Below are 72089 nucleotides of genomic sequence, written 5' to 3' on the forward strand. Positions count from 1 at the left end.
ATATTGATTAACCTTTTGAATTTCACTATTTGTTTTGGTATATGCAGCCATATTTGCAAATGTATGTGTTATAGAAATAACCAAATTATTTTTTTTTATATTTTGAAATTAATTGAAAACAAATTCAAGAACATGAAGTCCATTTTTGAAGAATTATTACTTTGATTTCCAAAATTATATAGAACACCTTAAGGACAATGTTGATACTTATACCGTTTTTCCGCCATCTTAAAAATGGCAGCCATATTGGATTTTTCAGAGTGGGTCCATAGCTGAAATCAAATGGCATATAACCAATAGCTACTATGCAAAGTTTCATGCTTTCCTCATCAAGTGAGCAATTCTGCTCTATATATGCACCAATCGGACGGACTAATTTCCATTCTCAATTTTATATGAAAAAACGTGCACTTTTTTGGCAATTCGGTAGCATTTTAGTGCGTGTCCTAACAGCCAAACAGTTTTGAATTTAAGAATTGTTATTTGTAACAGATTGATATTGATGTGATATGATTGTTATATTATTCGATAAATCTGTGATGACAAAACAAATTTAGATATTACAATGAAATTAAATCAATTTGTCAATTATTCATTTGGATAATTATAAAATTATCTTTGTTAATGAAAACTAGTGTGAAGTTTTGTTTCTTCAAAAAATGCTAGAATAAGGGTGACAGTTCAATTTCACTAAAAACAAATATTTCTTTATCCTTCCAAACAACAGGGTTTGTTAGGAAACAAAATATATAATTGTCTATCACAAATTTACGACAAAAAGAACGCAATTTTTGTTTCCTATTGTTTATTTTCCCTCTTTTGAGGGTGGTGTTTCTTTGGCACATATACAGAAAAACATTAAAACTCTGAAGGAAAATGATATTTTTTAAACTTTTGAAGAATAAAAACTTAACTAAAAATTGATGAAGCCAAGTTCAAATAAGCAAAAGGAATTTACACTGAATAGACTTATTTAAAGATCTGTTTATATGAAAAAAGTAAAATCACAAAAATTCTGAACTTCAATTCGGAAAGTCTATAATCACAAGCCAAAATCAAATAAAAAACACATCAAAAACGAATGGACAAGAACTGTCATATTCCTGACTTGGTACAGGTATTTTCAAATGTAGAAAATGGTGGATTAAACCTGGTTTTATAGCGCTAACCCTCTCACTTTAATGACAGTCTCGTCAAATTCCGTTGTATATACAATGATGCATGAACTAAACAGACACCGTGACAATACATAAAATAGTCAAAAAAATGGGTACAGCAGTCATCATCGTGTTACAATTTTAAAAGGGCGACAATTTAACAGAACACAAAAACATCTATCTACAAACACATTCATTGATTTGCATGTCTGACGTCAGAAAATTGTATACGTCACATACATTTGTCGTTCAATGTACATACAAACAATTTTCAAATTTCACATAGACAATGTTAGCATACAGGGTTAAAAAATTAAAAGAATGTAAGAATATATTTTAGAAATAGACCGAGATTTAAAATAGCCCAACACTTATAAAGAATTTATACGAATCCACAAATAGTTAATTCCACAACGTGATTGAATGATTTTGACGTTTGAGGTTCACCGTATTTTGTAATTCATAATAGAAATATATCATAATGACATAAAATAGAACAATATCATACTGAAGGGATCTTCTGAAATACAGAGTCACGTTATAAGGACCAAAGAAATGCCAAAGGCCGCATATACAAAACAAACCACCCAAAAATTAAAGACAATACAAACACATTAACGGGATGTTTAATTACCACACCACGTTAAATGGATATCACATAATACAATCCAACAGTAAAAGTAGTATTAATGATAGAACAAAGACAAATGAAAGAACAATAAAACACGTTGTTAAGATGATAAACAACATCAGTACGCAGAATCTATACATCAAAATCATCATGGATTATTTGTGAAGTTGATACGGAATATTTATCAACAAGGTCTTGGTACCTTCCGATGAACTTTTTTTAGAAAAAGAACGAGACGTTCTTTGACATACCCCTGGTTCATCAACTTTCTACCCAGACACTGATGACGTTTTACAAAGTCCGAGTAGGATCTGCAAGCTCTTAAATATCGAATAAGTTGGGAAATATATATCCCATATGCAGGTCAAGTTGGTATATTGCTACTAAGGTGGGGGAAATTGATAATTTCAAAATTTAAATCGTCTCGTTTGTCATAGATTCTGACTGTGTAAGTCAAATTCGAGATATAAGTCTAAAAATGAGGCGGAGGAAACCGTGTCTGTTGTTTCCTTAATTTCTAGTTCTGGGGATATATTAATGGAACCCAATCAGAAAAGTTCGGATTGTTTATGGAAAGAACATCATAAATATATCTGAAAGTGAAATTAAATAATCTGGCTTCTTTGATTCTCTTGTTTTGACAAGTGTCTGGAGGAACTCCGATTCATATTAAAATAAGAAGAGGTCGGTAAGAAGTGGCGCACATTTTTTCCCCATAGGAATGCCGATAATTTGTTGGAAAAGTCTACCTCCAAACTCGACCAATATGTTGTCGATAAAATACTCCAGCATACTGACCACTTGTTCTTCTGTGTAGCATGATTTACTTTTTTTTTGTCACTATTAATGAAATATGCCTTATGAAATCCGGAAGTAAAAATTTATAACGTATGCTACCATTTCTATGTTGAAAGGTATTGTGGGTTATTTCTTTTAGACGATTTTTCAATTTCACATGGGGAATAGTGGTATACAGGGTTGAAAAATCAAAAGTTTTGATAGAACCAATTTCAGAAAAAGACCGAGATTTAAAATTGTCTAGAAGTTCTTTCGAATTTTAAGAATCCACATATGGTTAATAATGGTTTTCGCGAGTAAACAGTTTCACAGTATTTCTGAAGACCCTCTTTCAAAAATGTCCGCAAATAAAAACAGTACAATACGTGAAAGGAAATGTTTGGTACGTTCGTCTCATGTTTTATCTGGTTCTCATTTACTCTATTCGTGATTGATAAAAAAAAAGAGGGGGTTTGCCATTTAGGTCATCAATCTTTTTTGAATGAAAAATACTTTTTTTTAATTTTTAGGTTTTTTTTTCAGGAGACGCCATAAACTATTGAAATGCTATATAAATCATTGCATAAAAGTACAAATGTGCAGATATATTTTGTTAAAAAAAATATTTTGATATTTCAAATCAATGGCGCATAGAAATATGTGCATTTTATGGAAAATATTGTTATGTGATTAAAAAACTCATTTGGAATAAATAAATAGATTGATAAAACATTTAAAGGCGTTAAAATTGATGTGCCAAAACCAACATCTCCCGGACCCATTTTATTAAATGATTATTCGCTTATTTTTTTTTTTATGTCGTTTATATTCTTTTCGCAAAATTATATGTACCCGGATAACTGTATAAAATTATCAGATTGTACATGATCTGTAAAATATTTTAACGTCTTTTTCTACAATAACGAATTTTCCTTGTTGTAAGGGAGATAACTTAGTTTTTATTTTATCGATACTCTAAAGAACTCTTGCTAATAACATGAATAAAATGACTACGAATAGAAGACGTAATTGATGTTTTTTATATATAAATGCACATACATTGAAGTACAATCTAAAGAAATTTCATATTGTACAATTTTCAATGTGCACGACAATGGCTTTCTTGTATCAACTAAAATGTACACTGCATGCCAAGTCTTTTGCCAAAAATTTCCGAAGTCATCATCAGAAATTAACAAAACACACGTATAACGTAATGCGTCCAAAACGTTTTCTGGATATACCGTCATCAGGAACGTTCAAAGCCTAACATTTGAAAACCAAAATGTATATAACCGAAACAGTTGAAGAGCTATATAAGCAAAGAGGGACGAACGTTATCAGAGGGACAGTCAAACTCATAAATCGAAAATAAACTGACAACGCCATGGCTAAAATGAAAAGGACAAACAGACAAACAATAGTACAAATGACACAACATAGAAAACTTAAAAATAAACAACACAAAATTAGACTTCATGTAATAGCCAAATGCATCTAGGGCCAACTTTGCCAGAGGGAGTTGTAACTATTTAGAGAGGTTCCAATTAGGATATATGATTAGTTCATAACTATTATTCGAATGTCAATATCATATCGAGATTTAGGAATGTTCATATTGTATGTACTTAGACGGCCAACAGAAGTGTTCATGTTATAAAAGGGAAACAATTTTATAACTACGATTAGAACTTATTATCCTTTTTCACTTTTTCAGAAAACAAAATGAACTTTGCTAGTTTTTGTGAAATTTTATTCAAATTTCCCGAGATCACAGGCCGGGCAGATGAGTGATTGCTAAAAACTGTCTTAAAATCAATACCATTCAGACCAAAGAACAACAGTTTGGTGGTGATATATATGCATACATCTGTTCTATCTATCCTGAACAATAGTATTTTAAAATTTGTATTTTCTAACAGACCAAACAACCTGATCCAAAATGAATTAATAAAACTGTCAAACATCAGAACAACTATTTTGAAAATACTATTAATTGATGATTGATCGCATTTACAGATATAAATTCTTCTTATGTATTTTCTAGCTAACTTTAGAACAAGCTTTAACCCACCATTTCAGCTTTTGATTTTGCCATTAGATTACAGAATTTCCGTTTTATTATAATCCTGGTACTTTTGATAACTATTTACACCACTGGGTCGATGCCACTGCTGGTGGACGTTTCGTCCCCGAGGGTATCACCAGCCCAGTAGTCAGCACTTCGGTGTTGACATGAATATCAATTATATGGTCATTTTTTTTAAATTTTCTGTTTACAAAACTTTGAATTATTCGAAAAACTAAGGATTTTCTTACCCCAGGAGTAGATTACCTTAGCCGTATTTGACACAACTTTTTGGAATTTTGGGTCCTCAATGCTCTTCAACTTTGTATTTTTTTGGCTTTTTAACTATTTTGATCTGAGCGTCACTGACGAGTCTTATGTAGACGAAACGCGCGTCTGGCGTATAAAATTATAATCCTGGTATTTTTGATAACTAATTAAACTTACCCTGGAGTTTTTTTTAATTATTTTTGGGATGAATGAGGGAAAAAAAGTATAGCAAAGTACAATAGATCATATAAATCATTCAAACGAGGCTTACTAGAAAACAACAGACATACCAACATAGATAAGAAAAAACTACAGATAGTTCTTGGTCCAGATATCCTGACTTCGTATTACATGTAGCACGAAATGTGTTGCTGTTAAACAGTTTTCGCGAACACAAACATTTCCCGTTTGCCTTTTTAGACCATTAGTCGTAAAATTTAAACACTAAAACCCTCTGAGAAATATGCATATAATAGTGATATAAAGGTAATTACCATACTCTTAACAGGAATCAAATATGTTCAACTATATCTCTCTATGTAACATAAATTTAATCATATTTTATGAATACTGCCAGCATTTTTGACTTCTGTATTTGGCATGTATTGATATACTCATAGTTCTGTGTGTTATTTGCTTCTGGTTTAACACATTTATTTCTTTTATTTTCATTACATTACTTTGCAATTGCAAAAAAAGAAAATGTGGTTACACACCTCATTGAAGAAACCTACATCTATTAGTAACACGTGACAGTCTTCAGAATTGGGAGATAATGGCGGCGTAGATATAACATTAAGTGCTTGTGTATCAAATAATTAATGTACGGACAGTACCGTACTAGACAGAAATAAACAAGGCAACAATTAGAAATAAATACAGCACAAATAAAAATGAGTTAAACATTACAAAGTTAACTATTGAAACAATTCTATTCAAGCGTAAAAATAATCTTGCATGTTAATTCGGGTGCACCAAAACGGTCAGTGTTAAGTTTCATCAATCAAAGGTGCAAATATACTATAGCTTAGTTCTGATCGAGTTCTTTTCAAAAGCTACGAACTTTCAAATGAATTCTTTTAAATCTATTATAAGTTCATATGATAACAATTACCGAATGTATTAGGTATAGTTTTATATCTTTTGTCACGTTATTCAAATTTCATGAAAAATGTGTTCACCATCTGCAAACCATTTGTAATATAACACTGAAACTCTGAAATAAATCCAAAACATTTTCCTTGTGTTTCAAACTACATGTAACACTAATGATATGTCCGAGCTTCCCTCACGATGTATTTGATACGAAGAACGAACGACACAACTCTTTTTTTCCCTGCTTTGCATAGGTCATGTTCAAATACATGCAGGGAAATTGTGTTACGAATTTAAATTTCATATCACGCATCCTCCTTATATTCTCAAAATTGAAAATTGGCCGATTTTTTTAATAAAATGAACCTTTAAATGATTTGCAAATATAGAATATTCTACATTTGTTTTGTTTTTTGTTTAATCTCCAATTCTACTTTAATAGCGCATTAAAATGACACTGGTCTACCATAGCGTTACAATGTTTTAGATGTGTGGGAACTTTCCTTAATCTACCAATTTATCACTACCCATTAAAATAAAGGCAATAGTTGTTCGATATTCATAAATAGATTGGAAAAAAAAATCCGTGTTACAAACTAAACCTGAAGGAAACACATTAATTATAAGAGAACAACGACACAACAGAAACACAAAAATTCAACATTAACAAAAACTATGTAATTTCTTACGAAGACACGGATTATATGATTTCAAGATTCCTAGTAACGGAAATGATTGTTATTCAGAATCATGGAAGGTTTGATGCGCCTTTTTAACATATCACTTGTCACCTGTTTTATCATATCACGTGTTTTATCAATTGTAATTCGAAAATGCCTTTACTCACAGGTTTTGTAGTTATATAGATTGCATTTTTTAAGATGAATGAATGTGTAATTAAGGACTATTTTGTAGTCACGATCAGGTCGTCGAGCTTTTTGCTTCAATTCTATCACATTTGTATTTTTTTTTTATGAAAATGTTACTAATTTTTTTTGGAACATTGCTTAGGCTATTAGGTGACCTGTAAATAAAGGCAACAGTAGTATACCGCTGTTCAAAACTCATAAATCCATGGACAAAAAATATCGGGGTAACAAACTAAAACCGAGGGGAACGCATTAGATATAAGAGGAGAACAACGAAATAACACTAAAATGTAACAAACACAGAAACGGACCGAGCATCAGACAAAATCCCACGCGAATAACAAATATAACATCAAAAACTGTAATTGTTACAGTAGAAGCTATAACCCCATTTCAATATAACTATGAACGTCCAACTTGTATTTAGACCCTATTGTACCAAATGACTACAATACGTAAAAGGAAAATGTTTATATTGTATGATCGTGGCATGTCTTATCTCTTGGACATTTCTTCTAAAGTCTACTTCGTGACAGGGGAGGACAAGGTAAGACCTGCTATCTGGGAAGATTTTTATTAAATCAATCAGTATTTTCATCATTATTACTGTTTTCGTTATTGTCTTTAACGAATATAACGCAATATAATCTCATTTCGAATGTGCATATTCATTTGACTGTCTGACTTTTACATTTTGACGACACTTTGAAAATATGTTGAAAATACAAATTTCAAAATAATTGGAAGTATTAATATAAACATTCAAAGGGAATTATTGGATTTTCTTTATAAAATCGTTGTTAACAGGACAGAAATATTTCCCTTATGTTTCCGAGTTCCTTTAAGCATGCCAAGTTGTAATAGTCTATTGTTTCTTTGCTTTTATGTTGTTTCTTCTACCAATGTGAGAACGCATGCTATGCGTTTTTAATGGTATAAGGACCTGAAACACCAAGAAGGAAGTTCGCACTGTATTGGATACCATAACTTTCATAAGTGTTATTATAAACAACCTTATATTGATGTGTCTTCAAAGTAATCCATGAAACTTCTTCCAAAATTACTTAGTATAAAAAAGAAGTGGTATGATTGTCAATGAGACAACTATTTATATACATTATGTCGTCAATCAAATCTAAAGTTGTGATTCAAAAATATTGTGAAACCAGCTATTCTAGATGTGGTGTGAATCAGATGTGATGACTCAATATTTCCACAGATCTGCGACGGTATATAAAACCTAAGACTCTATCATCTATCAAAAGTATTAACACATTTGACTTTTCTACACGTCTCACAAGAATTCCTGATTCCAAAACAAAGCACAAAATGAAAGAGATGGTCCTGCTTTTTTTCATTAAAAAGAAGAGCCAACGCAGATACATGTATCTTTTCATAGAAATGAAATAAATCATACTTGCTTGCTTTTTTTTTTAACAAATGATTATCTTTAACTAAAATTATCAACATTTTCATTGAATTATATGAGACTGGCTTACAAGTAAGAGGTTAAGTTAGCTATAAAACCATGTTGAAACTACCATTTTCTACATAAGGACCGATTCAGGATTTTGACAGTTGTTGCCCATTCGTTTGATAAAAATAAAAGTCGTAATTGACGATATATATATATTACTTATTGAGGACATGTTTCTTTTTACTCGAGCGTCACTGATGAGTCTTTTGTAGACGAAATGCGCGTTTAGCGAAATACAAAATGTCAAACCAGATATCTATGATGAATCTATTTCCAACAAACAATCGGTATTCACATCGGAACCAACTGTTATTTCTTCTTAACCCCTTCCCCATTATTAATTTCTGGCTGAATACATGCAGTAGATTTTTGTGAATTAGAAAACATTTGTATCTAAATCCTTAAATTGAACTTTCCGCTATAAAGATGATTTCCTTCCATTGACGTACTCACTGTTTGGTGACTATTTTGAACGTATCCATCCCTTCAAAGATACCTTTACAGTTGTGATAGTATAATATTTTGACTTAAATCCAGTAATTTACAAGGAACCGCTTTAAAACATAACTTTATTAGAAAAAAAGGTTGTAGTTTAGCTGTTCGATTTCGAACTTTCCGTTTTCAACATCGCCTGCATATAGGGTATAAGTCTCCCAGTTGATATGATATTCCGAGCTTCCAGTTTCCTATCATAATTTACAGAAAAGCTTTAAACAAAGAGTTCCACAGTTAAGTTAAATAATTCCTGAGAAAAATTTACGGACGGCATAATGAATTGGTTCACCGTTATGAAATATCTGTTTCACAGACGAAGGAAATGGATATGTTTCTATTCTTATGCCCACAATACCGTTCTCTTTCTTCCCGAATGTGATACCAAATTAGATTTATCTACAGGCTGGCACTTACATGAGAAACACAGCGGGTTGCATCTGTTGAGCAGATTCTATTAACCCTTCGGGAGAATTAAGAGATAACTGTATTGTATTTGAAGCTTTAAGGACGTCCATCGGTAGTTTTACTGTCGTAAATTTAGTTTACCTGGCGACGCGGAGCGGAGACAGGTAAACGGGTATTTGCGACAGTAAAACTACCGATGGACGTCCGAAAAGCTTCAAATACAATACAGTTATCTCTATTATAATGCAAAACAAGTTCATAATTAAATTTCAATCATTATTTCAGTGTAAAATCTTCATTAAAGGAAATTCCGCGAAAAGATGTTATCTTCTTTGGTCCCTACACTAGGTGACGTCATATGTTTGCTTCCGACTTCAAACATAAACACCGGGCGTTTTCTGGCTTCTGTGCCGCTTCATAATGTATAAAAAAAATCCTAAAAAGAAGATTTTTAGGTGCAACATGTGAGTTTTTTGGCTTATTTTTTTTTAGAAATTACATGTCAATACATTCAGCAATTCAAAATGTCGGCTTCCTTATTTACAGACAAGGAGATAGAGAATTTTACGCTAACTATCATCCAATCAGAACCATTGAAACAAAATAATTGCATTAGAATCTGATATCACCTCCGGTTTTTGGTGGGGTTCGTGGGCTCGTTGGGCTCCTTTCTTGTTCTTTGATTTTATTTTTGTGTTGGATCTTGTTATTTGTATTTTGGTGTTGTTGGTTTTTTTTGTTGTTCTTCTTCTTTTGTCAGTCTTGTCAGTTTATATCTAACTAATTAGTTTGAATGTTACTTTGATGTCCTTCTTTTTCATCAAAAGTAAACAAGTTTAAGAAAACAAATGTAAATTAAAATTTAAGAACGTTAAAATCGATGAGAAGAAACCAAAAAGTGTAAACGTCACAGGATTTCGACTGTGGATGCACAATTTCTATAAAACATTTTTATTGTCGTTTCTGTACTTTTCTTGTTATTTCTTTTTTTTTTTTTGTATCTAGGGCACATATCAATTGGAAGGTTTTGTAACTGTTATGTTTTGCTCAAATTTAAACATATTTATTTTTCATAGTAAGGGAGATAATAGATATAGGACGATGTGGTGTGAGTGCCAATGAGACAACTCTCCATCCAAATAACAATTTAAAAAGTAAACCATTATAGGTTAACTTTGTTTTCTTATGTTTTTGATAAGCTCTAATGAATAATAAAAAAATCACAGATAGAGGAAACATCTACAAATGAATGCATGTATGAAGGCACAATTAAGTTTAATATATCTTTTAAGTGTTAGCTTTGGCAAAAGTAAATACAATATGAATATTCTTTTATCCAGAGAGAGATATTAGATTATCAGTAATATATATAATATACGAACTATTTGGTGGGGTTTTTTTTTATTTTTTCAGAACACAAAATGAACTTTGCTAGTTTTGGTGAGTTTTTATTTATATATCCCGCGATAGCAGGTCGGACAGGATAAAAAAATATTTGTAAACTAAACTCAATTACAACCAAAGAACAATAGTTTGGTGACAACACATATATAGTTTTAAGTTCTATTCTGATTGTATAATATTTTGAAAATTTATATTCCTCTACATTGTCAAACGATGTTAGTCCAGAAGCACTACTAAAACTGTCACACACCAGCACAAAATGAAATGAAAATAATTGTTTATAGATAATGATTTGATAAAAGTTTGATTAAATATTTAGGACGAAACTTATTGGGTCTGCCAGGATAAAAGGCAGGACATTTTTCTACCACTGGAAGATTATGATTTGTTAGAAAATGACAAAATAAAAGCCATAAAACATACAACCTTAAAATTTCGCTGCAATGGGTTTTTCACTTGCAAAGAGTTTGGTAATTTCTCCGTGCGTCACTTAGACATCATTACACCAGTTTGATTGATCGTAGCCAGTCATTGACTGGCGATTTAATTTTACATCCCAAACAACCAACGGACGTTCATTTGTATCTAAGATTTTATCATCGGATCTGAGAAATATAGTTGATCATATTTCTACTCATTGGTCAAGTTTTGGAGCATTTAGAATATGTTAAAATAAGATATGAAAAAGAACGAAATAAGGAGAAATTTAATATCGAACGTTTATGCCATTTACAAACAAGGATTGTACAGGGGGACAAAGTACATGTGAGAATGTGAGGTTCTAATTTTCCATTTGAAATGTTTTTAGTAATTAATTCTGCGTTTCTGTAGATATAGAAGAAACTGAGTTTACGTTATTATCACAAATGCATATCAATTATCACGATTTTTTCAAACGGAGAGACGTAGAGATGTATTTTCGATATAAAAGTAATTACCATACAAAATTTAAAACTATATAAATCAAGGTAACATCAATTTTATTATATTTTAGGAATACTTCTTGCGTTATTGCCTTCAGTTTTTGGTAGGTATTTTTTCATTCATAAATCTATTATTAAACATTGCCATATAAGCAAGAAGGTTGGCTAGCAATAAAACTAGGTTCAACCCACCCTTTTTAAGTCTCTTGAATATGGCAGTTTCTGTAGTCGGTTTTTGTTTTTGTTGCACTTCAGTGTTTCTGATGTTCCGTTCTTTAACCTCTTATATTTGATATGTTTTCCTCAGCTTGTTTAATTTGTAACCTGGATTTTCTTTCTCTCCATCGATTTATGACTTTTTCTCTTTTTTTCCGATATGCTAATTTTCTTCTTATTTGTTGCTTTTATTTGTTGGTTCTTGTTGTTGCTTATTTCTCTTTCCTTTCTATTGTATTAATTAGCTGTAGCCAATAACATAATTTGGTTACACACCTCATTAAAGAAAATTACATTTATAAGTGACACGTAACCGTCTACAGAGTTGTGAGATAATGGCTGCGAAAATATAACATTAAGTGCTTGTGTATCAATTAACTATTGTACGAAAAGTATCGTAAGATATAAAAATATACAAGGCCACAGTTAACAAAAGTAGAACACAAACAACAATGATTAATACATGACACAATTCTATCCTAGCGTACATTTAATAGAGCATGTTAACTCGGGTGTCTTGGTAGGGTCAGCGGTCAGCCTCGCCGATCAAATGTACAAATGATGCTTAGTTCTAACAATTGAATACAAGCAATTGTAGGACGCCATACAAACTTTCACAAAAGCTACAAACTTTTATGTGTTTGTTATGTTATTAGTTGCTTTGGCAGATATTATTGAAAGAATACAGGATATAATTTGCCATTTACACGTTGATTATATTTGTATTATACCGAGTAGGATTATTGTAATATTTTTCAAAGATACGTTCACAATCTCGAATGTATACAATGTTATATCTATTCTCCTTCCTTTAGTTTAAATATATTTATTCAAAGTGGATTGGGAAACAAGTTGTTACAACTTATGTTTATCTTTTCCAATTTGCTGGTGTGAGTGTTGCCATGTAGCGACATTAGCTTGCTCTTTTCAAAATCTACAAGGGTGTCCTTTACGTACAAGAGATATTCCCCCCTTAATACAGACCAGTCATTTATCGTCCTTTTCCAATGGGTTATGATCGTTTCTCAAGAGCATATCCGTAAATGGTGTCAAGGGATAGCTGAAAGTCCAGTCCCTGAAAATTGTTTCCCCTCATCGGTGATTGAACCAGGAACCTTTGTATTTGTAGTCCGATACGCTAACATTAAATTAGCAAGTGTCACGCGACAATCAGTACGACTATGACAATATGGCTTTTGAAAAGATTTCGAAAAAGGTAGAGTTGATGAAATATGATGCATTGATATTCCTTCTTTAGATAAAAGTGTATCTGCTTGGTATAGACCACTCAACAAGTATGCATTATAAATGGGATTTCCGCCTTTTCTTAATCTTTTATAAATATACCAACTTATTATATAATCTATACGATCCCTTTTTTTCGATTTTTTTTATCATGTATCTTAAATGAATGTATTTTAAATGAATCCTCTTTACGTCTTCGTAATAATTGAATTTTAAAATACCAATTTCCTCCTGTGGGAATAGGTAACAATACCAAAGATTGAAACAATATACATCAATGTGATAAAATCTTAAGTTACACTAAACACATCCCATCAAATAACACCTTTTTCAATTTCTTCTTGATTTAAGCTTCTTAATTGTGGAAGATTCTCTAGTATAAGTATTTTGTGTAACAAATGATGATTTTTAATAAGACGGAGCAGTGACACAAATGTAATCGATATTTCCTTGTAAAATTATTTAGGAAAAACGGCAGACAAGACCATGCTGAAAATGCTAGAAGAAAGAGACCCTCCACTCTTTGATAGCCATGGCGTAGTCAGGTTTTTTTTTTCGAACTATGAGTTTGAATGTCCTCTAGTATTCTTCGCCCCTTTATTATTATTTGCATGATGAAAAAATTATGGTTTGTGTTTACAGCATTAAGATGTCTGAAATGTAACGAGAAGAGCACAGTTAACCTTTGTATCGAAATTACGACGTGTGATGATATCACTGAGGTAAGTCATGTGCTTAAAGAGATATTAAGATATACAACTTCTCTTGAATTTAATTTTAAATGTACGTATTGTTATGCGTTTACTTTTCTATATTGGCCAGAGGTATAGGGGGGGGGGGTTTGAGATCTCATAAACATGTTTAACCACGCCGCATTTTTGCGCCTGTCCCATGTCAGAAGCCTCTGGTCTTTGTTAGTCTTGTATTATTTTAATTTTAGTTTATTGTGTACAATTTGGAAATTAGTATGGCGTTCATTATTACTGAACTAGTATATATTTGTATAGGGGCCAGCTAAAAGACGCCTCCGGGTGCGGGGATTTCTAGTTACATTGAAGACCTGTTGGTGACCTTCTGCTGTTGTTTTTCCTATGGTCGGGTTGTTGTCTCTTTGATACATTACCCATTTCCATTCTCAATTTTATTATCAATTAACAAAGTACGAATAAAACAACAAAATTCAACTACATACTGCCTTCGAAAATAAAACATTGTCTATACACTAAACTCATAGATAACAGGCTACAAATTGTGCTTGACGCGTGCTTCATCTACAATAGACTCATCAGTGACGCTCGAATAAGAACAGGAAAAATCAAATAAAGAACAAATCTCTTAATATTTAGAAAGTCTAAAAATATTAACAACTGATTTACTAGACATCGTCATGATTTTCCAAATAACACAAACATAAAGATGTTACATAAGACAACGACTGAAGTGAGTCCGTGTTTTGGCTCCAGTTAATGCATTGAATCATTTATTAGATTCTTGTTATGTCACAACAGCTATTTAACCGAAGTTTATAATACTACAATTATGTTAATGAAAACAATTTGACAAGGACACTATCTAATTATAATTATGCATTTGTAAAATCATAAGCACCTTTCAAATTAAAAAAAAGTCTACACAACCTAAAAACTTACCTGCTCCTAATATAAGATCATCCCTGTTTCTTAAGGTGTTCTTGTTGTTCCGTCTTCGGTTTTCTTTGATGTATTCTGTCTCCGTCATATTTTGGTGAATTGCAAAAGCGTTGTATGTTTGTCTTTCATTTGTGAGTGATTTTATAAATTCCTTTGGTATATTCTACCTCCCTTTTGGTTAATTCAAACTCACAACAACAAACTTTATGAAATAGTTAGGTCTGGGGTAGAGGAAGCATATTTGTCGTAAATTGAAATGTGTATCGTATTACACGATTGTAAAACAGAATACATTCATGCCACTTTTTTTTTTCTTGATGAGTTATCTATATATACAATATAACGGGTTACTTTATGGAACAGAATACGCATTTTCCAATATTCCTATTCTTTATCCATCACTGATTTGTGCCTAAAAAGAAAGGAACATTAGTTGGTGTTCTTTGTTGGATTTTTTTTGTTGTTTTTTTTAATAATTCCATGAACTCGAAACCATAAGGAAAGTTATAATAATAATATATGATTGATTCAAACCATGCCGCAAGTTAACATCTATCAAAACACACCTGGATACCATTCAGTACAAAAAATAATATGTTTTTAACCATAATTTATTTACTCTATCAGACATAATTCAATAGCTTATATATTAATGTCAAGATCAATACAACTTTTAATATATGATCATATTTTTTATTGATAGGAATGTTATCTAGAGAAAGTGACAACTGCGAATTTACAACTTGTATTTAATGGTGGTTGTAGGTCTAAGCAGGTATGTTTTGCTAGTTACTTGTCGTTACATGGTAAATTAATGCTAGTCTAAAGTTTGACAAGGTGAGGTAACATGTAACAATTGTAATGAAACATGTTACATGATATAGTACTGCTGACATATATCATATATATATGCTTACTACAGTTTAAAGATCTCTAAGACTCTTATGAATACTGCATTACGTGTAAATTTGCGGTGGAAAAATTTGTTGTTATACTTTTGGAGGTAAAGTATTATTCATACCTTTAACATGTTTAAGGAGGAAGTTACACTTGTTATATATCTCTGACTGGGTAACTTATGATGGGTATACTTCTGAGGACATAACGTATGCTGGTTATAATTCTAAAGAGGAACTGTATGCCGATTGTATCTATAAGAAGGTCATGTATGTTTGTTATACATCTGTAGAAGTTACTTGTGCTTTTTATTCTTTTGATGACGTAATATATGCTGAGCCGGAGTTTGAGGCTGAAACGTATGCTGGTTATAATTCTAAAGAGGAACTGTATGCCGATTGTATCTATAAAAGGTCATGTATGTTTGTTATACATCTGTAGAAGTTACTTGTGCTTTTTATTCTTTTGGTGACGTAACATATGCTGAGCCGGAGTTTGAGGCTGAAACGTATGCTGGTTATAATTCTAAAGAGGAACTGTATGCCGATTGTATCTATAAGAAGGTCATGTATGTTTGTTATACATCTGTAGAAGTTACTTGTGCTTTTTATTCTTTTGATGACGTAACATATGCTGCGCATGAGTTTGAGGCTGAAACGTATGCTGGTTATAATTCTATTGAGGAACCTATGCCGATTGTATCTATAAGAAGGTCATGTATGTTTGTTTTACATCTGAAGAAGTAACTTATGCTTTTTTATTCTTTTGATGACGTAACATATGCTGCGCGTGAGTTTGAGGCGGAAACGTATGCTGGTTATTATTCTAAAGAGGAATCGTATGCCGATTGTATCTATAAGAAGGTCATGTATGTTTGTTATACATCTGTAGAAGTTACTTGTGCTTTTTATTCTTTTGATGACGTAACATATGCTGAGCCGGAGTTTGAGGCGGAAACGTATGCTGGTTTTACTTCAGACGGAGTAACGTATCCTGGTTATACTTCTGAGGACGTAGCGTGTTCTAGTTATTTTTCTTAGGAGGAAATGTATATTGGTTATACTTTTGAGGGGGTAACGTATGCTGTTATTTTTTTAAGAGGTAACGTCTTCTGGTTATGCATCACAGGAGGTGACGTAATCCGATTGTATTTCCTTGGAGGTTACAAATTCTTAATGTGCTTCTAAGAAGGTAACATATGCTTATTAAACTTCTAAGTTGTTACTGTATGCTGGTTATTATTCTGATGACGTAACGTATGCTGCTTTAACCCTGAAGTGATAGAGGATACAGGTTGAACCTCTGATGAGCTTGAGTGTTCTGCTTTTCGGTCTCGTTTGGACGTAACAGTTGGTTAACCCTTGCTATTTAAACTGCAGAAGAGGTAACACTTACTGCTTATAGGTCTCGGGTTATACTTATTCTAATTGTTGGTCTGGATTTTAATATGCAATATGTATAGGTCGAAACCGTAATACATTCGGGTTGAAAGTCTTCATCGTAACGTATTCTGGATATATCTTGTAAGAAACGTACTCTTGTTATATGTGTAGAACGTAATGTGTGCTGGCTATAGTTCTCGAAAGTAACTTTTATTTATTATATTTTTTTAAGTTAACGTTAGCTGGTTATAGGTCTTTTACGATAGAAAAGTCCCTTTATCTAGGTGGATCTCCTTAATTAATTTGATCCTGATCTTAGCATTTAAAATCAAACTCAGTTGCTTGTATTTGCATAACAAAAGACCTTTGGTTTAACATCCAAATTAACTAAAAGAATACACAACAAATTTTCAATTTTATATAGAATGCATTTATTAGTATGATACATTTACACCCATAGGTTTGTACCTTACTGCAATCTCTTGGCTTTGGAAAGAAGCGAGCGACCAGTTGCAGCAAGTGTTGTAATGCTGCAGACCAGTGTAATGCTAATCTTTGTCAGGAAAGTATGTAATAAAGTTAATAAAGGGGTGTAAATCATAGAGACAAAAAATCGTTTGCATGAATCCATGAAGAAGGGTGTTTATATTTATGGTTTATTGAATTATCAAAACGTGTTCTTTGTGCATCTATGTGTGATGCGTCAAATGCGTTTTGTTAAAATATACTTTTTTTCACTTTTTGGGTCTTTTGGAAAATGTTGTTTGTGCTGTATTTAGACCCTTCTACAAACGAAATTTGTTTTTATATGCACACGTATAAAAAAATGCGGTTTTTATCCAACGTAATCATAGGTTTGAACGTAGTTTTCAATTTAGACTTGTTTATATTTTTCGTTTGGGCTCGTATCATATTTTCCCTCTGGTTTATATTATCAGTTCATCCTACTTTGACTGTTTAAATTCAAAAGTCTCTCATAAATTGAGGTAAGTTATATTGCCTTCCAAATACCGTTTCAATCCCTAACATCACTGAAGAGACATTTATTGTCGAAATCCGGATCTGGTGTTCAAAAATATTTTGACACCTCATGTTTGTGGTATAACATGTTTGCCGCTACTTTAATGTTTTCTGTTTAATATTGAATTGATATTAAGATACATTTTTTTACATCTTGTGATCAATTTATTTGGCAATTGCCAATGGCAGTCTGTAGGGTTTAAGAACATGCTGCTCGACCTGTTAGTCAATTGCGTTTTGTTTAAATATACTTTTTCACTTTTTGGGGTCTTTTGGAAAATGTTGTTTGTGCTGTATTTAGACCCTTCTACAAAGAAATATGTTTTACATGCACGTATAAAAAATGTGGTTTTTATCCAACGCAATCATAAGGTTGAACGTAGTTTTCAATTTAGACTTGTGTATATATATGTGTGTGTATCTGTGTGTGTGTGTGTATGTGTGTGTATGTAGCTCATAAGAACACTTACAAAATGAAACAGACTCTAGCTAGCGAACAATTAGAGAATCGACCAGACTGGTCATAATCAAAAAACGAAGACTTGTAATATTATTGTTGTCTTAAAGTCATGTGAAACGATTCTCGAGGATATAACAAATACCAATCTAGTCGGCGCTTATAGATTGATGTTGTACGGTTTTAGTTAAAGAACAGCAATACGCGTTGTTGTTTTATATATAAATAGTTGCTGTTTTATATATAAGTAAAACTTTAGCATTCTGTATACTTCCATCTTCTTGTACCCTACATTTTTATGTCTTCATTGCATCACATTACTGTTTATAGTTGAATGATGAATTACCATAATATTTTTTTTTCTTTGTCATGGCAACCTATTGTCTCGCGCTCTTTGTGAATCGGCTCTCTGTGAAAATGCTATTATTGTCAAGGTTCGAAAATAATAATTATGAGATAATATTCGTTTTGGTAGATTTGGATCGTGCTGATCACTGTTGTAATCAAAATGGTCTTAAGAGTTTGTCGGAGTGCACAAATTTTATTCAATGTCAGGATGACGAGGTATGTACCTGTTTTGGTTATGGGGTGAAATCTCATTGACGATCACACCAAGTTTCATAATTGTATTGCTATCAATAGAAACATATACTTTTAAATAATAATTAGAAGCAAGATCTAAGATTTTGAGGGAGCAAAAGGCTCGTAAATTTCATACAAAGATGAACAAAGAGTCCCTCGGCTTTTATCTGCTCTTCGGTCGGGTTGTTGTCTCTTTGACATATTCCCCATTTCCATTCTCAGTTTTACAGTTTTTCAAAAACAAATAAAGTATCGTGCAAAGTGACGGATAGGGACTTTCAGTAAACGGAAATGTATACGATAACCCCATACTTTACGTAACCACTGGTGCGTGGTTGACAAGAGTTTTTAATATAAAATAGTTTAATTTTACAGAAGTGAGGTTTAAAATTGACTTTTGAATCTTTTTTATCTTGATTTTTTTTAAGTGAAACCATATTGGTTGTTATATATGATGCTTGGTTTACATTGATAGGAGTGTCATATGATACTTTGTTTGCATTAATATTCGTTTCAAATTGTACTTTGTAAACATTGATGGGCGCGTCGTATGATGCTTGGTTTACATTGATAGCCGTGTCATATGATTAATTGTTTGCATTGATATTCGTTTCACATGGTACTTTGTTTACATTGATAGGCGTGTCGTATGATAATTTGTTTACATTGATAGCCGTGTCATATTATAATTTTTGTTACATTGATAGGCGTGTCATCATATGATACTTTGTTTACATTGATAGGCGTGTAGCTTGAAATCGTTCCTCAGGAATAATGGTATAGTGCACGATCTCGGATGTGAGAAACGAGTGGTAAGTATTCTGGGTATCTGGAACTAAATATAATTTAATAGCATAAAAATATAGTATATATACCAATACACATAATTAACAGCGCCTGGTGATGTGTTACCGGTCAGGCTACAAAACATCACCAGGCGCTGTTAATTATGTGTATTGGTATATATACTATATTTTCATGTTTTTACATTTTTCTCACTGATACACATAGTTAATATGGCTTCTACTAACGAAAGCTCCATTTGGAGCTAATGTGTTTAGAGACTATAGTACACCTTTCCTATATTGCCTAAATATAATTTAATAGTTTGTACATGTATTCTAAACAAAATTGAGAAAAAACCTGCACATACCAGTATTCATTTCTATGATTACATGTTTTCTAAACTTGTACATACTTAGTAATCTGCGGACGTGTACTCTGAAAGGGATTGTGAAAAACTTGGCTAAAGATCGTAACAATTCCGTATAATAGGTGGGAGGCACCAAAGGGACATTCGGAAGATATTTATCAAAAGGAAACTGGCAACATCATAGCAAAACATAAATACGATGACAAAAAGACTACATAGAAAACAAAAGGATACCTCGAGGGGTTCACATGTCAAAGATAGTGTATGTCTTTTGAAATAAAGCAGAAACATGTACATTATTGCTCTTAACACTTTTCATATAACATTTCCATAATTTTGAATACATTTCTACAGAAAATCGTAGAATTAGTAAAGTACCGGTTTTACCAGTATGATAACTAAATCATTTACAAAAAAATATTAGACACTATAAATACAGAATATGAGTCGATCGTTTTGGTTAAGCAAGTGCGTTTTATACTGTATAAATACCAAATTGATTTTAGCGTTTTTTTGTCCGTGTATAAGCCAACTGTATGTTTAAATCAAGAAGTTGATGTGCTCCTAACAAGTTACAAAGAGAAAAACAAGACAGGAAAGATTTATCATACTTTCAGTAATGAATTGTTTCATTTTATTGTAGTTATGCTTGAAAGGGGGCGATAGTTTTAATTTTGGGGAAGTGATCGTGCCACCTCAAACAAAGAAAGATCAATTACCTGACGATATGAAGATATGTCAGGCTTGCTGTAGAGGAGATCAATGTAACGTCCAGTATGCAACGTGTGGTGATATGCTTCATAGTAAGTACCAACAAAAAAACATGTGCCGCGATGCTTTATAGTAAGTCCTACCATATAAAACATGTGGCGCTATGCTTCATAGTAAGTACCAACATATAAAAACGTGTGGAGCTATGCTTTATAGATAGTCCTACCATATAAAACATGTGCCGCGATGCTTCATAGTAAGTCCTACCATATACAACATGTGGTGCTATGCTTCATAGTAAGTACCAACATATAAAAACGTGTGGTGCCATGCTTCATAGTAAGTCCTACCATATAAAACACGTGAAGCAATGCTCCATAATAAGTCCTACCATATAAAACATGTGGTGCCATGCTTCATAGTAAGTCCTACCATATAAAACATGTGGTGCCATGCTTCATAGTAATTCCTAACATATAAAACACGTGAAGCAATGCTTTATAATACGTCGTACCATATAAAACATGTGGTGCCATGCTTCATAATAAGTCCTACAATATAAAACATGTGGTGCCATGCTTCTCATAGTAAGTCCTACCATATAAAACATGTGGTGCCATGCTTCATAGTAAGTCCTACCATATAAAACATGTGGTGCCATGCTTCATAGTAAGTCCTACCATATAAAACATGTAGCGCAATGCTTCATAGTAAGTACCAACATATAAAAACGTGTGGAGCTATGCTTTATAGATAGTCCTACCATATAAAACATGTGCCGCGATGCTTCATAGTAAGTCCTACCATATACAACATGTGGTGCAATGCTTCATAGTGAGTCCTACCATATAAAACATGTGCCGCGATGCTTCATAGTAAGTCCTATCATATAAAACATGTGGTGCTATGCTTCATAGTAAGTACCAACATATAAAAACGTGTGGTGCTATGCTTCATAGTAAACCCTACCATATAAAACACGTGAAGCAATTTTTCATTAAACGTCCTACCATATAAAACATTTAGCGCTATGCTTCATAGTAAGTACCAACATATGAAAACGTGTAAAGCTATGATTTATAGATAGTCCTACCATATAAAACATGTGCCGTGATGCTTCATAGTGAGTCCAACCATATAAAACATGTAGCGCTATGCTTCATAGTAAGTACCAACATATAAAAACGTGTGGAGCTATGCTTTATAGATAGTCCTACCATATAAAACATGTGCCGCGATTCTTCATAGTAAGTCCTACCATATAAAACATGTGGTGCTATGCTTCATAGTAAGTACCAACATATAAAAACATGTGGTACCATGGTTCATAGTTAGTCCTACCATATAAAACATGTGGTGCCATGCTTCATAGTAAGTCCTTCCATATAAAACACGTGAAGCAATGCTTCATAATAAGTCAAACCATATAAAACATGTGGTGCCATGCTTTATAATAAGTCCTACCATATTATACATGTGGTGCCATGCTTCATAGTAAGTCCTACCATATAAAACATGTGGTGCTATGCTTCATAGTAAGTACCAACATATAAAAACGTGTGGGGCTATGCTTTGTAGATAGTCCTACCATATAAAACATGTGGTGCCGTGCTTCATAGTAAGTGCTACCATATAAAACACGTGAAGCAATGCTTCATAGTAAGTCCTACCATATAAAACATGTGGTGACATGCTTCATAGTAAGTCCTACCATATAAAACACGTGAAGCAATGCTTCATAATAAGTCCTACCATATAAAACATGTTGTGCCATGCTTCATAATAAGTCCTACCATATAAAACATGTGGTGCCATGCTTCATAGTAAGTCCTACCATAAAAACATGTAGCACTATGCTTCATAGTAAGTACCAACATATAAAAACGTGTGGAGCTATGCTTTATAGATAATCCTACCATATAAAACGTGTGCCGCGATGCTTCATAGTAAGTCTTATCATATAAAACATGTGGTGCTATGCTTCAAAGTAAGTACCAACATATAAAAACGTGTGGTGCCATGCTTCATAGTAAGTCCTACCATATAAAACACGTGAAGCAATGCTTCATAATAAGTCCTACCATATAAAACATGTGGCGCCATGCTTCATAGTAAGTCCTACCATATAAAACATGTGGTGCCATGCTTCATAGTAAGTTCTACCATATAAAACACGTGAAGCAATGCTTCATAATAAGTCCTTACATATAAAACATGTGGTGCCATGCTTTATAATAAGTCCTACCATATAAAACATGTGGTGCAATGCTTCATAATAAGTCCTACCATATAAAACATGTGGTGCAATGCTTCATAGTAAGTCCTACCATATAAAACATGTGGTGCTATGCTTCATAATAAGTACTAACATATAAAACATGTGGTGCAATGCTTCATAATAAGTCCTACCATATAAAAAATGTGGTGTAATGCTTCATAATAAGTCCTACCATATAAAAGATGTGGTGCTATGCTATATAGTAAGTATCAACACATAGAAACAGGTGGCACTATGTTATAAAGTAAGTATTAACATTTTAAAACATGTGACTCTGGGGTCCGCGTAACACGTAACAATTCATATTATAAAAAGTTTTCATATTTCCGATCTTTAAAATTTTGATCAAACTTTTTAAATTTCAGAATTCCAAATTGTTGAATTTTTTTGAAATTTTGAAATTTTCACCAAACAGTAAAAAATTTCAAAACTCTAAATGACGTTTTAATATTTGATAGTTTAGATATTTGATCAAACTTTAAAAGTACTAAACTTAACGTGCTGTTTTGATTATTTCGGTTTTTGAAAGTTTGGTTTTTAAATTTTTGATTAAAATATCAAAAATAGAAAAGGGACAAAAAGAGGAGTACCTGTAATCTACGAAACGGAATATAAGCGAAACGAAAACTTCAGAACTATTTGGTTTTCCCAGCGCCCATCATTTAGGAGTAACAGTGAATACTGATCAACTCGCAGTAAGTCAAATAGTATAACAGGGTTGAGTATGTATATATTACGACATTTTCTAAATATCTGAAATCAGGTCGGTAGATGAAATCATTGAATGTACGGTACATTTGGAAATTTAAGCTTTAATCTTTAATCACCTTGGAGCGCTCCTGATGAAGACAGTTCCAGAAAGAGCTTCGGACGCATGCAATTTTTATATAACGTTTTGTTTTTATTTTTATCGATTGCATAACGATCATATTATTGTACATATAAGAAGATGGAACTAAGTCTTATGAGTGTCAATGTGACAACTCTACATCCAAGATTCAATTTGTAAAAGTAAACCAGTGTATCAGTGAACATAGCGCTAGCCTCGACTATGGAAGGTTGTTGATATATTTATTTAAACTGCTACTGCCTATACTCGACGAATTTAAAAATAAGATTAAATATAAGTAGCTTGTAGCTAAGAAACTGTTATAAGTTATGTAAATAAACTCATCATAGATACCAGGGTGTAAATTTTGTATTTGCGCGAGACGTGCGTTTCGTCTACAAAAGACTCATCAGTGACGTTTAATAAATTAAACATGGCCAAATAAAGTAAAATATGATTCAATAATGGCGCATTTTTCAGGTGCGGATCCTTAATTTGATGAAAGAAATATTTTGTTTAAGCAGATGACAAAACAAAATCCGGTTTTTCCCCATACCTAATTATTTAAATTTGAACCAAATAATTTGATTGATAGCGTATGTATGCATTTATCATATATGAAGCTTCATTTGGGGTCCTAATAGTTATCAAAAGTACCAGGATTCTAATTTTATACGCCAGACGCGCGTTTCGTCTACATAAGACTCATCAGTGACGCTCAGATCAAAATAGTTAAAAAGCCAAAACAAATACAAAGTTGAGGAGCATTGAGGACCCAAAATTCCAAAAAGTTATGCCAAATACGGTTAAGGTAATCTACTCCTGGGGTAATAAAATCCTTAGTTTTTCGAAAAATTCAAAGTTTTGTAAACAGAAAATTTATAAAAATTACCATCCGCCATTGTTTAAAATTTGCAAATAAAAGGAAACTTTATTTGTAGAAAGGGATAGTTCTGTATTTGTTTTTAATACATTTTTAAGTTATCGTACGACAATAAATTTCTTCAATAGTTTCGGTTCACATATATCCCGACTATAGTAGATACAGTTATACATACTCAAACTTACCATACAATTTGGCTTACAACGAGTTCGTCAGTTTTCACTATTACTCCTAAATGATGGGCGGTGGGAAACCAAAAAATATATGGAACTATGCTTCAGAGTAATTACAAATTTATATATACAAAATTGTGGTGCTCAGCACACATTTACATTTACAACATGTTACAATATGTTACAAAGTAAATGCAAACTTGGTATCTACAATAAAGGCGAATTGGGCGTAATGTCAATGAGGCAGCAACGTTATAACATAAAACCAAAAAAAGATCATCTCATTATGAAAATGTAGTTTCAAACGAATTGAACAGCATCATCCATTTGTATGACCATATACAGATAAACAGTAACAATTGAGAAGCATACAGTTCAGCCCTGTGTTTAGCAACGTAAAGTTTAACATGTGTGTGTGTTTAACAGCGTATAGTTTATCCATATGTTTAACAGCGTACAGCTTAACCATATGATTAACAGCATACAGTTTAATCATATGTTTAACAGCGTATAGTTTAACTATATGATTAACAGCATACAGTTTAACCATATGTTTAACAGCATACAGTTTAACCATATGTTTAAAAGCGTATAGTTTAACCATATGTTTAACAGCGTATAGTTTAACCATATGTTTAACAGCATACAGTTTAATCATATGATTAACAGCATACAGTTTAATCATATGTTTAACAGCATACAGTTTAACCATATGTTTAACAGCATACAGTTTAACCATATGTTTAACAGAATACAGTTTAACCATATGTTTATTAGCATACAGTTTAACCATATGTTTAACAGCTTACTAATTTATCCTGACATGTGTTTAACTTTTTTTTCGTGTGAACCTTTGTTAAACAGCGTACAGTTCATTTATATGTGATTGAAGTATGTCAAGTTGTTTTCAATGAGTTGTTGATTTAAAATGAGTTTGACACAGAGGCAGACGTTGTAAGACAAACAAAGTTATCACCATGATTTGCTGTAAGACGACGCACGAAATAAGGATCGGCTGAAAAAACACAAAACATGTTTCTTATCAAGTAAATCAGACTCGTATTTGTGTTCGAAGACAAAGAAGTATCTCTAATGTACTATATTCATATTCGCAATCATACCATACCTCCTTAATTTTGTACAAGCTATGTTAATAAAATGCATAAAATACTTTTTAGCTGTCTAACATTTCTAATTGCTAATGTGTTTACTTTTTATTCTTTCAGGCATGATACCAGCGAACTTTACAAGATAAACAGCATTTCGTAAAGGCTTCTTCATACAATAAAGTTTGGTTAATGTGTGTGTTAGTCCATTTAGCTGAACTAGTACACATTTTTGTTTAGGGGCCGTACATACCAACCCGGAATAGCTGCTTATATCTATATAAATGATATTCTAAAGTTAATAAACGTTTTATTTTCTAATCTCCAAAAGTAGTGATGGTGCTGATGTAAAGTCATATTTTAACTGATTGAAGTCTGTCTTTGCATAAATTTTGATTCAGAGAAAACAAAATTGGCTATATCTATGAACCAACAAATGTGGCTTAATGTGACGTTCTATTCGCCATTTTGCCTTTGGTATTTAAGTATAGCGAACTTTTGAATACCCAGAAAGCAAAAACAGTTTTACTTTTTGCTATTCGCTTTACTTGCATGAACAAAGATACGAACTATATTGCAAATTCAAATACATGTACATTTTAAATAGATAAAGCCTATGACAAGGGAGGGATTTTGATGGTAAATCAGCTCCTGACATAAACGTCAGTCATACATTTTTCGTTGACGAGCTCCTATATGACAATTAGATACCTATCTATATATATGTTCATAAAAAATATATCAAGAAAGCATTATTATTAACGAATACGTCGAACAAACATGAAATTATCCTTTTAGATTCAAACCAAATAAGATATCATAAATCTAAAAGCAAATTTTAGTCAAACATCATAATTGTGCAAAATGTTGCATGCACTTTTGTCCAATTTCAGTTAGAGTGGCAAAAACTAAGTCGGTATTTTAGTCTTTATAACATTTCAAAGAATCATTTAAAAGATTGATGAATGTCATTTTAAGTAAACGTCAGAAGGGTAAAAATTATGTAGGTATTACTGCAATAATCTAACCACAGTACGACATCCAAAATCTCATTAACAAGAAAATATTTCTTAATAAATACGGTACATGATATAACATGCAAACATAACCAAAATCAAAAATCTCGAGGCACTTCGTTCTTACAAAAGATTTAAAATTCTATATAATAGCCTGTGATCCTGAAGGTTTTATATTCCTAAATTATCTCACTTATATTTAGTGTAGCTAAAGGTAATATCTTCCGTTAGCTTGCTTGCTAGCTGAACCATGAATTCATTATTAAGTCAGGTATACTACCCTCCTTCCGAAGTAGTGTTGTCCTACACACAGTAAGATTGGTTATCTGTCGTACTTTCAAAACTCTGCTTGATCTTAATTTTTATTAAAGGGGTTACTACATTAGCGCGCATTATCATAACATTTGCGCGCTAAAATCTTTACGTTTGCTCGCAGCTTTTGAACTTGAGCTAAAGAATACAACATATATAGTTAAGTCTGCTTCGTATCTTGACTAACATCTAGAAAATTGACAATAAGAGTCGGTTGAAAACAAAACTTTACGCCAAAAAGAGATGATTTCAGCTTCCAAATTGTGAACTTTCCATTTCTGTATATCTACATTCAAGCAGCGCCTGCATACGAATTATGTATTTGTCAATTGGTAAGATATTCCCAAGTATTTCTCATCATGATTTTTTTGATAGAGGGTTGCAGTCTGCATGAAAGCTATTAAACCAAGAGTTCCAAATGATAAAGTTGAACTCATCCCTATACAAAATTTACCGACGCCATCACGTATCGGTTGACTGTTATGGAATATCCGTTTCACATTTGATAACGGACATGTTCCTAAAGTCGTAACGGCAATCCCTCTCTTGCCCTTTTAACGAATGTGCCCTACCGAATGCGACTTGTTCAACATGAGCAAACGGGTGACACATGTGGAGCAGGATCTGCTTACTCTGCCAGTGCACCAGGCGAGATCCCTCCTGCTTTTGTGGATTTCGTCTGGCTTATTTTTAGTTTTATATGTTGTGCTTTGTGTACTATTGTTAGTCTGTTGTCTTTGTCTTTATAAACTTTGTCGTCAGTTTATTTTCGATTTATGAGTTTCAATGTCCCTCTGTTATCTTTTGCTCCTCTTTTGGTTACATTTACGAGCATTCTTTCGAAGGTAAACTAATTTTTTATGTCCTAATAATCTGAATATCTGAAGCTCAATATTTCAAAAAAAAACTCCCAAAAAATTATTTGTACATGAATATGTTGCATAAAATTGATCATTGTTGTGATCGTGGAATTATTGCGGGCTGTTTGTTTATAATTCTGGTACTTTTGATGATAATTATTTACACCACTGGGTCGATGCCACTGCTGTTGGACGGTCCCGAGATTATCACCAGACCAGTAGTCAGCACTTTGGTGTTGACATGAATAGCAATTACGTGGTCATTTTTTTTTTTAATTTCCTGTTTATAAAACTTTGATTTTTTTCGAAAAACTAAGGATTTTCTTTTCCCAGGAATAGATTACCTTAGCCGTGTTTGACACAACTTTTTGGAATTTTGGATCCTCAATGCTCTTCAACTTTGCAATTAAGTGCATTTATGCGTTAAGCTATAACGGGATTTCTTATGATCACTTTACAATTGTTATAATATTCAATTTGAAAAATATATTACAATTCAATGCAATTCAACTCAATTCAATTCAATTCAAATCTTTATTGCCATAAAACTAAATATTTATAGTATGTGACACAACATAACAAAATGAAAATAAAAATAAAAAATAACAACAGGATCATTAATATACAAAATAAAAGTAAATATTTTCAGAGTCTCCTGTCCTCAGTAAGATGGACTGTTTTAAAAAGGATCCTAGCTTATTTACCTGAATGAGTGAAATTGGTATTAGTAACAAATTCATAAGTTTGTTCAAAACTAATAAAAAAAAATATAGTCATACTTATCACTGTTTATAATCTTTATTTATTACCTGTGTTACCTTTAAAATAAACAAAATTTAACGCATTTTAATCCCCAAATGTAATGCGCCCGAAATAAGGATTGTGTGATCCGGGCTGACATCACTCATGTATGTTGATTTGTAGATTTTTTGCACGTATTATGTGTTCTTTGTATCATTGCTCCGTGTATGATTTTCTAATTTATATATTTCATATACCCCAAATCTCTATGATATAGGAAAAAAGTCATATATATGTGTTTGGAAGCCAGGCGAGTCTAAACTATGTTGTTATTGTTTTGCTTTGGTTTTTGTTTTTATTTTAACGGGAACTGGTTCTTCTGTGTACTGTCGTTACATTAGACTCAATGTATCTTTTGTAGGGCCAAATGTAATAAAGGATGTTCGCTTTTTTGTTTCAAAAATAACAAGCTGTTTTAAAAGAATGATAGTATATGAACAACGGATGTCAAACAGTAGAAATTCCACACATTTTTGGCACTACATGGATTAAACTAGATCCGAATGTATTATGAAAAAAATCAAAAACAATAGTAGCGAACATCCTAAAGAATTTAAACCAGGATTTGAATTTTGTTTCTCTTGCAGAAGTTTTGAAATTGAAACATTTCACTATCAAGATGCATATGTTCTATGGAAATCGTTATTTTAATGATATCAAGCCCATACAAACCTGCTTTTGCATGAAATTCTATTGCATATGATCTCACTTGTGTTTATTAAAACCGCTAATTGCTTCAGGTTTTTTTGTTTTATCTATTAACGGGGCAGATGATTTTAAGTTTTGACATGTAAATGTACTTTAAGTTTTCTGAAAATTAAAGTTGCACTTTTATGCACTGTTTTAAACGTTATTCGGTGTTAGGTTCGTCAGAAAGAGTTGTTAAGTTATATGCTTATAGAGTTTGATGGGTCACGTTGCGCTTCCATTTGTTTTGTTTATAATTCCAGAAGCAATTAGTCCTCAAATTATTATTAATAATGAGAAAATGTTTGAAATAATTACTACGCACCGTTTGTAATAGAAAAGCATGTTCGTCTGATTGTTTATTAGTCATTGTTTATCAATCTTTTAAAACAACGAGAAATTAATACTACAAGACAACTAACGATCAGTGTATCAGAAATCGTTTGTAAATCTAAATACGATCGGAGTATATATCACATTCGAGTTATATTCTAAATACTTAATATTGGTTTTATTAATTAGGATGATTATATGCTCTGGTGGAATAGATAAAGCTGATCGTATTAACAGAAATTTACTTCAGTATTAATTACGGTAAATCCTCATTGTAACTTACATCCGAGAATCAATTACAAACACACATTGATATTTACAGGCAAAGTAACATACAACTATACATGTCTTCTTTACCCATCTTCATTCTTACGGACATATACCACGTACAGATGATGTTTAGTTCCAACAGAAATGCCTCTGTTGCATGTACGATATTCTTATAGGAAACAGATAATCAGTTATTCACTTTTTATCTTTTATCCCTATTTTTATAGATATGGAAATAAATCATGACATTTATTAACAATTATAACTCTTCTATAAATTTTCTGGATCAAAATTATATTAATGTTTCAACATGTCTACTGGATTATAATTCAACATTCAGTAAAACTTGTGATTTGAAGTTAAATGGAAGTAATGCCTCGTCAAGTTTTAGGAATAGTTCCAGTATTTACGTTTATCCGCCAATTCCAGAAGATGGACTCATAGGATTAATCGTTTTATATTCATTGACTACTCTTTTGTCCATAGCAGGGAATTTATTTGTTGTTATTGTTTTTGCGAGGGGCCGAAGATCAAGGACAGACTTACGGATTTATCTGATTAATTTAGCAGCATCCGATTTAGTTATGGCGATATTCTGCATGCCATTTACATTTGCGGACGTTATTTGCCAACGTTGGGTATTCCCCGATATTATGTGTCCCCTTGTCTTATTTCTACAACCCTTGTCAGTCGCAGCTAGCGTATTTACAAATATGGCAATTGGTGTGGATAGATTTATAGCCGTTATGTTTCCGTTACACCGCCGCTTGACTTACAGACGTGGAAAATACGTCATATGCATTGTTTGGATTTGTGCGATATCTTTGGCGTCGATACAGTTGTTTGTAGGGAAAACAACAAGAATCTCGAACGAAATAACTGTTTGTGACGAACATTGGCCGCCATATTTATCCCGTAAAATTTATACTGTTTTCATTTTGTTACTGACCTATATCATTCCATTAACGATACTTTCAATAACATATTTGGTCATAGGCATTATTCTTTGGAAAAGAACAGCACCAGGAAACTGTCATGTTGAACGAGATATGCATCAGCTGAGGGCAAAAATAAAGGTAATCAACAAAGTAAAGAAAGAATATTGCTTTCAAAGCTAGTCCTAAATTAAGGTTGCATTTTAAATATGAATTACTCAAAAATAGAGAATCACATATTTAATCTTTTTAAAATAGTTTGTGCTTCATAAGAAATGGTTAATTAAAAAAATATATTTTTCCAGTCTAAAATGTCAGTATAGGCCGAAAAATATAAATATACTTAAGTGTTTACCCTTTGAGTACATGTAACTAGAACAAATTGAAACGTTAATTTCCCCTTTAAACATTTATTTGTTCGGGTAATTGATACATCATTGGCTTTTAATTCGTATTGGGGTATGTGCGTTACTAGCGACGGTAAATACAGAAACACGTTTCAGACGCACAAACTCTAAAAAAAAGTATAATTTTCATATTTCCTATATATATATTCGCTGGTAAAAGTACTTTATTATAGTCTAAATGTATAAATGTATAAATTGTGGTATTGAATCACTTGTTTTATGCCACGAATTACGTCATACAACCACGGCTATAATCTTTAACTTTATGCATTAAAAATGTTCAATAATGGTATCAAACATCGTTTTAATTCTCTGGAAATGTAAAGGATGAAATATCCCCCGCAATGTGCCTTCTTATAGTATTGATGTATCTTTTACAACTTTCATCGACTTAGTTTGTGTAAAAGTCGTTAGAAATAAAATATATTCATACAAGATATTTCCGTGTTTTGTTTGTTTGCTTCGTCGTAAATTTTTGTTTTGAAAAATTTGAAGATATTAACTTAATGGGAAACGATCCAAAACCTTTAGACGACAATCATCATGTAGCAATAATGGGAAGTAATTAAAAGCATAGTATGAGATTTAGCACCCATTTTATACCTATATACCATTATGAACCATTCGAACACGCGATGAACTAAGGTTCTCTGGAAGGGTTAGGAAGTTTTTGCTCCTATTTTACTACTCGCCATTTTACTTATGTTTAAATCCGATGTTAACTTTTAAAAGAATCGTTGTTAAGTCATTATACAGTAGGGGACTGTAAGCGGTATCTTGCCTAACTCTAAAACTTAATTAAATTTATAACCCACCACTAGATATCGAAAGAGACAAAATGAAGGAAAGCGATGTTTCTTCATTTATATTATCTTTAATCACTAACTTTCCCGAAATAATAATATTCATGTTATTTTTAATGTTAAAGTTTTTGGTTTTCGGCTGAATAGATACAGACTAGCGGATAGAGTGTGTGGGAAGCACATATTCCTTCAATCTTTTTTAATTTCTTTTAGTTTTGTACTACACACATTGATTAATTTGTTGTTGTATAAAATTAACAGTTTTTCTTTACAACTTTTCTGTACTAACGAGAAACTGCGAAATTAGAATATTGAGGTTTTTCTAGTTGTTTTAAATCGTCATGAATACCAAAACTTTTCTTTTTTGTGAACACGAAAATGAAATTTGTAATTTTAAAATCCAATATTGAATAATTGTGTAATCTTGCGGATAAAACAGGAAATTGTGAGCCATTTATCGTTTCACGATATTGACAAAATCTTTGAGTGTATTTAAGCTCCCTTACTTTCCGTTTATTACAAATAGTCAAATAAGTTGCCGTTGTGAAGTTTTGAAAGTTAATATACGAAATACTCGAATAACTCCGGATATGTTTCTGTCGACATAATCGATATTATATTACATACTTAATGTCAGCTAATTTAGTTCAGATAGTTATTACGGAACCGTTCTTAAAAGTACAATATTTATTCCTGAAAACAGATAAAATTAACGTGCAAACACAACATGTTTTTAGGATTATTATCAATAGTTGGACATGTTACCAAAACTTTGGAAATTCATAAATAAAAAGAATAGAAATTCGGGGCGACCTACATTTGCGTGGATTTTTTAATGACAAAATGAGAAATTGTATTACGCTTCCGCGTATTTCCCCTAGTTTTTGTTTTTGTATAAATCAGCGCAAATATAGTAACTTTTCATCAGGTAAAATTTGCGCAAATGTGGATTTTTTTCGCGCAAATGTAGACGCGTCGTAAATGAACAATCGAGATCCGTCTGTGCTCATCTTTGTCTTAATGAATTGGAAATCACAGACATAATCTATAATTTAAATAAAGATAAAAGTAGAATACCGATGTATGAAATTTACAAATCGATTGAGAAAAAAACAAATCCGGGTTACAAACTAAAACTGAGGGTTACACATCAAATATAAGAGGAGAACAACGACACAACACTTAAATGCAACACACAGAGAAACGAACTTTAATAAAGCAATGGTCATTTTTCTGAATTGGTACAGAACATTTTAAGAAAAATGTTGGGTTGAACCTGGTTTTGTGGCTAGCCAAACCTCCCGCTTTTGTGTCAATGTTAAATATAACATTAAAATGACAACATGACATGCCAGGTAAATACGTACCAATCCCAATTCCGTATAGTCATAATAGTATACATTTTAAGAAATCTGAATAACTTAATAATCTTCATACTTTCATGGTATTTCTCGTAAAAAATAGTTATCAAATTGTCATTGAAATTCTGACTCGTGCGTTTCTTTTATTATCAAGGAATGTCACCTCACGATATTAATAACTCATTTGAGAGGATATTCTTTAGTGAACACACTGCATATTCCCAACACCCGTTCTGCCTGGTTTGGGGACCACATACGTTGGTATTCAGCACTGCAACAGTAAACAATAATGAATATATACATACGCAAAAAGTGTACCAGTTCACTGATTCGATATAAATACTTTAATTTACCCTGAAATTAAACAAAAACTATTGTTTTTTTCCGTAGATAATGTACAAAACATATTCTTTGTGAAAATGAAATGACGGTTGACCTGCTTGTTTCAAGATACAAGCATTTGAGGGAGAATATGTGTTTATGGGGGAAAAAATTCTTTCGGATCATTTGAAATGTATATGTAGTAATGAGAGTAAACGAAAAGAATATATAAGATAAAAATCTGAAAAAAATCTTTACCAGGATGGATTTCAGTTTGAAGGTTTTTTTTAACTTGGCAAACTATTGTGCTTTTCAAGCTAATGGAAACAAATCGGTAGACCATGTCCTGTTTAAACGATTTTTTGGAGGTCAAATATCGCCTAATTAAAGAAATGTCTAGTGCCCTGTGATTTTGTGTTTACTTATTATATGAATAGATACTGCCATTCAAAAAGAGATGATGATTATAATTGTATAATGTTTCAGGTCACTTGTTATTCATAGTAATTAGGACAAGAACCTTTCTCTTTCTAGCAGACTACGAATGACATTTAAATATCTAATATTATTTTATTATAGTACAAAATTGTATCTCAAGGGTCTTTTAAATTGCAGTGATTGTTTATTTTTACTTTTTGACAATGTATTCCACCTGCTGCCTTGTCATATGACGTCATTGCGTCTTGTTGTAATATACGTAGAACATGTTGTTTATGGAGTTGACGTCATATTCAACAAGTAGAAAGACTTCCTCTGGTGAAATACAGATTGCAAATCAACGTGCTTTCTTTGATCAAAAATGTATTTACTATATATCAAAACGTATACTGAAATATTAATGAAACAGAGCAATGTCATTTATTATGTGAATGATTAGAATAAAATGACTACTTCTGAAATGTATCAAGCAACATTTAGGATGTAACATTCTTAACCACCAATCATTTTAGTTTAAAATCGTATATTTTTATTATAAAATCAAAATATAAAAAACCGTGAGAAGTTCAATTATACTTGGAAGTCTCATAACAAACCCGGAAACAAGTATTGAAATTTTTATATGAATCCGTCTCAACTGATTGATATATGTTTGAGATTTTCTACTTAGTTATTTTGTAACGTCTTTGCCATCTGATACAAAATAATGACAGAAGATTTACTTTAGTTCTAGGTCAAAACTTCAGAATAAAGAAAAATAGGTTAAACAAACAGATAATAATTGGGTTTAAGAGTATAAAGAATAACGGCAAAAATCAAAGAATTGGCTCACAATATTCTTGTTACAGAAATACGGAATACAGTTATCAAGTATTATTAGAAAAGCCGTTTTTTTTAAAGATAAATAATTATGAGCGGAAAAAATGAAGAATACAAACATGAAGGACCCCACTCCCCCTCCACCAATACCCCTAATTGTTGTGCAATATGAACCTATCAAAAACGCGATGAATCAAGGTTCTCCGGAAGGGTTCAAAGATCCGACTCCTCTCAAACTACCCGCCATTTTACTTGTATTGAAATCCGATGATAACTTTTTTTTAAATTAAGTCATTATACAGTAGGTGATTTAAAGTGGTATCTTAATAACTTAATTCAATTTTTAAATCACTAGAAATCGACATAGACGAAATTAACAACAGCGATGTATATTCATTTCTTTTACAGTTTTGTACTACGAACATTGCTAAATAATTTTTTATTAACATAACTGTTTTTTGGTACAACAGTTCTGTTTTCATGTTAAAGGAAGGAGAGCATTGAGGTTTTCGAGTTGTTTAAAATCATCATGATTTCGAAAACTGTGTAATTTCACGCGAAAAGGAGATTTGCAACTCTAAAGTTCAATACTGAGTATTTACGTTACCTTGTGGATCAAACAGGGGAAATGAGCCATTTATCTTATCGCGACCAAATGGTTGAGCGTGTTTGAGTTAAACTCCCTACTTTCACATGCTTTTCAAAAAGTCAAAAGTGTAATCAAGTTTTGAAAGTTGATAAGCGAAATACTCGAATTACTCTGAATGTTTTTTGTTGAAATGATTCGATAATTTAATACATACTTAATCGCAGTTAATTTAGATTATGGAAAACGTTCTAAAATAATCACATAATATTCTTTTCTGAAAAACTGATGACATGTTAACAACGACCACAACACATGTTTCTTTGGAAACTCTCAATAGGTTGCGCTATTACAATGTACCAAAGGTTTATGAAATGTTTCATAGCATAAAAATTAAAAGATTATAAATGAGAAAAATACAAACCTGTCTATGCAAGAGAAGTACTGTAAGATGTATCACGGTCACATAGTTGTATCTATTGGAATCAGAGACAAAGTTTATAGTTCAAATTTTCCCAAGTCCGAAGGACTAGTTACTATTTAGTTTTCTTGTTGAATGGTTAAAAGTTGATTGGTTTTTTCTGCTATGTAATAACTTTCATTGCCACGTTTTCATAGTTTCTTAGTATTTCTGGTAAAAAATGGGTATTCCATTGACATTAAAATTCTTGCTCATAAGCTTCTTCTATTCTCAAGGAATTTCCAATTTCGATAGCACTAACTTATTTGAGTAGATAGTTTTTATTGAATATAACTGCATGTTCCCAACACCCATGTTACGTAGTTTGAGGATCACATAGGTTGATATATTTTTTTTCAATTCAAATCTTTATTGCCATAAAACTTCATATTTATAGTATGTGACACAACATAACAAAATGAATATAAAAAATAACAACAAGATCATTATTAATTTACACATAATTGAAACAGAAAAAAAGTAATACTTATACTAGCGCAAAAAAGTGAAGCAATATTCCGAGTGGAGGATTACTTAATGATTCTTGAAATTTAACAAAAACGTATTTTTTCCCGTAGATAATGTACAAATAAAACAAATTTATGATAAACAAAAAAGTCGGTCGATCTGCTTGTTTTCATTTGTATAGAAATAGATATTATTTAATAGAAAACATGTCTATCGGATCATTAGAAATGTGAAGATAGAAATGAATACAACGAAAATAATATTAGATTCAGAATTCGGTATATAATTTCATCAGGATGAATTTTTGTTAATAGAATTATTTCATCGAGGCAAAATAATCTGGATTTAAATCAACGAAATACATCGATAGACCTTTTACTTTCAAAAAGTTTTTTTTTGGGTCCAAATATCGTCTTATGGTATTCAAGGTGCCAATGCTATGTGATTTTGTCTTTTACTTATTGTATGAACATATACTGACTGTTCATGAAAGACCTTTGTTGTAAGGATTTTGATTATTTTCCAGGTCATGAGTTACTTATAGATATTTTGATAAATCATATCTCTTCCTACGAGTACTATTTAAAAACTGATCTAATTTCATTATAGTACAAAATTGTATCCCATGGGTCTTCTATCTTGCAGTGAAGGTATATTTTTACTTTTCGAAAATATATTCCACCTGCTGCCTAGTCACATGACGTCATTGCCTTGTTGTTATATACGTAGATAATGTTGTTTATGGAGAAGACGTCATATTTAACGAGTAGGAGGACTTCCACTGGTGCAATAGTCTCGCAAATCAACGGGCTTTCTGTAATTATAAACAAATCTCCTAGATCAAAACTTATACTGAAATATGAAACCTAGCAATGTGATTTATTCTTTGAAAATATAATAAATGACTAATTCTGACCTATATTTAGGAAAATTCAACGTCTTTTATACAATGAACTCATTTAATTTAAAATCTTACCTCATTATCAACAAAAGTTATAATAATTAACCGCATAGAAGTACAATTCTACTAATAAGTCTAAAATAAGATCCGGAAACAAGTTTAGAAAAACTTTAATAAATCCGTCTAAACTGATTGATAACACTCTCAGATTTTCGACTTTGAACACCCAAATTAGTTGTTTTGTAAAGTCTTCGCCATCTGTTACCTTATAATGGCCGTAGATGTACTTTTGTTGAGTTTCATTGTCAATTTAATAATTCCCAATAATTGCAAATATGTAGGTTGCATTTCTGTAAATGTTGACAATGCATTTTCCCATATGAACTCCTTTAACGACTAAAACTGTACCAATTTTACTATCATGCTATGAAGTTTTGAAGACAAAAAATCTTATCCTAGAATTGAAAGTTCATATGCACCACAATTTTTTTCAAAGGCCAGAATTTAGGGCTATGCGGCATATTTTCAACTTTTATATGCCCTGAACTTCTCAGAGTTTAAACTAACACTAATGTTCTTAACTACCCCTACCTCGAATGAAAGGTTACCACAAGTTTCTCTGTAAACAACATTCACATGTTTATTTACTGGTAACATTCCCAAGTTATGTCTCTGCGAGATGGAACACAGAGAGCATAACTGGGAACCAGTATGTAAACAAAATTAATTTTCTATAAATATTCAAGATCTCCCCAAAAGAGGCGTGTTTTGAGAAACAGCTGTAATTACAAAGTGCAATCTGTATACAACAAATTTAGTCTTAATTGCTATTGTTTTATCCCTTCAGTATCGACATTATTTAAGAAACAAACCATTCTAAATTGTCCGTAAATAAATTTTGAAATTATTATGGTTTTCAACTGCATTAGCCAGAGTTGGTCTGATAGGAGTTTTACATGACGGAGTGTCTATTCGTCCGGCTAGCCGAACGAATAGTTAAAAGTCTCTATTCGTCCGGCCATCCGTCTGAGGATGCGCAAATCTTCAATATCAATAAAAGCGTCATGTGATGCGGAAAGTGTCCCGGATGAGGTGTCGGATAACACACGCGGTGTCGGATAACACACGCGCGGATTCAATGGATGTTTTGAGAATTGGAGATCGTATTTTTTATTTAAAGATGTCATAGAGAGAATGTGATTGCTTTAAACAAATGTATATAGGAGTGATTCAAGAACAATAGCGTGTACATGTTAACCGTGAGGAATAAGCCTGAAATCAAAGTGAAATTGATGATTTAACCCCCTTTACCTTATCATGCTTATGGAGACAAAACGCATTCGGAAAAAATACTATATCAAACTTGCTTGGATGCATTATTTTCAAGTTATACTACAACGGAGATAAATGAACATACGGATATGCCTTGACTGGGAATTAGACACCAGGGTTGGTGTACCCCCCTTTTTTCTGGTGTATCTAATACAAATTTTGTTTATAAAACAATCTTATCGAAAACACAATCCTTATTTTTGGGACAGGTTACACGTGCCTGCCATTTTCTCTAATTTCCTATGAATTAAAAAACAATTTAAATGAAGAATCGTGCTGATCATATGAGGACCTTACTTTCACCAAACATCACAGAAACAATAAATTCAGATCTTTTGGAATCAAAGATAAAGCCAATAATGATTGGCCCGAATTTTTACCTTACATGAGATTAATAAGCAGAACTACAAAAGAGAGAATCATCCCCCTCCCTTTTCCTACCCAAATTCCTTTAGAATATTAGAATAAAAAAAACTAAATCAAATGTTGTTGTTTTTTTATTTATTAGAATTAGAACATAAAACGATGTTAGACAATATAATTATTTTAAACAACTCGTGCTTTATTTAAAACCTTCAAAACACGATGCTATATCTTCATCATTATATTTTTGGCCGGACAAATAGCGAAAAACCGTAAAAAAATGCTATTTGTCCGGCTTGACGGATGAATAGACATTTTTGACTATTCGTCCGGTTAGCCGGACGAATAGCCACTGCCTTTACCTGACTGTCATACAAGCGAGAGGATTATATAGCTTTAAAACATAGATTAATCGACCACTTTTTAAATAAGGAAATGCATGTACCATGTCATGAATATGGCAGCTGCTTTCCATTCATTTGATGTGATTGACTTTTGTTAAGGGTCTTTATAAAGGGTACTTTTTGTTATTTTACTTCTTTGTACATTTGTTTGCTATTTCTTTTGATTTTCTTGGTCATTGCTCTTTGTCTGTTCTTAAATATTATCATAAGCTTTCAGGTATTTGGCTTTGAGTGTTCCTGGTGATTGATAATCAGAAAAGCGCTCCAGACGCATGCCATTTAGTACATGCTGTTTTAAACAAAAATAAATACTAGGCTACAGTTAATCATGATTCGGTACACAAAAGTGCATTTGTTTGTGACTAGTTTGTACCCCTGTATTAGTAAATAATGCACCATCATCAACAGAAAAAAAAATATTCTAATAACAAGACACAGCTATCAACATAAATATGAATTATCTCAGATTTTTTTTCGTCATATTTACTGTATAAGGTATAAAAGCTAATACCTACGATATATTGAAAACAAATGACACGTTAAAAGAATTTTGTGTATCCTTTAAAACTCAGTAAAAACTCGTTGTGTTTGTTATAACATAGGGTATCAGAAAATGTATATAGAACAATCAAAAAACAAAATCAAATAGCTTAAATCATATTTTCCAACTTATATAGATCTGCGATTTTTATTACCTTATAACAAAGTTTACTTCTCCGTTAGTAAATTCTTCAAGTGTTTATGGTGTTACGTCCTGAGCTTTCAGTTGATTGTGTTTGACTTGTTAGCTATTTAGAAATGCGCCTCGGACGGACGTAAAGTGTTATTTTCTTTAAATGATAGTGGAAATACAACAATAGGCTTTGTACGTTGAGTTCGGGATATCTTTCGTTGCGGCTTATTTTTCGATTTTGATCTATAAAATGATTTTAATATACAAATTTCTTGGCTTAATTGTCTGATGATAGACTAACAATGTTAATTACAGAACATCTAAACATGTACTGATTGCTAATACATTGTTTAGGATTTTATTGTTTTTCAGGTAGTTAAATATACATAGAAATGACGATAAACCATCTTACAATTGATTTACCTGTTAAACTTATATTTGATTTACTAGTTATTGTAATATTGTATATCAGGGATCGGATAACTTGAATTGAATTTCTAATTTTGGAAAATTAAATTTTCATGCGGCTTTATACTATTCCGTTGCTGCCTTTCTTTTCCATGTGTCGTAAATGCAAAATGGGGTCAAATTAGTTTATTGGTTCGTGACGCCCAGTCTTCAGTTTTTCAGATTGTGTTTGAATACTGTTGTTGGTTCTTTCATTTTTGATATTTTGGAGTGCTGTTGTCAGTTTATTTTCGATTTTTGGGTTTAGTTTAAACATATCTATTTATAGTGGATTGGGAAACAAGTTTTGCAACTTATATTAATCCCTTTCCACTTTGCGGGTGCGAGTGCTGCCTTGTAGCGGCATTAACCTACTTTTTCTCGAAATCTACAAGGGTGTCTTTATATCGTCCCCTTCCGACGGACTATCATCGTTTCCTTAAGACCATACTCGCAAATGGTGTCAAGGGAGAGCCAAAAATTGAGTTCCAGAAATTTTCATCCCGAACGGGAATCGAACCAGGAACCTTTGTGTTAGTAGTCCTATGCACTAACCACTACACCACGGCTCTCATTTGGGTTTGAATATCCCTCTCGTATCTTTCGCATCTTTTTTAATACCAATACATACATTTATTTGTTTAGAGTTTGGAAATAAGTTGCCCTCCAATAGATAAAAATAGTCAATGTTTTTTTTCTAATTTTGTAATTTTCAAATGTTGAATCTTATATTTTACAAATGACATAACCTTTCATAAAATCTTTTTAAATTGAAAAATAATCTTGAAAGGCAATCCGTGTACTGCGATAACTTTGTACTGTTCTTAGCGTTATTTGGCCCTGTTAGTGAATTTCAATGTGTTTCAATTCAACTTTGTTTGAAGTGCCGTTGTTAGCAGGTGTATTAATTTCCCTTGAGGAGAAAAAACAGAACGGAAACAATAAATCTATCATTATAACATTAACCTTATGTCAAATAATTGCAGATTGCATAGACCATTAGATGATATAACGGGTTTTTCATTGTTATACACATTTGTTACATCTGAAGACGATTCGGCAATTAAAATTAATTATAGAAATATAACCAAAAAAAATTTTGAATGCTTTTAACTCTTAATGATTTATTAAGTAAAAATACAATTCTTTACTTCAATATGCTGAATCAAACTCGCTTCACTTATTTTTATCTGTACTCTACTTGTTCAAACAAACAAACAAATTAATCTGTTTTATTCAATCTCAAGAAAACAAATAAAGCATTCGTCATCGTGAATGAATTTTTAATAACGCTTTGAAATACAAATAACTGCATATTTTGTAATGACACATTTTTAATGCATTGGGTTTTTGCCTCATTTTTCTTTCTTATTTTAACACTAAATAGTCATAATATCATTATCACATGGTGGTACTGTATTAATAAAAGGTAGAAGAAAAGGGAAATATTCATGTTGATGTCATTTCTAAAAATATACTTCAATTAAAAGTAATAAGGTCACGGAAACAGCATTTCAACCAAAACATGTTTTGTTCAGGGTCTCAAAACCTCAATAATACATATGTCTTCGCGTTCAAACCTAGGAAAACAGAATAAGAGAACACCATAACAATTTAAATAAACTCCATGTATTACCATTTTAAGTTCAATATCACTATGTCTGTTGGTTAAAATCTTACTTTACTCGGTGAAATGATAGAAAATTTGGTGTTTTATAACGAAAGAAAATTGAATATCGCTTGATATCAACAATCGTTTAGTAGCTTCAAAAGTAATAATAAACTCGTGTTTAAGCGGTATGCAATTCGCTTTGTCATGTCGAGAATTGTGTTTTTAGAACTAATAGAAAGTTGAAAATAAACTCATCATAGATACCAGAATTTATTTCTTTCTTCTCAATATCGTTTTAATAACTAAGCCAGTCAGTGTTTGTCGAACAATAAGTAATGATGATACCCTTAATAAAAATTTCCATGCAGTTGTAATTTTTCTGCATTATACATTACTGACATGTTTGGATAATACAAGTTTTCTGTTAATTTGAATTATACGGTTCCTAATTAATGTTATATTGGTAAAATTAAGGTTGGTTCAACTTGAAATCTTTTGAATTTAAGACAGTATTGGCGATTTCATTTTAATGTTTTCATGATGTCATTTTATTTCTTTTTTTAACAAATTTGGATGCGTCTTCTCATTCAATCGGATATCATTCAATAAAGTTCCTTTGAATTGATAAACCTTGTTTTCTGCTTTGATTCCTATATTTTATTTACTGTAAACGATTTATTAGCTAGGCAAATATCACTAGCTAACCTGCTGACAAACATTTGTGAAAAGTGAAATGACAACAATACTGAACTCCAAAGAAAATTCTAAACGATAAGTCCCTTATAAACTGCAAAAATCAAATATTTAAAACATTTTAATGTAATTTAATGTAGAAAATATTGAAATAAACCTTGTTTAAAAGCTTAATAAACTCATCATAGATACGAGGACTAAATTTTGTATATAACTTAACCTATAACTTGTATGACAGTCCCACTTTATTTTCATATTGACAAATATGTGTAAACAAAACACCCCGACATAATAAATAGAAAGGACCAAAATTAACATCTTAATAGATAAAAACTTTATATAAGCTGGATTCAACATTCTATTTCCATATCTATCTCTCCTTTCTATAAACGTGTTGCATCAAATGTGTTAAAAATAGAAATAAAAGTATAACTGACTTGTACTATATTATCTGGATGTTCTTGTAAATGCAAGTCTCTGTATAATACATCATACGTATATTACGTCATGCCCTTTCCTGTTGACGATTTAGGATCCCAATGATGCAATGAAATAGTTTTATTATTGGCTACTGCCATCACAAGCAATTATGACTGGTTGGTTATCTTGTAGTTAGTCGCAAGGGTATTGTAAATATAGTTAGAAAAATATGTAGTAACAAATAGATTTTCCAAATCTCTGCTACATCTAGGACAACTTCAATTACACGAAAATAGTAAATTTGCAATTGTTATTGATAAATCTAGTTCAATTATATAATAACATTACGTGACGGTCTTATTGTCAATGCCTTACCATGGGAAGGTCTCACCAGCCAGGTAGTCAGCAATTCTGATTTGACATGCATTATCATTGATATGGACATAATTATTATAAAATTAACTGAATTCAAAACTTTTTCTAAATATTAAACTAAGAATTTTCTTCCCGATGGAAAGATTACCGTAGTTGCATTTTACAAAATGTTTGTAAATTTCAGTCCTCAATGCTCTTTAACTTCGTTCTATAATATCTTCCAGTTGGTGCGATATAACATACCTTCAATCTCTAATTCGGTTTTCCCTAAAAGAAAGTTGTTCGTAAGTATGCAATTTTTAAAGTGTTATGTTCATTTTGAACATCATTGGTTCAATACCGCTGCAAATGCAGTGTTTGAGTACCGACATAATTTATGGCATACCTTTATCGAATTGTCTGTTTAAAATGTACAAATTAATAAAAAAAAAAAAAAAAAAAGAAAGAAAAAAAAACTGTTGTTCTGGCTCACTCAGGCGAAACTGCCCGTAGATAAGTTTTGATATATTATGTTCCTGTTTATCGCATATATCTTCGTGAATCGGTTTTTAATATTAAGCTTTGTGCGTTTCTAATGAACGTAAATCAAAAGAAGTTTTTTGGATGCATACAATGTATAAAATATTCTTTTCATTCGTATTACTATCTTATTTTGGAAGCAATACATTGTTCTGAACGATACACTATTAATCTAATCGAAAACTTACGAATAAAGATTAGTTATACCGCAAAAGACTGTTCATTTTGTTTTTCATTCTGATCAGAGAATGTGGAATGTGCTTTATCAAGGGTGAGCTCGAGATAAACATGGCTGGTGTCATAAGAGGGAAAGTACAGCTTCGGTCAACCATTAGGAGAACCTGGTATCTCCCTCAATTGTTGGGGATCGTGTTAACCATTTTTATAAGTTTCTGTACATTGTTTTTAATTTGACTGTTGTTTGTTTCTTGTTTTCATACATCATAATATCGGATGTCCTTCTTCGATTGTTTTTGTTGATCATTTAACCTTGGAAAAGATGTCAATTTATACCGATATCTTGATGGAAAAGAAAGCACATTTTATGAAAAAGGGTTCAAAGGGAAATCGTGTCTGTCCCTTAGTACATTCTCACTTAAATAACAACTAGGCAATGGTGTTAAGATTATTCGGTTGGTGTCAAAAAAAGATGAAAGTAAACATCAATGAGCCCAATAGCTACATTTCTACTTTATCTAGAGACCACACTGACAAACGTTCTACAAATTCCAGTACAAACTCAAGTTTTGTTATGATGGTCTACATTATAGCAACTGACATTGCTAAAATCTGACAAATTTGTTGTGACGTCAAAGATCAGCCCGTTTTAACCTTAGTTTTACAGACATGAAAATCATCGCCTCCAGCTATTATCGTTGTCGGTTTCTGGTATCACAATTCAATATTTCCCTTGACGAGCTTTGTTTTTCTGAGATAGTATGTTTTACTTCACACTGTCTGTAATGGATAAATATTCAATCAAATATCTAACAGGCCACACAGGGACTATTGATATGGTTAATAAAAACAATAGACAGATAGTGAAAATTATTCGTCACAGTAAATCAGATTTTTCACAGAACCTTCAATAGTTTTATAGTTCAAGTTCATTAATGCGAATAAATTTTGGCATCTTATTTCCATTTCCTCAAAACAAAATCTAACGCGTTATTCAATATAGAAATTAGGAGATGTGGTATGATTGCAAAACAAAATATAACGCGTTATTCAATATAGAAATTAGGAGATGTGGTATGATTGCAAAACAAAATATAACGCGTTATTCAATATAGAAATTAGGAGATGTGGTATGATTGCAAAACAAAATATAACGCGTTATTCAATATAGAAATAAGGAGATGTGGTATGATTGCAAATGAGACAAGATGTCAACAGAGACAATGACATATATGTAAGTAAATGTAGGTCGCTGTGGCCTTCGATTATGCACAAAACACATACACTTTAGCCAGTTATAAAAGACCACGTCATGACAAATGTGATTTATGCTATAACAATTTAACAAAAAGCAAACATAACAACAGACACCAACTAACAACTGAACTACAGACTCCTGGCAATTATAAGATGAAAACAACGGGACAACAGAAACACTGGAATGCAACGAAAACAACCGCCAACATACATAAATAAAATGATGCAGATATATAAACATGTATGTGAGCATTTAAACCCGTTCGATAACAAGGAATTGTTTTGAAACAGCATAACATGGTAAACAATCAGTGTGACAGGGCTTGACTCTTTAAATATAGTCAAATCACAAAACAACTATCATAAAGACAAAAGAAACAAGAATGTTAATTAAAACAACTAATTAAAACAAATAAATAAATCGTGTTTTCCTGCACTGCAATTTCGATCAGTTTAGTTTCTCTTGATTTAGTATGAAAACATCACAACCGCTATAGAAAACTAAGACCTACTTATGCATTTCCAAAATATGAGGATCGACAAGTTGTAAGACATAAATTTTCTAGTTTATTAAGACATAAATATTTAGTTATATATAATTGTGGAATCAATTTTAGTACCGATAAAGTTAGTATTCAAATAGATATCTAACTTTCTGATTAAATTGATTACATGTATGAATACATTTATTCAAAGTGGTACGTCTCTATCACAATACATCACAGAAAAGAGGAAAACCTACCATTCAACAATATGACATTTGATTCCAAAAAATACAAAATATTAAAACTAACAATTAGCTATAGATATAATAACCGAAATCCAAATTTCTATGTACTGTATTTCATTTGTTGATTGATTCAAATTACTCCCGAAGAATGTTCGAGTTTATAATCAAAGTTTCTCTAATGAATAAAGTTAATTCCAATGTTTGCAGTTTGATAATTCCAATAGCTAATATATAAACACATCCTGGATACTAAATAAAGTTTACACGAATAATGTTCAAATATATTTCGAAAGTAGGGCAACTATATCACAGAGTATATTTTTCACAGTTTGTAATCTTATCTAAAGATATACCCAATGGTGCAAATATGTACGAGTATCATCATTAATGTTATACTACTGAATAATATTGAAATTTGATGGAGTTCTATGCTCTCTATATAAAGTTGTTAAATTACTTCAAAAAATATAGGATTCTTATTTTATGTTTATGATATCTTGAATTTGATGAAAAAAGAAGAGCAAACATACCGATATCTGTTGTTTCGTTGTTTTCCACTTATAGTTGATGTTTCCCTCGGTTTTAGTTTTTAAATCCGGATTTGTTTTTTTTCTCAATCGATTTATGACTTTTGAACATCAGTTTACTACTGTTGCCTTTATTTATCCAAAAACAAATTCAAAAAGGGGAAGAGTTCATAACAACTGACAGAAACAAACACTTTTAATAAACAGAACAAGTGAAAAATAATCGCCATATTCCTGACATCGTCTAGACATTTGCCGGACAAAAATGGCGGGTTAAACATCTTTAAAAAAAATAATCACTACAGAATATGAACATCTTTTTATGTTTTTTCTATGCATGGTCGGGTTGTTGTCTCTTTGACACATTCCCCATTTTCATTCTCACTTTGATTATCTTTTGCTATAGTATACATGGCCAAATAATACAGAAGTTGATTTTTCAAATTCAATTCTAAACAATAACTGTAACACATGCAACTGTATTAATAATGGTACATAGAGCGTTTCAGATGTATTTGTCTATATTAGTCGAACTATTTAATTATCTTAAAAATAAGAAAAACCGAATCGTGGGAAAGGTGAAAAACTTAATTGACGATAAGCAGATAAACCAACCTACACTACCGACAGTGTTTACACATATTTCAACATTTTAACGACGTCGTAATGTCTGATATGTCTAGAACTTATCAGATTGATTCACATTGAAATTGACAGGTCTGGCTAACGAAAAAGTATCGCAGAAGTTATAGGCGTTGGTAGTTACAAAGAGAGACAAATCCTTCCCATAGTTGATTACTTCCTAAGAAGAAGACAACCAGGTATCCGGGAAAAAAGACAATCTTCTTATCAAAATATTTTGTTAACTTTCATCTGTTTTTGCAAAGAGTTGCTGTGGAATTATTCAATTTTTGTTTATAGGGATGGATATAACCATTGGTTGTTGTCCTACTAACACACTTCTTTCATCTCCAATTTAGTATATGCTGCTTCTTCGCTTGCATATTAAATGTTTGGTGAAAACCAAAGACATGTTAGGTAGGGTGACATGTCTTCCATTTGATTTCATACCTTATACTTTACGACAAAAGAGATGATTTCAGCTTTCCAATTGTGAACTTTCCATTTCTAAGTAGCAACATTCCAGCAGCACCTGCATAAGGGGTATATATCTCCCAATTAATACGATATTCATGTGCTTGCATTTCCTATCATGATTTTCTTGATAGAGGGTTGCTGCTTACAAGGAAGCTATTAAACCAAGAGTTTCAAATGGTGAAGTTGAAATCATACCTTCGTAAATTTTACGGACGCCATCACGAGTTGGTTGACCGTTATGGAATAACCGTTTCACAAATGGTATCGGATATGTTCCTTACGTCGTAACTACAATCCCCTTCCCTTTCATGAATCTGACCTACCGAATTAGACTATTTACCGGATTTGTTATCACATAAGCAACACGACGGGTGCCACATGTGGAGCAGGATCTGCTTACTCTTCCGGAGCACCTGAAATCAGCCCTAGTTTTTGGTTGGGTTCGTGTTGTTTATTCTTAAGTTTTCTATGTTGTGTCATGTGTACTATTGTTTGTCTGTTTGTCTTTTTCATTTTTAGCCATGGCGTTGTCAGTTTGTTTTATATTTATGAGTTTGACTGTCCATTTGGTATCTTTCGTCCCTCTTTTAATTATGCACTAAAACCTAAATGCTGGCTCAGTATAAAATCAATATGTTTTGATATATATGTAATATTTGACACTGGACGTTGAACACCAATCATACCTATCCATTCCATATTTAATTTAACAAGACAAATAGCAGCAATAGAAAAACAATTCGCCTTTGAATATTTGGCTTGTAAATATTAATCATTCCTCCTTCCCTGTATTCAAATAACTTAACCTTCAATTACCAAAAACAATCTGATCAAAGTTACCACTTTTATAATTTATGAACGCCAAGCGCGAATTTCGTCTACCAATGATCAGTGACGCTCAATCAAAAAATGTTGAAAGGTTAAATAAAGGACGAAGTTGAAGAGCATTGAGAGTATAAAAATCCCGAAGGTGTTTGCCAAACAGAGCTTGGGTAATATATGGTGTCAAAAATGTAAATGAAACTCTCCGATCCTTGACCTCATATGTTTCTTCATCATTGATTATGAAATTGACAGAACATCAATGTTAGAAAATATTAAGTGACTTAAAATGCAATTTTTGTCAATATTACAGACAGAAATTTGTTCATAAATCGTTGATTTAGCAGTTAACTGCCAGAGCTAAACATTACTTTTGATTTGGAGTTTGGCGTATCGTTTCTCTTTGGAGGCTAATGAACATAAGAAACAACCCGAAAGAACTGTTTTCTTCATAACCAATAATACAATTAAGGTTTTGGTGTAATGGACTGTAATGATTCATGACATATCATTTGTGTGTAGATGAATATTTGAGGTGCATGTCAGTTATGCTGCTCTGGGTTAATTAGATGATCACACGAAACATATCAAAGATAAGATAAGCTTTATTCTCTAAAAGAGATACAATAAATCATCATCCCGTTCTTACTTCTCTTTAGAAAAGTTATTTGTCTTTCTTAGACTAAGAAGAAAATTAATGTTCCAACAAAAGCAAGGTTAGAATGTCTTTTGAACTTATATAGCTAATTTCTTATGTTGTATGTAAACAAAAGGTATTGTAAGAGTGTTCTGCAGTTTAATATTCTCGGAACTATGTAATAGCTAGTTGGCATTAAAAAGAATCATTACCTACAAGCATACTGTAGAGGTTAGAAAAAAAGTTATACCGATATCTTCAACGGAAAATAATATGAAATAAGTTTTCTAGGATCAAATTAGTTTTATTAGTTTATGAAGCACAAAACATGTAGTTTTGAATTCATTGATACATTTAACCACAATTCCGAAATTTAGAGGAAACATATATAAAACTCATAAAGCGTAGCATTCTATCCAACTACACCAACTCGTTAGGTGTTGAATGCTTCTATCCCAGAGCACATAAGTCACCCATTGTTTGTTTGTTTGATTTCGATCTGAAGCTGTTTTGTTTAGTTGTCATTGAATTTTACGATAAGAATACAACTGTGAGTGTAAAAGTTGTTTAAGAAAGTTGCTATGTATGAAAGTAAATATGCAAAATACTTTTTAAACCAGTAAATTAAAATCGCCTTTTGAATCATGAATTCTTTTATAAATGCTAAATCAATAGATGTTCGGTTCGTCTTGAATCTATAAGTACTATAAACTTAATGCTTATCGAAAAATGTTTGATATTAATCCCATATCATTATCTAAATGCAACCGGCATTACAAATTTCTTGATTCACACTATGCAGTAATTGATTATATAACCGAGAAAGATAAAGTTAATTTTATGAATTAAAGATTGTATCATATGCATGCTTTAATTTCAATGGGGCGATCCAGATGAACTGAGAAATTACTGTTTTATGGTTTCTAATCTAATAGCAATATAACTGTTTCATGACGATTACAATGTGTGGTAAATGTTTTATAACAAACAGATTCGTATCAAAAACAGTTGTTTATAAAGATTCAAAAAAAAAATTATATTTAGTTTTTATTTATTTTTTTTTCGGTTTTTATACGACCGCAAAAATTTATTTCCGGACAATTACTTTAGTTTTGGTGAATGGATGTCTATAATGTGTTACCAGAAGGTTCAATACCATTTAAGAAAGGTTGGGATTGATTGATTGATTTGGGGGGTTATGGTCCCAATAGTTTAGGAATGAGGGGCCAAAAAGGGGGTCCAAAATAAGCATTTTTGTAGTTTTCAATCAATAACTTGTGTGTATGAATCTCTTTGAAATTATACCACAAGTTTCCATATCATGAAGGAATGGTTAGTTTTGACTTTAAGGCTTATCGCTCAACATGTTATAGAATTATTGGCAAAAGGGCAAAAAAAAACCCCGGAAAACTAGGTTTTTCTGGTCAATGGATAATTAAAACAATTTAAAAGCGGTGAAAAGAAGGTAATTCAAAAACATTTGGCATACAATGTTGGGTATATTCTGATTTTCCTCTCTTACACTTCTTATAAATTATGTGTAAAGAAATGTCAAGTTTTTGACTAATTGCAAAAAAAAAAGGGGGTAGCAGTTTTCAATTCTTTTCCCCAAATTTCTCAAATTCCAAATTTTTGAAAAGTTTGAAGAAGAAATCTTAAATTTCACAATATTGCGCAATAGATTTGTAAGATCTTGACATTTGATTTGTGTCAGAAACTCATATTGTGTCAAAATTTTTATCACGATCCAAATTCAGAGCTGTAGCAAGCTTGAATGTTGTGTCCATACTTGCACCAACTGTTCAGGGTTTGACTTCTGTGGTCGTATGAAGCTGCGCCCGGTGGAGCACCTGGTTAAATTTGATATCAAGTAAACAAGAGAGGCGAAGGATATCAAAGGAAAGAATGAAAATTGCTCATTTGTACTGAACAATACGAAAATTATTGATATGGTGTTAAATCATGACAAATTGGAATTATCCCAAGCGCACTTGTAAAAAGTCCTGCACAAAAAAGCGTTTCGATTATGATTGCTTATGAGGAAACGAATCGTAGAAGAAAAAGTGCCTATATATATTATCGTATTACTAAGGCATTCAAGAATGACGCATCCGCATCAGGTTACTGTCTTTCTTTCTTTTTTTCTTTTACGTATAACCTTACCTATTATTTCTTAATTGCTATTACAGGTTGTGAAAATGTTGGTTATAGTTGTAGCTATTTTTGGACTTTGTTGGCTGCCACTTCACGGACTTAATATGGCAAGAGATACCAACCCAGAAATAATGAAATTCCAGTCTCAGAAAGAATATTATGTGTTTCTAGGATTATATTTAACAGCCCATTGGCTAGCTATGAGTAATAGTTTTGCCAATCCAATTATATATGGATTTACTAATGAAAGTTTTCGGGTAAGTTCTAACGTAAAATTACTCATAAAAATCTAACTATATCAGTACATGCTGTGGACAGCAAATAAAAATAACACAAAATAAGCATCAAGCAAAGAAAAAGCGCTTCTATCGCTGTTCTTCGTCTCAAAGTCACAAATTCGAAAATCATTGAGAACGACGAAGAACTGTCGGTATACAAACTCACCAAAGCCTACTAGGAAAACACAAAGTAATAACTAAATGCATCGCACCTATAGTGGGAACTTTTACTCTTTTACTGATTTCAATATAAAGTTGATATTTGAATACTTATACCAAATTGATATTCAAACTCATAAATTGAAAACAAACTAACAATGCCATTTCAAAACACGAAAAACGATGAAAATAGATGTAAACAAAATCTTATTTAAACATGACAAACAAGAATGTGTCCACAGTACACGGATGCCCCACTCGCACTATCATTTTCTATGTTTAGTAGACCGTGAAATTGGAATAAATTCTCTAATTTGGCATTAGAATTAGAATGATCTTATCAAAGGGAACATGTATACTAAGTTTCAAGATGATTGGACTTCAACTTCATCAAAAACTACCTTGACCAAAAACTTTAACCTGAAGCGGGACAGACGGACGAACGGACGAACGGACGGACGGACGGTACAACAGATGAACGGACGCACAGACCAGAAAACATAATGCCCCATACCCTCAATTGTTTTGGGAGAAAGCAAGATACATCTGCGCTCAGTATAACTGATAAATCTATAGGGATACCTCCCTGTCACAGAAATACACGTTGATGTATTAGTGATACTAAAGTATTTCCTTGTGATTATATCTAAATATAGTTTATGAAGTACTGTAAAGAATTAATGATCAGATCATTGTCTGCAATGCGATTATAGTTCTACATATTAATGCGCTCCGTGAAGATGCGTAAATATTAAGAACCGATAAATTTGAAACCCCATGTGTAAAGACATTTTATTAATCAAATTATAAGTATTTACAAGGCTAATAACATTAATTATGTCACTGTAGAAACATGTCAAATATAAACTATTCATGTAATTTGAATCTGTTACCTCAATTCTTTTGTTTCAACGTCCTATATATCGACAAATTGACAAATAATTCATTTAAATCGGAAGACTTTTTACAACATGCTTCAATAATTGAATTAGATTTTCGTTGTTATTTGGATGTAAACTGTCATGGGACTTTTTTTATTTACATAAATGTTGATTATGTCTGCTTAAGTCAATAACCGTCTTGTGCAAAAGTTTCCGAAAAGATGTAGTAACTAAATGAAAAGTCAGACGAGACATTATCAAGCCCATTATAGACACTTTTGAGACTCTAATTGCGACTGACGATAGCAGTAAGGTCTGTTTAAAATATCACAACATACAACAATAGCAATGATTAAAAAAACTGATATTTTAGATTCGAAAATAGATATCTGCAATCTGAAATTAGAGATGGAATTTCAACTTCTAAATACATCGTTCGAGATTCGATATCACAAATAAGAATTCACATTCGTACATTTTAACATATAAAGCCAATGCAAAAGATAATGGTATTTAAGACATAGAACTATACAGATAGCAAGTCGTAGCAAAATAGAAGAGGGAAAAATTAAAATCTTTTAATAAGACTATTGGTAATTTTATTTATCGTACCCAAAACTGAAAAGAGAATCTAGTCATTGGTTGAATCTTCATGATTCAGAACGCTGTAAACCAATCAAACCGTTTTGGTGCACACTTTCGAACATTAAATACCCAGGATGCAATAGATTCTGAAATTGCTGTATCTTCCACGATTTTCCCATGTCATGAATGCTGAGATTTCGAATGCGTTGGTGCATTACAAGATAATTGACATAAAAATAAAGTGAAAATGAGTTATACCATGTGTAAAACCTTTTCTAATATGTGATTCCTTGATCAATTATGTTTATTCCAATATTAAAGAGTTGTTTAATCCTGTACACAAGATTTCATCATTCAAAGCTTAAAGACAGAAATACAGAATTAGTCCAATTTCGATTCATTACTTTCATAATGCCTGCGTCACACTGTCCCGATTTTTACGCCGATGGCAAAACGATTATGGAAATTTTCAAAATCGGGACTGATCGTATCCAAATCGGGCTATTCGAAGTGCCATCTTTAACCATCGTAGAACCATCGACCACTTTTTCTAGTCTTCGGGGACAACTTCGGGAAGGGTTCTAAATTTTTTAACATGTTAAAAAATCCCCGAAGGTGCGTCCGATATTGAGGGTTCGTATTGAGTTCGTATCACCATCCTCACCATCGTAATGTCACCGGGAATGCATCTTTGAACATCGTATTGCATTCGTGTTTCCATCGTTTCCATCGGGCAGTTTTGACATTACGATGTCTACATGAATGAATCACGAAGCTACCCGAAGGTCTTACGTTGGCAACACGACTTCGTGAAGACCTCGTAATCCCGTCGTGTTGCCATCGAGTAAAAATACGAAGGCGACAAGATGGAACTACGACGGCAATAAATCCACCTCAATGTAAGTTAATTTTCGCGCTAAAATACAATTAGAGTGTCATGCGCGATGTGCACTGATCAGTCTAATACGAAAGTTAAGAAAGACGTTCACAAAACATGGAGCTCATATCATATGATTCTATGAGGACAAGAAAGGCGACAGCGTTGTTTCTATTAATTCAAATGGAACAAGAAGAGCAGCTATTACAGGCTCAGTATTTACTTTTACAAGTAAAATAAAAAAAAATTGTCAATTTTTCATATCAAGTAACATAATGAAAATCATAAACGCGCCTCGTACACAAACACGGCAGGTACACGTATATAGGAAACCAACTTTTTCGTTATTATTCTGATTTTTTATGTATCGTCTGAGTTGTTGTCACACGAATGTTTACTCCATAACCATTGTGTTGTCTTTATGTCATATTTTGCCGCATTTGTTGCTTTCCCTACATCCTTTTTTTTTGTCTATATTATTATGATATTCTCCTGGAAAGAACTCTTTTAAATAAAAGGGATCAACGAAACCATTACCTTACCTTTATGATAGATCAGTAAACATGGACATAATTATGGGTGATTATTCAGACTAGTGCACACATTTTACAGTTCAAACAAGGCAATGCAGAGCGTGGGATCCCCCCGTATGTAACATATTGGGGACAACTATGGACATTATATTTGTATATGACACATGCAGAAAATGGTAAATTGAATATGCATATTTGATACATAAACTATTTTTTTAGAAATCAACCAAAACATTCAGTTACTGAAAATACCTTTAATATTGTCTTTAGAACCAACAGGTAAAAAAATAAAGCCTCGGTCACACCTTACCGGATAGCTCGAACGGACGCCTAACGGATAACTTTTTTTCAATCCGTTCATGTCCGTTAGACGTCCGTTCTTGTCCGTTAGGCGTCTGTCCATATCCGTTGCATGTCCGTTAAGCGTCCGTCCATATCCGTTGCATGTCCGTTAAGCGTCCGTTTTATCCGTTGACGTCCGTTCTGTCCGGTTGAAAATTTTGAGCATGTTCAAAACTTTGAACGGACGTCTTACGGATAAAATGTCCGTTGAACGTCCGTTAGGCGTCCGTTTTGTACGGTACTCGTCCGTTTTGTATCCGTTACGTGTCCGTTATGCATCCGTTGGAGATCCGGTAGACCAATTCACCAACGGAAGTCTACCGGACGCCTTACGGACGCCTAACGGATAAAACGGATGTGAAACGGACATTTACGGAAAGATAACGGATAAAACGGATGCCTACCGGATGTAAAATAGACAAATGCCAATTGAAATTTCGCATGGTTTATTGCCTTTAATAATCAGATTATTTTGTTCATCCGTTTTATCCGTTATGCTTCCGTTAGGTGTCCGTTTTATCCGGTTCTCGTCCGTTGGATATACGTTCGACGTCCGTTCTGTCCGGTACGTATCCGTTTCACGTACGTTCAATGTCCGTTGTGTGTTTCTTTAGGTAGCAATAAACAGTTAGGAAAAAATACTAAAATTTGCCCTTATGAATTTTACCATCCCCTTTTCATTGCTTTCTTGCAATATCAAGCTTACTGTTTATGTCATATATGGGCATATGTATGTAATCAGAATGTTCCATAGATTTTATTTTCAGTAAATAAAATGGTAAAATATAATTTATTTTTGGTGTATCTATGGCAACAATCTGCATTTATTTGTTATTAAATATTGCAAAAAGGGGGGGAAAGATGTCACATATTTCCCCAAATTTTGGCTAATCGGGACAGTGTGACGCGGTCAACGCAATGACTTATCTGAAAACAACAGAACTTCTTTTAAATTAGAAATAAGTGTACAAAAAAAGTTAAAAATAAAATTAGTATAAATTAAGGAACGACTATTTGATTTACTAAGGAGAAAAGTTCTGAAAGAAAAATATCCTAGTCTAATGAGATCTGAAAATAGATAATCTTGCACAAGGCGGGTGTTGTAAAAAAAAAAAAGATATGTATGCATACCAACAGATGAAAACTTACAGTAAATCCGCAAAAAAAAAAAACCCGACCCCCGATCTAGAAAGACATCTAATGGTGGTCTTTAAATCAAAATACCATTATAATGATAAAAGTGGGCGCTAATATAGACCAGTTTTGCATTATAGAAACTAAAGATATAGGAAGATGTGGTGTGAGTGCCAATGAAACAACTCTCCATCCAAATAACAATTTAAAAAAGTAAACCTTTATAGGTCAATGTACGGCCTTCAACACGGAGCCTAGAATACATTCGACTCCTTTAGATAAATTTTTCATAGATACATGGATTAAATTTTTGTACTCCAGACGCTGACTCCTGTAAATGACAAATAAACATTGACAAGCTCTTACTTGGTTCTTACTGATGTGTGTCGAGTTTAATCCAGTTTTAAGTCTTCAGCACTTTCCGTCCTTATCATTTTAATTAAAAGTTATTCTAATTCATGTGGAAAAACGGTATGTTAAAATCTGTGACATTAAATTATCAAGGTTTGTAAACGAATGGTTTTTTTCCTACTCAGTTTAAGGTTAATAAATTTAAGATGTATCTAGCGACATTAAGCCTATTGACGCTAATGTGTTCTTAGGCGGTTGACATGTTCATTTATTAATTTTATCAATAATGCGAAGAAATTGAGTGAAAATTAAAAGATTTTTTTCCTCGACAGCTTTTGAAATATGTTGATACATGCAATTACAACTGCTTATTGAAATATTTTATATTGTCATAAAACACTTGTCACTATAATAAACAATTTGGCATACTTATGTGTAACAAATATTTCACATATTGACTAAAACAAGGTAGCGCGGAAAGATGCCGACGGAAGTTTTAACTTCCTAGACTGGCTATACAGCCCTCACATTATACAATGTGTTTATAAATTAACAAGCACTTTTCAAATAGTTTAAACATGTAACCTTTTCTCATTATAGGCAGATCTTATTGTAATGTTACACAACTGGTTGCCGTGTTGTGCTTGTTTGAGAGAGCTTATGATGAGGAGTTACAGTCTGTCTACTTATGATAGTATGATGTACACCAAGCGGAATGCAAGTCAACTCAGACAAACCAGTTGTATCATGAACAATAGGAAACTGTCCGGACGTCGGCCATCTAGAAGTATAAATGGACTCAGGAAAATTAGCATGGAAGCAAGCAGACCTCCTTCGGAATATGGATTTCAAAATGGGAATATGGATTCTGGTGATATATCCTGTAAACATTACCACTTGTCAGAACCAAACCTTACAGTTCCTGGGGTACTTACCTTAAACGATGAAACCCAGTCCTCTCGTTTTTAATTTCAAATATTTGACCATTTATAATTTGTTATGCTTCCATAAGTGAATGTTCCCAATCGGGAAATTAAACACTCGCCGAAAAGGTTGTCAGGAAAAATAAATACTACCCCCCTCATATGTCAGGGGAAATAATATTAACACCCTCATATGCATGAATTTTCAAAATGGACATCCAAATTTTGTTTTCCAATATTGTTAAAAGACTAGCGTTAAAACGTACCCCCAAAACTACTGTTCTGAAATTAATTTAAAAATGTCTAATTTCCTTCCCTTCTAATATCGAAAATAGTTTATTAATCAATTAATTAGCATAATCAAGTCAGCAAAAAAAAAAAAACACCAAGCAAGATCTTAAAAAATCTTTTGTTTAGAAGCAGATGCAAATTCTGGCTTATATTACTTAACAATCAATTTTCAAAAATATCATTGATTATACTTGTTTTCGTAAGTATATATTTCATGGTTTGTCAATATAAGTAATAAGAAACATGACATCGATTTCGTTATTGATACTGGTGTCGATACGGTGGTGTCGATTGGTTAAATGAAATGTCGACTCTATTACAGCACAACAGTAAATATATATGGTATGATAATTATTATTGAATTCACTGTGTCTAGTTCGACCCCGAAATTGCATTCCATGATAAATTTCTTAAATCCTTTCAAAATATTGTTAATTTTATTGCCAAGTGTATACGATAATAAAGACTCACATAAGTGCAGAAATGCTATTTTGAAAGTAACTACATGCAAATGCAATCATAAACATTTAGTAATACGCATATAGCTTTTTCCACAATTAAATACGATCAGCAGTATTATCAAAGACGATAACTTACTCATCTTGGCATCTTTGTACGAGACATCTTATAGCCAAATATTTTTTTGTGTAGGCCTGTTCCTTATATTAAAAATGTCTACCAAATACAACATAGACAGCGATCGGTCAGCAAAAGCTAGTTCTTCTTTTAGTAAAAAATGAAAACAAAGACGACCAGGCAGATGATAAGTATTCGCTTTCCTTGAATAACCTTCATCAGGAACTTTCTGTCAACAATGTTGACATCCAATGTCGTTTGGAAACCAGGGGTGGTAATCTATTAATCAAAAGCCAAACTGCTTACGTCCGATTATCTACATATGTGCCGAATTAAAAAACATGTTTTGTTAAATGAACAAAATGCAATATAAGATTGTGACCAGTGCAAGGTACCGACATCTCGGACGAAGTGCACAGCTGTGCAAGGTACCGACATCTCGGACGAAGTGCAGAGCTGTGTAGTTATGTTATTTGATTATTTCTAAATTCACGTTTGTTATTGTTGAAATCAGTGTGATATAATTGTTGTGTTATTAAATGTATATGATTTGTATCTTGCTTATTTAATGAGCTTGATTGAATTGAAGTCAGCGTTTTGCATTTGCGCCGATCTGCACTTCCTTTGCGCCGATTTTTTCTTTCATTTGCGCCGATATTTTCTTTCATTTGCGCCGATTTTTTTTACAGGTACAGGTAAATTACAGGTGAATAGATATAAGAATATGTGATATGAGTGTCAATGAGAGAACTCTCCATCCAAGTCATGTTATTTTTCATTTAACATTATAGACCTATTCCATTAGCCACTTGTACAAATTTATGAATTGTCAATTATAACATGTATATAACTGTTGTCCCCTGCTCAGTGCTCACAGTGGGGAGCTGGAAGAAGGCCTACAAGATACATCTCCAGACATTTTCCCTGACCGTAACCGTAGTTCTTTAGCCTCTGTCTTTCGGACATCTGCCACATATTTATGCTCGGTCTGTGTTTTGACAATAAACTCCGTGGTGACTCTGGCTTTACACAGGTTTATAGTACATGTATGGCCCTTGATGATAAAAGAATCGTCTCCTCGGCTCGTTTCAGTATGCAATATGTCTATCATGTTACAATGAAGCCAGTTGCAGAAAAATATGAATCAAAATTATCTTAAACATATAAATGAAAAACATTTATAGAACCAAATTTTACCAATGGTATAGTACATGTACAAGTATTAATTTAGCTGTAAATCTAATTAGGAGCAAATAAAAAATCGGCGCAAATGAAAAAATGAAATCGGCGCAAATGAAAGATTGAAAAATTTCAAAATCGGCGCAAATGTCATACGCCCATTGAAGTCTGTAAACTTATAACTTAGCTGATATGAATGTTAAAAAGAGCAAAGGTAAAACTTCATTAGAAGAAAAGTAGGATAATTTTAAAAGTACATAAAACCGAATTTTTATAAAAGTAAAAAAACAACTGTTTTATTAATCCTTTGATTATGATCGTGCATCATTATATGAATTAGCAATGGTAGGATGTTGATTTACTTCTGTGGGTTTAATAATTAGAGGTAATAATATTTCATTAATTGGATTATATTTACTTAGATCACATCTCTCCCTTATCTGATGGGTACCCAGTGCATGCTGTTCATCTGATATCTCAATTATATTACAACGAGTATGTCTGCACCCCCTGCCCGATTGTTTTCAGACTTATTCTTAAAAGGTTTTACTAGTACGCATCAAGCCAAAAGGGAAAAAATGATCAAATATGAAGTGTACTGGAATTTGTATTGTGAATAACGTATCATATGTGTCTGTATGTTCCACGTCAGTACCCTATCCATTCAGTTGTCGTTGGTTTGTGACATAGTATTGTTTTTTCTGTTTTTCATTGATGACTTCGTAGATATTTTTGTTTGAATAGTTAAAACATCTTGTCTTATTTAGGTTATTTTAAAGCAGACTATACTGGGTTTTGCTCATTGCTGAAGGCCAAACAGTGACCTATACAACTATAACTATATGTTATCTACTTACATCCACGGCATTAAGTTGTCCTCTTTGACAAATATATGACATATCCTTATTTTAAGATAACAGGAACACACACTTTATCATATAAAAAAGAAGATGTATTATGATTGCCACTGAGACAACTCTCCACAAGACACAAAATGACACAGAAATTAATAACTATAAGTCACCGTATGTGCATTCAACAATGAGCAAAACCCATACCGCATAGTCAGCCATAACGGCCCCGAAATAACAAATGTAAAACAATTCAAACGAAGATATGCACAAAATATTAACGAAAAACAAATATGTGACACAAACAACAACAATTGAATTCGTGCTCCTGACTTGAGCAGGAAGTATACAGAATGTGACAGATTAAACTATGTAGATGGCTCTCAACCATTTCTCTATCCTGTGACAGTGACACAACAGAGCAAAACAAGAAAACACTATACAAAACAATAAACCATTATTATAAAGAGCAACAAACAACAACCACTTAATTACAGGTTCCTGACTTGGGACCGACACATTTACAATATGGCTGGGTTAAACTAGTTTGAAGGCGCTAACCCTTCCCTTAACTTCGATAGTGGTTTAATTACCAGTACAATGTAAGAACAAACTATAAAAATCTGCCGAAAAAGGCTCAAATTATCAGATGAATGAAAAGAAATACGACTTCCAAAAATAGTGGACGGGTACTTGTACATCCCAACAACGAAAAGACACCAGGGACAGTACATCCCAATAACAAAAAAACACTAGGGACATATCTGATAGTACTCACAGTTACTTACAGCTAGTTAAAAGCCAACAACAATTTAAAAAAAACAATCATTCCTAATCAGACTAAAATATCAATCAGTACGCATCCAACAACAAATGGATTAAGGATAAAGATGCATTAACTTTGCTTTCATATATTTGGCTTTAGTTCTTGATGAAGGTACATCTAGGAATGCGCTTCGGAGGCATTTAACTATTAAGTGATTCATTTTTTGCTGAATAGGGAAAAGTGCGATGATTGCCCATTGCACGAAATAAAAAAGGTAGGTATAGTATAGTGGAGAGAATTAACGTGAAACTTTAGAGGCAGGTACATCTTCTAACATAGATACCAATTACAAGATATTAATTAAGAATAGTATTTGTGTAACATCTGACATTTTCAAATGAAAAACAAAACAAAATGTCTATTATATAGCTAATTACTACGTCCTATAATAAAGGATGATTATGTTTTCCCAGCAGATTGCTTTACAGCACATTTCAGTCAGTATGTTGCTAATGGTAATATCTTTGGTTAGCTTGCTTGTTAGTTGAACCGTGAAGTCATTGTTAGGTAAGGTAAACTTCCCTCCTTTAATAGTAGACTAGCCCAACAGATAAAAAATCTATCTCTCTGTAGGACTAAGCTACTTTAAAAGGAGGGAAGTTTACCTTGCCTAACAATCACTTCACGGTTCAGCTAACAAGCAAGCTAACCAAAGATATTACCATTAGCTACATACTGACTGAAATGTGCTGTAATGAGTTGCTGTATTATAACTTGCTGATATGTGTAGGTGTAGGTAAGATAACCGTGACTGTTTTAATTCATATGTTGAAAGTCCATAGGATATCCATACACAAATTAAAAAAAAATGTTTTCCCTAAACGATGCGCACAAGGTAGTTTACAATGAAAAAGATGTGCACAGTTTGGAACTCCTACATAAAATAAAAATAACACAAAATGTATTGTATTTGCCCGGAGTAAATTTTCGGGATTAACCTTCATCAGGAACGCGCGAAGCCCGAACATTTGAAAGCCAAGGATGAAAAAGATCCGAATCAGGTGGAGAGCTATATAACCAAAATAAGCAGCATATCTATAATCCAAAGTCAACTTTGAAATGAAACCTTAGTTTCTGGATCATTTATAGATTTATAAACGGACAATTTCAGAAAGGTATGTTGTAAATCATGTCAATTGTTAAGTACTGTCTACTGAGATAACACTATCTTTGGAGACTGATTGTCAACCATGCAGTTGTGGTATCATCCTAGTCTTATACAATATAAGGCGTACCAGTCCGAAGAAAAGAGGGGCGAAAAATACCAGAGGGACAGTCAAAGTTATTGATTGAAAATAAACTGACAACACCATGGCTAAATAGGAAAAAGACAAACAGATAAATAATAGTACATAAGCAAAACATATATATAAAACTAAGGGCAGAGCAACACGAACACCACTAAACCTAGGGGTGATGCTCCAGAAGGGTAAGCAGATCCTGCTCCACATGTGAATGCTTTATTCAATGTTCAAAAACAAATATATCAAACCAAGAAAACTACCTTGACCAAAAATGTTAACCAAAACTTTAACCTGAAGCTGGACAGATGGACGAACGGACGAAAAAACGAACGGACGCACAGACCGAAAAACACAGGGGCATAAAAACCTCTCACACACGACAACGGTACGTGTAAACAACTAACGTCATTGAAAACTAGGACCTGGACAGTATAGTTAACAGACCTGAAATGCATAATTGTAACACAAAAAGAAATAAGGTTGTTATATAACTTCGAAACAAAGTTATATACACGTTTTTATTGTATTCATTTAAATGAATGTTTACAAATAAGAAACAAAATGCATTATCTGGTATCCAGTGCCCTATGGTATAGTATATCTTACATAATAAATACTATAATTAAACGTAAGATAAGATTGAATTTTATAACAAAATACAATTATATGTAATTAAATATTCAAGCCATTGTATAGAACGGCACAGAATATTTATTTGCCATACAATTTTGAATAATATTATATAACAAAAGATAAACATGTAAAACACCTTTCACAAAAAGTTAAAGAAATTAAAAGTGTGATGAGGCGGTCACACTTAACTATAAGTTGGAGATGGAAATAATTGGAAAACTGTAAAACGGGTTGAAGCAGGGTAACGAATATTAAGAGACATAGAAAGTGGTTAAAATTGTTGAAATAGCAAAAGAAGAATAAAGGTGATAGATACAATTGAGAAAGGAAATGGTGAATATTGAATATGTCAAAGCGACAACAACACGACCATAGAGCAGACAACAGTCGAAGGCCACCAATGGGTCTTCAATGAAGCAAGAATTTCCGCACCCGTAGGTGTCCTTCAGCTGGCCCCTAAAACACATATATACAGTACAAAGATAATGGACGTTATACTAAACTCCGAATTTTACACAAGAACCTAAAATTAAAAATCGTACAAGACTAACAAAGGCCAGAGGCTCCTGACTTGGGACAGGCGCAAAATTGCGGCGGGGTTAAGATGTATCTCTTTGCTGATCGTATATTTTTATAACCACCTCGAATATTAACCAAAACACCCATATACATGTGATTATTTAAAAAAAAAATGAAAAATATTATTATAATTTCATAAAATATGAATAAAACAACAAGAATTCATAAACGATATATTATTGTAATCCTTACTGGATTGAAATTTTCCTTTGTTAAAATACTTATCTTAAAGCTTTGAAAAGCCAAGACAAGGGTCTATTTAAATCTTTGAACAATTAAAGTGAAATTGGTTTTTAATATTGACAATTAATAACAAGGCTTATATATCTAAAAAAAATATTTCACCTTAACTTTAATTGTCATGATATGAAACTTTAAACACTTTTTAAATTTTTATTTTTAATTCATATATATTAACAGTCAAAAACAGACTGTGTACACCGGGTTAAAGCTGAAAATGTTTTACATGGTTTTAAAATAAAAATCTTAAGTTTAGAATTTAAATAATATTTATAAATGTACGAAAACCTATATAATTAGGAAAGTAAAATATAAACAATTTTTTTCATGTACGCCAGAACTTGTCATTTGTTGCTCCATATGTCAAAAAATCCATGGCACTAAGGAGAGTGGATCAGTTAGTTGTATAAAGCACAACACATGTATGTTATAGTCATAGTTTTACGGGATACTGATCTGTTTCGTATCATTATATGTATGCACCAGTATTATAGGCCACCAACAACCACTATACAACTTATTGACAAAAGCTTCAGATGTGATAGAGAAATAAAGACATTGTTTTTAAATACAAACTTGTTTGTTCACAATGCACCGTCTTTTTTAACTTTAGTCAAGACTTTTCAGAATGACAAAGAATGTGATCAAATGTATTTGTAAGTGCTGCATCTAAATTGGTATAAGAAGATGTGGTATGATGGTCAATGAGGAAACTCTCCATTCAAGTCACAATTTATTAAAAGAAGACCATTATAATAGGTCAAAGTAAGGCCTTCAACACGGAACGCCGAACAGCCAACTATGAAGTTTGAACATAGTTTCTTTTTTTAAACTTGTCAGTGAACACCGAATTATGCAAAACGTTGTGTAATGGACATTAACAAATGTTTATAAAAGTGAAAAAAACAGGACACATTAAAGAAAAAAAAATGTAGTCAAAAAACATAGATCAACATACGATCTCGTCAACAATGGTCAATCGCCAACATCATGTGACAAGTCTAAAATCTCCCTGAGACCAGACAAGTAAACTATAAATAAATTGGTCATAGACGGACATTTATCAGAAAAACATATAAGCCAAATGTTTAACAGACATAATAAAAGACCATGAAAGGACAAAGATAATCATTTTCAATAGTCAGACTGTCTTGTCCCGAAACAAGAACGAAACATTTTGAAAGATGGCTTAACGTTTTCAAGCCTTAAATCACAATAAAGACCTTGGTAAATATACTATGAAAAGATAAAAGATAAATTATTAATAAAAATTTACAAAATAACAACAAAAGTGAAACATCATTGGCAATTCAGAGTCATTTTTACTGAACCATCACATGTATACTGTAACCTAAATAAAGGTAAGACTATACACTACTAACATTATCAGTCATCTTAAAGAATTCACCACAGCGTGAGAAAGCATGACAAATTCCGAATCCGTAGAAGATGCCACTTTAAGCATTTCTATTCCGTATCTCAACTACATACGTTAACTTTACCAATACTGAATATACATTAGCGAACAAATGTTTCAAATCATTGTTTCTTTCCGTGAACTGGTCCAATAACTTTGTATGTCTTTCTAAAGAAAGCATCAGTGACACTCTGTGGTAAATACATCAGTATCGTCGCTCGAATGTATGTAAGCCAGTGAGGAACGTATCTACACTTCGGATCCTCTCTAGTCACGGCTTCTACCATCTGATCGATCACCTCCTCAACGTTACTTCTAGCACGCTTCATCTGTTTTGATATTGTATCTAAAAACGATTCAAAATATGCTTCCCCATAGACATCTTTTATTTCGGATGGAGTTTCTGCCCAGGATTTCCTATTTTGAGTGATGAGATATTCCTCGGATGCTATTGGAGTTCTACAATGATGATATTTCACATGACACATTATTTTTATGTACAGATACAAATAACAATGTCACGTTTTATTTTTGTTTGTTTGTTTGTTTGTTTGTTTGTTTGTTTTCTTTGCTGATATCCTCTTGTTTTGTTTGTTTGTTTTCTTTGCTGATATCCTCTTTTTTGTTTGTTTGTTGTTCCAGTTTGGTCATAAACAATGATTCCATTCTTTCTTTATTGTTTTGACGTATTAATTTTAAGGGGATTGCACTGAAATGTATTGGTTCAATTAGTTGTGGGTTCAAATTATTATATTTGTCCAACTTCACTTAATGAACAAGACGAGACGCAATGTACACTACACTGACCGAGACAGTGACCAACACAAATAAACTCATAAAAATTAACGTTTCTGAAAAGAAGGTATAATATAGTATTTAACAACGAACACGGACCATGCAGCATACCGTATGACAAACTGACAAATTGTGGTCAAATTCAATATAAATTAAAACAGATGATGTGAAGTAAAACATGCCGATTAAAAATTCTATCTTTACGATGTTAAATATAAAACCAATGACTCACTTGTATAATCCGGGTTCTACAGTAATGACACGCACTCCAAACTTTGCCATTTCTTGCCTCAGTCCATCAGAGAATGCGATACAAGCCTTTTTAGACATTGAATATGCAGCAAACGCCGGAACAGTGAATCGGCCTGCAATATAAAGTTAGTGTTTTTTTTCTTTTCTTGATGGAAGAAGTGTTTAAAGAGTATATGTCTTTGTCTTGGTGGACGAAGTTTTTGGATAATCCAAATCCTTTTAAACATTGTACCATACCTATGCAGTATAAGCTTTGCTCATTGTTTATGCCGTAAGGTGACCTATAGTTGTTAATTTCAATGTCATTTGGTTTCTTGGGAAGAGTTGTTTAATAAACAATCATACCACATCTTCTATTTTATAATTTCTGACATTTTTGGAAAGGAATTGCATCGTTATATTACACTTTGTTTCGCAGTTGAATTCCTAAAGAGGTGAAACCGTAGTCGGGGTTTGGTTTAAGTCTATTTTATACTTGTTTTTCAATGATTGAATGTTGGTTGCTTAACTTCCAGTGACAATTATTTCAAGCATGTTCATGATGAAGGTAAATCAACAATAAATACAATAGATGGGTCCTGTAATATAGGTCGTCCGGGATGAAGATCTGAGCAATTTTGCTATACCACTAGAAAATATGGGTTTATTGGGTAAGAACAGAATATTTTTAGGTTATTCGCGGGTTCTAAACGAATTAAGTGCGTTGAACTCTCCGAGTTCGCACGCGGTTTCAGATCGGCGTCCCCATTTTGACCGGACATGGCTGCGTACTTGTACATCCTTATCAACCAAACGGACGCCCAACTTTGGTAAATGTTTATCATAAAGTCTTTGAAAATCGCAGATAATTTGAATGTAGGTCATATGTATGTATTTTAAATCATGACTTGGTTGAAAATTTAAAAAAAGGGTTCTCTCAATGGTTTCTATATCAACGAGTATTTAACTGAATAGATAATCCACTAAATTACGAATTCTCTTCAAATATTATATAACAGCTTTCGAAATCACTGTCTATTTCATACAAAATTTATTAAGGTAATGACATTCTCTTACGTGGGGATTGTGTTTGTCTCATGTAAAATTTATTAAAACAGTGCAATAAAAGTATCGCGCGACTTAGTCTTTCACCTCTTACGACCTTTTTATTTTGAGTGTATGTAGACTAGTTAACTTTTGGAGAGAGAAAAAACAATTAAGCGAAATCCCTGTAGCAATAAAACATATGGGAGGTGTCACAAACCTTTTAAATAGTCCAAATCTTAAACCTTGCTACATATAGCATTAACTACTAATGATATTGTCTTTAGGACCATGTATTTAAATAAAATCTATTTTTAAGCACGATCTAAGTTTTTGTGTTTTATTTTAGAAAAGGCCATGTTATATATTAAATAGTTTTCCTACATATAAAGTATGTTTACATTAGTTTGTTGATATTATTAATATCCAAGAAACAAATCAACGCATGCGGTTCTAAATCCATTTGTTTGCAATTGCTGTTGTTTTGTTGGGGTTTTTTTCGCTGTTTTTTTTTTGGTCGCTGTTAATTGAGTCGAGTCATGCCTTGTTATTTCTTCTAATTCGGGTGCTACTGCATTATATATCTTTCACATTCAACAAAAATGCGAGGTCATGATATGAACACTCATGTAACAATACGTTTGTGATTTTACTATCAGTAGAACTAATATCCTGCTATGTTTTGTATGCCTATCGATTTTGAAGATATACTTATAGTATTGGTTAAGGTCAAGTTACAGTAAAATGGGTCATGTCACAGATTGTATATACATATAGTTTGGCATATATACTGCAGCATGTTAAACTTTAGCCGAAAATCGAAAACAATAATGATTTTGTAAAAATACATTTCTAAAATATTATTTTATGAATTATTTCAAAAACAAACATCTCAAATCGTGAAAAAAAATCTTAAAATTGTCTTACATTCATAAAATCTCAAAAACCACACCATAAAGATTTTTTTCGTTTTTCAAAAATGTCTACAAAACGATGACACATTCATAAGCAGACTAATTTCTGTTTGTTTTTCATTAACTAGTTTAATTCTGATAACTTCTACATGTTTGACTAAACATGTACAAATAATGCATTTAATTTACTGTGCATCTCGGTGACTGGGATGTTCATGGATTAACACTTAAAACACTTTTTAAAAAATCAGGAAAAAAGATCTTAAATATGCACAAATATTGTACTGTAGATTCATTATTATTCGTTGGATACCAATTTTCGTTGATTTTGTGGATACAGGTGAAGCACGAAATTAAATGTTCAACGAATAACAAATTTTCTAATGGCTTGTATGCCACGACATTAAACATATACGAACATGCAGGTGTTCCTTAATCCACGAAAATTGGTACTCAAAACAATAAATGAATCCACAGTATTAAGTTTACTGTGCATGTCAGTGACTAAGGGTTAAAACTAAAAACACGTTAAAAGGAAAACAAAACAAACCTTTAGACCAAATATGTTTATAATCATTTATTAAATACTGTAAAATTTGACAGCTGGTTTAATGATTTAAGCGAAATATATTTATCTAATGACAATTTTCAATTTATAACATATAAAGTACAATAAATATTTCTATAAATCCTTTATATGTCACGAATTAGAGTGTAGTTTAAATATATGCAGTGGGAACCATTCAATCTTCTTTAACATCAAATAAGTACAAATTATGAATGTGTTCTTGATATTTATCTGTGGTATAAATGAATTATGAAAGGAAGACAAGCTCATTTATCGCACTCAGTTGACCCTCGGGCCTAGTAACGTATTCAAGGTCACGTCTATCTAAATCGACCAAGATAGGTGCAGTAGCCGGGAACAAATATCGTTTTTTTTGGGTTTTTTTTATTATTGACCAGCGAATTCAGTGTTTATTGATATACTAATGCTTGATATGATTCGGCAGTTTAATCTGATGTTTTTGCTGAATAATTAATTGCAAAAGGTCCGTTGCGTCTGGCAAAGTTTTAACTTTCAGTCATTCGGCTTTAAAAAACGATGAAAATTTAACAACTGATTTCGTTTTCAAAAACATCAAGGGTTCACCGGTATCGGTCGGTTCATTTAAATGCAATCGAGGAAAGTAAGCGTTTATTTCACCTTCAAAAGTGACCAAAAACATTCAGATAAGAACTGAAAAGGTAAATTCTTGTCTAAAAAATGTAAAATCTTTGTTTATATGTGTTTAGTATCAAATTAAGTTTTTTTTTAAATAGTTGTCAAAGAAGCAAATTATATCACAGCACATGCTTTGTGGCCAATCCAATAGTGTTGAACAGGAGAACACTGGGTGTGGTGTCAATCAAAAAGTATTAAATGAAATTTTAAAAACTTTTTTTTTATCTAAAAATCGTTTTTCTTGATGACCTCAGGGGACAAATTTTCGAAACCTAAACGGTTAGAATGTCAAATGCATGCAAAAAAAAGTTCTTTGAAAATAAATTATATTTCCCACAGCTAAAACCCTAATACTTAATTTCTTGACTAATATCAATTTATCGCAACAACCACATGTGTTCTTGCTCACAATTTGATAATTTTCTTGTAAACATGCATTATATCTTACCTGCTAAACTAGCAACGTTAATTACTCGCCCTCCTCCCTGTCTCAGTAAAGGTAAAGTTGCTTTAGTTACTCTGACCACGCCTAACACGTTAACATCAAGTAGTTGTTGAAACTGTTCTACAGCACACCATTCTATTTCTTGAAAAACTGCAATGCCAGCGTTATTTACTACTGCCCATAAAACTGCAAAAATACAAGAGAGCTGCATTAATACTTAAATGAATGGGTCTATAAATAAAACTTGTGTTAGCATAAATAATGTCAACTTTATTGTTTTCGAGTAAAGAAACAACAGAAATATATCGAAATTCTTTTTCACGATTTTTTTCTATCGACATTCTTATCATCAATTATGATACCTATCCGATTGCTTATTATCGATTGTGATTTCTACCAAGATACTTGTTATTAATTGTGATTAGTTTTTACATTCTTGTTATCGATCGTGATCACTATTGACATTCTAACCATCGATTGTGATTTCTATTAACATGTATATTATCGATTTAAATTCACATCGACAAGCATATTGTCGATAAAGGTTCTATCGATTTAGGTTTATATCGACATGACTATACGCGATTATGATAACTACCGGCATTCAAATTATCGATTCTGATTCATATTAACAGTGAGAAGCTATAATTTTTTGGGGGGAAATTGTAACTACATTTATTGGTGTCGTATTATTTTTAACAATCATTGTATGTTAAAAATACATATCTATTTTCTTATCGCTGCAAAATTGATTGAAATAACAGACACTTGTTATCAAATAAAACGTTTCTATGTATGTTGGCGTTTATATTTAAAGCAGTTCAGCGTTACTGTTGTTCCTTTGGTTTCCGCGTGTAGTTGATGTGTTACACTCAGTTTTGGTTTGTAACCAAGATTTGTTTCAGTTAAGACTATATACATGTATGAACAACGGTATACTTATATTTCCTTTATATACGTCTACTGTTAGTAAATGAAAGCAGTAGAAATACGCTGTTACTTCTAGAGTTATCTGAACCTGTTACTAGTGTCATTTTTGGTAAAGACTGGAAAATAACATTTTTAAATTAATCTGTTCAATTTTGTGTGTTAACTTGGCCCACTCAAAACATGATCTTGAAGCGGATTGCCTCATTTCTGTGTTCAAGTTATTAGTCATCGAATTGGTAGCTTTCTTGTGCAGGTTTGGAATTTGTGCGAAGAAAATGTTTCCCCCTCAACATTTTGCCTGTATCAAGTCAGACTTCTTGACCATGATTGTGTTGGGATTTTGTTTACATTATTTTTGGAGGGGTGTAGGAATCGGGTGATGGTGGTTTGTGTGTCTTAAGAACTGCCAAATGTTCTTGGTAATTGAAACTGTGCT

At 32.3% G+C, this 72089-nt stretch overlaps 3 protein-coding genes across 3 annotated transcripts in view; 2 read left to right on the forward strand and 1 right to left on the reverse strand.

Annotated features, from left to right (window-relative positions):
- Positions 1–7341: 7341 nt before the first annotated feature.
- Positions 7342–26349, forward strand: LOC134724813 (uncharacterized). Its single transcript, XM_063588089.1, has 10 exons — positions 7342–7414; positions 10658–10684; positions 11643–11675; positions 13675–13754; positions 15385–15456; positions 17421–17526; positions 18913–19001; positions 19763–19831; positions 20816–20975; positions 26273–26349. Exons 2-10 carry the CDS (start codon positions 10666–10668, stop codon positions 26299–26301), a joined length of 657 nt encoding a protein of 218 aa, XP_063444159.1. The 5' UTR covers positions 7342–7414; positions 10658–10665; the 3' UTR covers positions 26302–26349.
- A 4240-nt stretch (positions 26350–30589) lies between these two features.
- LOC134724812 (prolactin-releasing peptide receptor-like) lies at positions 30590–59502 on the forward strand. Its single transcript, XM_063588088.1, has 3 exons — positions 30590–31507; positions 52206–52427; positions 57911–59502. The coding sequence occupies exons 1-3, from the start codon at positions 30674–30676 to the stop codon at positions 58277–58279; spliced, it is 1425 nt and encodes a 474-aa protein (XP_063444158.1). The 5' UTR covers positions 30590–30673; the 3' UTR covers positions 58280–59502.
- Positions 59503–63675: 4173 nt separating this feature from the next.
- Positions 63676–72089, reverse strand: part of LOC134724814 (17-beta-hydroxysteroid dehydrogenase type 6-like) — a 13971-nt gene continuing 5557 nt past the window's right edge. The window contains exons 3-5 of the mRNA XM_063588090.1: positions 70727–70909; positions 67097–67229; positions 63676–66528 (exon numbers count right to left, since the gene is read on the reverse strand). Of these exons, the coding sequence (XP_063444160.1) occupies positions 66192–66528; positions 67097–67229; positions 70727–70909 (653 nt within the window). The 3' untranslated portion in view covers positions 63676–66191. The remainder of the gene's footprint in view (positions 66529–67096; positions 67230–70726; positions 70910–72089) is intronic.

Source organism: Mytilus trossulus, chromosome 7 (genome assembly GCF_036588685.1).
Source record: "Mytilus trossulus isolate FHL-02 chromosome 7, PNRI_Mtr1.1.1.hap1, whole genome shotgun sequence".
Classification (NCBI taxonomy): domain Eukaryota; kingdom Metazoa; phylum Mollusca; class Bivalvia; order Mytilida; family Mytilidae; genus Mytilus; species Mytilus trossulus.

Coding starts and splice junctions, on each gene's coding strand:
- LOC134724812 (XM_063588088.1), top strand. CDS start 30,674: ATGACATTTATTAACAATTATAACTCTTCTATAAATTTTCTGGATCAA. Junction 31,508..52,205: donor AGCTGAGGGCAAAAATAAAG/GTAATCAACAAA, acceptor TTGCTATTACAG/GTTGTGAAAATGTTGGTTAT. Junction 52,428..57,910: donor TTACTAATGAAAGTTTTCGG/GTAAGTTCTAAC, acceptor TTCTCATTATAG/GCAGATCTTATTGTAATGTT.
- LOC134724813 (XM_063588089.1), top strand. Junction 11,676..13,674: donor GTTATTGCCTTCAGTTTTTG/GTAGGTATTTTT, acceptor TTGTGTTTACAG/CATTAAGATGTCTGAAATGT. Junction 17,527..18,912: donor TGCTAATCTTTGTCAGGAAA/GTATGTAATAAA, acceptor TCGTTTTGGTAG/ATTTGGATCGTGCTGATCAC.